At 35.4% G+C, this 72,089-nt stretch overlaps 1 protein-coding gene across 1 annotated transcript; it reads right to left on the bottom strand.

Annotated features, from left to right (window-relative positions):
- Positions 1-17,382: 17,382 nt before the first annotated feature.
- On the bottom strand, positions 17,383-61,003 carry LOC121429530. Its single transcript, XM_041626589.1, has 37 exons — positions 60,988-61,003; positions 60,060-60,407; positions 56,825-57,002; positions 55,086-55,276; positions 53,626-53,973; positions 52,059-52,265; positions 48,444-48,593; positions 47,209-47,553; positions 46,437-46,597; positions 45,366-45,479; positions 43,991-44,135; positions 42,832-43,130; positions 40,972-41,110; positions 39,907-40,094; positions 39,317-39,509; positions 38,495-38,905; positions 37,791-38,003; positions 37,295-37,379; positions 35,717-35,880; positions 33,098-33,136; positions 32,348-32,473; positions 31,983-32,090; positions 30,772-30,888; positions 30,120-30,239; positions 29,413-29,565; positions 28,127-28,243; positions 27,348-27,467; positions 26,935-27,031; positions 25,810-25,932; positions 25,280-25,351; positions 24,317-24,388; positions 23,734-23,805; positions 21,794-21,874; positions 20,343-21,246; positions 19,328-19,466; positions 18,465-18,688; positions 17,383-17,783 (listed from the first exon to the last, which is right to left on the bottom strand). Exons 1-37 carry the CDS (start codon positions 61,001-61,003, stop codon positions 17,628-17,630), a joined length of 6,735 nt encoding a protein of 2,244 aa, XP_041482523.1. The 3' UTR covers positions 17,383-17,627.
- Between the last annotated feature and the right edge of the window lie 11,086 nt (positions 61,004-72,089).

Raw genomic sequence — 72,089 nt, 5'->3', positions numbered from 1 at the left:
CGCGCTCAGCTCAGCTGGCATTAAAATTTTACTACCATTGACATAACACATGTCCCCGGTCTTCGATCTTCGTTTTCCAAACCTGTTGTTGGGTGTCTGGAAAACGAAGACAGAAGACCGGGGATCGCATCCGTCTAGCTAAAATAAACCATTATTATATTCAGATCAAATTCAGGAATATTCTGATATTGGATATGTAGTCAGTTATGATTGGTTGATAAGTTAATGATTAATTGTAAGGATATCGTTATCAGCTAGGGCATAATTAATACATAACAATTATAACGTACAATACACCTCATACTGCGCAATCACGTACAAGCAGTCTCAACTTAACTGCCGTTTGCAACTACCATTGACATTACGCGTGTCCCCGGTCTTCCGTCTTCGTTTTCCAGACCTGTTGTTGGGTGTCTGGAAAACGAAGACAGAAGACCGGGGACCGCATCCGTCTAGCTAAAATAAACCATTATTATATTCAGATCAAATTCAGGAATATTCTGATATTGGATATGTGATCAGTTATGATTGGTTGATAAGTTAATGATTAATATTGTATGGATATCGTGATGTGAATGATAATTGATTGAGCAATATATCGCGCTCAGCTCAGCTGGCATTAAAATTTTACTACCATTGACATTACGCGTGTCCCCGGTCTTCCGTCTTCGTTTTCCAGACCTGTTGTTGGGTGTCTGGAAAACGAAGACAGAAGACCGGGATCGCATCCGTCTAGCTAAAATAAACCATTATTATATTCAGATCAAATTCAGGAATATTCTGATATTGGATATGTGATCAGTTATGATTGGTTGATAAGTTAATGATTAATATTGTATGGATATCGTGATGTGAATGATAATTGATTGAGCAATATATCGCGCTCAGCTCAGCTGGCATTAAAATTTTACTACCATTGACATAACACATGTCCCCGGTCTTCGATCTTCGTTTTCCAGACCTGTTGTTGGGTGTCTGGAAAACGAAGACAGAAGACCGGGGATCGCGTATAATTTTGTCTAGCTAAGATAGGCCTATCATTCAGCACCATTCAAGAATATTTTGATCTTGGATACGTCATCTGCCATGATTGGCTGCAGATAAGTTATGGTTATTTGTGTGAATGGTTCTAGGACAATTACCCCCCGGACAATTACCCCCCGAGGACAATTACCCCCCGGACAATTTAACTACCCCCGGACTACTATCCCGTGGACAATCACCCCCGGACAATTCCCCCCGGACAACTACGCCCGAACAACTACCCTAATGTCCCGGACAATAAGCCCCCGAGGACACTTACCCCCCGGACAATTATCCTCGAGGACAATTACCCACTGGACAATAACCCCCGAGGACAATTATCCCCCGGACAATTTCCCCTGCCTGAGGACAATTACCCCTATAAAATCATCCCTTCTCTCCAGCATCAATGTTAGAAGCGGGACCCTTTTTAAGTTTTGGTCGGAGGCACAGGTTTTTCGAAATATTTTCTACTTTATCTTACCTTGATAATTGTTTCTTTCTGTTTGATATTGCTCTTTTTCCTTTTCTCTCACTTTCTTCTTTTTTCCGTTTTTTTTTCTTTAGCGGCGCCTTCTGCATCATAAAAAATGGGGGGGGGGTCTTGCACCCGAAATCTCCCGTTTGGCTATGCATATATTCATCAGAAAATGTGTAAACTGGCCCTCATACTAAGTTTTCATAGATCAATTGAACACGATTAGTCATAATAATCACAAATGCTGAATATCTCCGATTCCAATTGATCTCATTTTTTGAATATTTATTTCGGGTTCAATTTCAGGAAAGAAATCAGGCAAATAGATAAAACGTAAAAAGACACCTTTATAGGTAAAAATATATTGAAAGTCGATAACGCATCTATCAACACTAACACTGTCAAGTAGGACTTATAATCCTGTTATTTTAAAACAATTCAACTAATAAGAAGCTAAAAATTATGAAACGATTGGTGCACATTCCAGCAAGCTCAAAAACTTTATGCAAAGATAATACAAACAAGAACACCTTGTAATTTTACCATTTAGGCCCTAAATGGTAAAATTACAAGGTGTTTTTTGTGTTTTACTCTTGGGTGAAAGCAACATTAAAGAAGGAAATTAAGTACCAAAATTACTAAATTGTAAACAATTGTAAAGAATATGACATAATCATAAACAGTGTTTTTTCTAAACAAATTCTGAAAATTTTTGGAATCGCATGTATATATTTTAACCTGAAAATTGACTATTCTGGGCAATGTTTGTGAACCTGAACAAGATGCGTAACTATGTAACTAGATAATTACTGCAAGCGCAAAGCGCGAGCAGAAATTGTTATTAACTGTCCTAGCATTATCGAAAAGGGACCTGTTAAGGACTGTTTATAGGTACCCACGAAGACGGTATATATTTCAATAAAGCATTTTTTTAACATTCCGACCTAAAAGAATGGTAATTACTTTTTGTATCAATAAAAGGGATAGGTATGTAACGAAACAATGGATGCGAGCGCGAAGCGCGAGAGGAAAAAAGAAGAGATTTCAGACCTAAAAGCGGGACACTATTCATATTTTGTAAATCATAAATAAGATATAGTTAATTGGCATGATTGGGTATCGTTACTAATGCGATCGTGAAGCGCGAGCAGACAATTTTTGATATTATGATGTGGAACTGGATAATTTAAATAGATTTTAAATAAAGAACATTCAGGCTATCGCGCATGTTTTAGATTTAGACCTAGAATCTGGGCACTCTGAATACATTCTTTAATGGAACATTATGGACAATAGGAACTTGGCAAATCAAACAATGTGACCACGCAGCGTGAGCTTTAAAAAAATGCTGATATGTAGACAATAAAACGGACATTTTACAGAGCACTTAAATTTGTGAATGAAAAAATATTGAAAGCTCGATGTCCGAGCTAATTATGTTTTGTATAATAAATTCAAAACTTGCTCAATATCAGCCTACATGTATTGAGCAAGATATGAATCTCATCGAACAGGCAATCCTGGCGCGAAGCGCAAGCAAAGATTTTTTTATAGTACCATGAAAGATTCTTTTTGGCAAGTCTTCCCTCACATTACTTCATTCACTCGTCTTCCTCCTCTTATTTTCCACTTATCTTTTCTTCTTCTTTTCCTTTTATCTTTTCTTCTTTCTCCCTTTTTTGCTCTGCCAATTTTTTTTCAGGGGGGGCCGATGCACGTGTAAACAGGGTAATTTTCTTCAAAACGCGTACTGACAGACTGAATGTTGATGTCTCGAAATGTACGCGTGGGAACGTCTCGGGTTTAACCGCAAAGTAGTATGCGTGCGACGCACTCGTGTTTCATGTTCGCCGACCGTATGGAAAACATTCTACAAGGGCGCGCTTCCCACCTGTCTTAGGTCCATGACATTGCTTTCTATTACAATTAGGTTTATTTTATACGGAGCTTTTAAAGGGATGGTCCGGGGTGAAAGTATGTATATCTTATTGAATAGAGTATAATTCACTGAGTAAAATACGGAAAATTTCATCAAAATCGGATAACAAAGTTTTTGAATTTTAAAATTTAGCAATATATTGTGAAAACAGTCGTCATGAATATTCATTAGGTTGGCTGATGATGTCACATTTCCACTTGTTCTTTTGTATTTTAGTATGTGAAATTAGGTTTATTCAAATTTTTTCATCCAAGAACTAGAAAAATTGGATTGGCAACTGATTTAGTGCAACAAATATTTATTGCTGCAACTTATTTCATTATAAGGGAGACATATTATTCGCACAAGTATAAAATAATGTGAAAATTATGATTATATTTAATAACATAGGAAAACGGAAAGTGGAGATGTGACAATATCAGCCCACCTAATGAATATTCAAGACGACTGTTTTCACAATATATTGCTAAACTTTAAATTTCAATAACTTAATATTACTTGCTATCCGATTTTGATAAAATTTTCGGCACATTGCTCAGTGAATTCTACTCTATGTATTAAAATATAAATATTTTCAGCCCGGACCATCCCTTTTACATGTTTTAAGTGCCATCAACATGGCGAGAAACTTAATCATGCCATCGACATCCGGGGGGGGGGGGGGGGTGTGTTACACCCACAAATGTAATAATCGCCCACAAATGTAATAACGCCCACAAATGTAATAACACTTTACCCACAAATGTAATAACACTTTACCCACAAATGTAATAATTTTTGATCGCCCACAAATGTAATAACACTTTACCCACAAATGTAATAACGCCCACAAATGTAATAACACTTTACCCACAAGTGTAATAACGCCCACAAATGTAATAACACTTTACCCACAAATGTAATAATGCACTTTACCCACAAATGTGATAATGACTTTACCTACAAATGTAATAAATTTGAAGTGATTTTTTGGCGAATTCGTTCTAAACTAATATCCTATAGTAATGCGTTCATATAGCACAAAAGTTCAAAGTCTTTTTTCCAGACCCGGTTAATGAAATATTACAGTACAAGTCCAAGTCTTTTTCCAGACCCGGTTTTTCAAAATTATAATATACGTCCAAAGTCTTTTTACCGGATCCGGTTGTTTCAAAATTATAATATACGTCCAAAGTCTTTTTTCCAGACCCAGTTAATTCAAAAATTATAATGCAAGTCCAAAGTCTTTTTTTTCAGACCCGGTCGTTTCAAAAGTTATAATATACGTCGGTGAGGGGTAAAGACAACACTCTAAGCCCAAGCATTTCAAGTGGGTTTAATTTTGAAGATTAGTCTCAGCTGTCAATTTTTTTTCAATATTTCTTTATCTTTTAAATAACCGGGTCCAGACGAAAGACTAAGCATAATACTCGTATTATTCCACAAGAATAAGAATATGAGTCTTTTGTTTTTAGGATTGTTTAAATCATTTTTAAATCACTGGGTCTGGAATAAAGACAACGCTCTAAACGTGTGCTTTTCTACATGCATGGTCTTAATTTGGAAGATTGTTGGTTCTTAGATTCGTTGTTTGGGGTTGAGTTTTATTGATTTTTTATTCCTAAAATAACTGTGTCTGGAGGAAAGTCGATCTTCGACAATCGGTCTTCATGTTGTTCCACAGTAATTAGATTATTGGGTATTCGTTTTAGAATATTTGTAAAAACTACTTTATGTTTCAAATAGTAACCAAGTCTGCAGAAAGGATGTCTGCTTTACCCACGCGTTATTACAATGTTTTGTAGGGGTAGTAGTATTATTTAAAAAAAGACATATTTTTACTGGGTGAAAAGGCTTTGGAAATTTGGTCTTAGATTCGAACTTTTTTCAGTTACTTTTTTGTTAAATAGCCGGGTCTGGAGGAAAGAGTACGTTTAAAAACTCGTGTTATTCCAAGAGAATAAGAATATAAGGTCTTATGTTAGAAGATTTTTTTTCGTAACTGTTTAGGTCTGGAATAAAGACAACACTCTAAACCTCTTTCAAAACAGGTTCTTAGGTTGAAGGTTTGTTTGGTCTTAAACTTTGATTTTTTTAATTCTTACTATTAGCGTTTTTTTAAAGAAAAAAATGGTCGGGCTGAAAGATTACGCTATATATCCAGCATTGATAAGATTATGGGGTCTTTATACTGTTTTTAAACTGCTATTCATAATGTTTAAATATCAGGTAACTGGGTCTGGAGAAAAGACTACGCTTGATTCTCAATTTACTCTTAGTGCATATATTCACAATATCCACCGTATAAGTTGAAACAACAACAAAGACATTAATTCCACCAGTTTTAATTAACTGGGTCTGGAGAAAAGACTAAGCTCGATTCCCATTTTTTTCCACAGGAATATCATCATCGTATCTTAGTTTGGACTTATATTATAAATTTTGAAATAACTGGGTCAGGAAAAAGACTGGACTTATTAAAATTCTTGAAACAACCGGGTCTGGAAAAAATACTATGGATTTATATTATAATTTTTTAAACAACCGGGTCTGGAAAAAAGACTTTGGATTTATATTATAATTTTTTAAACAACCGGGTCTGGAAAAAAAGACTTTGGACTTACATAACATTTTTTTTTAAACAACCGGGTCTGGAAAAAAAGACTTTGGACTTTTATTATATTTTTTAAACAACCGGGTCTGGAAAAAAGACTTTGGATCTATATTATAATTTTTGAAACATCTGGGACTAGAAGAAAAACTTTGGACTTGTACTTTGATGTTTTATTAACCCGGTCTGAAAAAAGACTCCACTTTTGTGCTATATGAACGCATTACTATAGGATTTTAGTTTAGAACGGATTGGCCACAAATCCCTTCAAATTTATTACATTTGTGGGTAAAGTCATTATTACATTTGTGGGCGATCAAAAATTATTACATTTGTGGGTAAAGTGTTATTACATTTGTGGGCGTTATTACATTTGTGGGTAAAGTGTTATTACATTTGTGGGCGTTATTACATTTGTGGGCGTTATTACATTTGTGGGTGCAACAGGGTGGCACTAAGTATACAATGCATAGTGTGTATGTGCCGCGGAGGGGACCCCCATTTTTACACTCGAATTTCCGTTCCAAGGCATAGCATTTTCGTCTTATTAAGAAAAAAGATCAAAGAAAGCCGCTCCAAGGCATAGTTTTTTGCCTCGCCCGCGGCACACCCAGTTTTGGTCGAGTGCCCCCCCCCCCCCCCCCGGGGTCCACATAGGCTATAATAATTTTATGACCTTTTATAAGTCGACTTGGCGAGATATCGTATCTAGTCATGGCAACAGTTTTTATAAGTCGACTTGAAGAAAACGAAGTACAATTGCACGAAAACGTGTCCGTATAGCACGCTATAAGTGGTAATTAGCTAGACAAAATCCCCGGTCTTCAGTCTTCGTTTTCCAGACACCCAACAACAGGTCTGGAAAACGAAGACCGAAGACCGGGACGTGCGTTATGTCCCCGGTAGGAAAATTTTAATGCCAGCTGAGCTGAGTGCGATATATTGCTCAATCAATTATTCACATCACGATATCCATAACATTAATCATTAACTTATCAGCCAATTATAACTGATTACATATCCAATATCAGAATTTGATCTGAAAATAATAATGGTTTATTTTAGCTAGACGAATGCGATCCCCGGTCTTCTGTCTTCGTTTTCCAGTCACCCAACAACAGGTTTGGAAAACGAAGACCGTAGACCAGGGACATGCGTAATGTCAATGGTGGTAAAAAAGTTGCAAACGCCAGTTGAGTCTGCTTGTACGTGATTGCGCAGTATGAGGTGTATTGTATGCAAGTTTATGGCAGTTTTGAGAACTGCAATGGCTGAATTCCATGGGTAAAATATGTACATTAATTATAATTGTTATGTATCCTTATTAATTATGTCCTAGCTGATAACGATATTAATAACCATAACTTATCCGCAGCCAATCATAGCAGATGACGTATCCAAGATCAAAATATTCCTGAATTTGATCTGAATATTATAGGCCTATCTTAGCTAGACAAATTAATACGCGATCCCCGGTCTTCTGTCTTCGTTTTCCAGACACCCAACAACAGGTTTGGAAAACGAAGACCGAAGACCGGGGACATGTGTTATGTCAATGGTAGTAAAATTGCAAATGCCAGCTGAGCGCGATATATTGCTCAATCAATTATCATTCACATCACGATATCCATACAATTAATCATTAACTTATCAGCAAATTATAACTGATTACATATCAATATCAGAATATTCCTGAATTTGATCTGAATATAATAATGGTTAATTTTAGCTAGACGGATGCGATCCCCGGTCTTCTGTCTTCGTTTTCCAGACACCCAACAACAGGTCTGGAAAACGAAGACGGAAGACCGGGACACGCGTAATGTCAATGGTAGTTGCAAACGGCAGTTAAGTTGAGACTGCTTGTACGTGATTGCGCAGTATGAGGTGTATTGTACGTTATAATTGTTATGTATTAATTATGCCCTAGCTGATAACAATATCCTTACAATTAATCATTAACTTATCAACCAATCATAACTGACTACATATCCAATATCAGAATATTCCTGAATTTGATCTGAATATAATAATGGTTTATTTTAGCTAGACGGATGCGATCCCCGGTCTTCTGTCTTCGTTTTCCAGACACCCAACAACAGGTTTGGAAAACGAAGACCGAAGACATGTGTTATGTCAATGGTAGTAAAATTGCAAATGCCAGCTGAGCGCGATATATTGCTCAATCAATTATCATTCACATCACGATATCCATACAATTAATCATTAACTTATCAGCAAATTATTAACTGATTACATATCAATATCAGAATATTCCTGAATTTGATCTGAATATAATAATGGTTAATTTTAGCTAGACGGATGCGATCCCCGGTCTTCTGTCTTCGTTTTCCAGACACCCAACAACAGGTCTGGAAAACGAAGATCGAAGACCGGGGACATGTGTTATGTCAATGGTAGTAAAATTTTAATGCCAGCTGAGCTGAGCGCGATATATTGCTCAATCAATTATCATTCACATCACGATATCCATACAATATTAATCATTAACTTATCAACCAATCATAACTGATCACATATCCAATATCAGAATATTCCTGAATTTGATCTGAATATAATAATGGTTTATTTTAGCTAGACGGATGTGATCCCCGGTCTTCTGTCTTCGTTTTCCAGACACCCAACAACAGGTCTGGAAAACGAAGACGGAAGACCGGGGACACGCGTAATGTCAATGGTAGTTGCAAACGGCAGTTAAGTTGAGACTGCTTGTACGTGATTGCGCAGTATGAGGTGTATTGTACGTTATAATTGTTATGTATTAATTATGCCCTAGCTGATAACGATATCCTTACAATTAATCATTAACTTATCAACCAATCATAACTGACTACATATCCAATATCAGAATATTCCTGAATTTGATCTGAATATAATAATGGTTAATTTTAGCTAGACGGATGCGATCCCCGGTCTTCTGTCTTCGTTTTCCAGACACCCAACAACAGGTCTGGAAAACGAAGACGGAAGACCGGGGACACGCGTAATGTCAATGGTAGTTGCAAACGGCAGTTAAAGGAGACACCCGAAGAAACCAAAGTATTTTATAATGCCTTTTTGTGGTCATCATTGTAAAGGGGAAGTATTACTAATCAGATATATAACTTCACTTTTCAAAATAGTCATTAGAGTTTGCAGAAATCAGCTCTCAAAAATGATTTATTTTCATGCCATATTTCTGCCTTCCATCGGTCCTCTTGCGAGCTCCAGCTGAGTGACGTCACACAATGAGCGTGAGCAGCTGAGCTGACAGCAGCCCATTGAAGACGATCTTTCCAATCAGCGTTTTTTGCTCTTAGAAGTTTATTCCTCACAAGATTGGTCTTGTTATATAGATAAAAGTTTGAATTTACTGAACAGTGAAATAAAGTGCACATTTAACGTATTTTGGTAACCGATATTTAGCTTAGAAAAAATGATTTTTTTTTCAACAAAATATAGTTGAATAAACAAAGCATATTTTCACTTAGAAATCACACTTGCGACAAATTGATATTATAATCAATATAAAGCATAGACATTCTTCGTCACGACTGAAAAAAAATTATGAAATTTCATTACGTAACAAAGTCAGGAACCACAAAATAACATGGCAATATCCATCGCGAAATGATTGAAATTGCAGTTGAATTGCCGAAACATGATTAGCCCACAGCGGCGAGCGGACTTTGTTTCATATATCTTAAAAGCACACTATAATGCAGAGAATGGTCTGTGGCCAAACGTATTGGCCATCGTTTTGTCGTGTGCGAGGACCCTGGTTCAAAACTCGGATTTATTTGGTTATTTTTTTTTATTCCTTCTCGTCCCTACCCAACTTTTTTTTCTTGTGAAATCCCATTCAGACCTCTATTTATCAAATCTTATTTAATTGCTGCTTTTGATTTTCAAGTTCTTGATTAGATTCTACTCTTATTTGGGATGGGAGGGGTACAGGATGAGTTAAAAGTCAAGTCCACATCAACTAAAAATTATTTGAATAGAGTAATTTCCCTTGCTGTTTTTACTCAAAACAGTCACAAAACAATGATATGCAAATTAGTGTCGTCACTCACATCACATTCGTTTCTAATTTTTTTGTGGCATTTTGTTTTTTAATTCTTTGCAGATTTGAGTATAGGAATTTCTTCATCCGAACACAATAGGTTACATTTACGGAACTGTAACTCTAAATGTTATTTGGAGGAATTAAAATCCCTCTGAAAATTTTTCAGAAAATAAATAGAAAATTAAATATCAAATCTACATGTCATGTAAATATATCAAACAACAAAATACAAAAGAACTTAGTGCGTGTGACATAACGGTTAGTGTAATTTGCACATCGACAGATGAGCATATCATCGTTTTATAAATTAGGCAAAATTTCTCAATGTTAGAGTAGTAATTATATTAATTTGAATCAAAGTTTTTATGAAATTTCCTGCAATATCTTATTTTTCTTTAAATTCAAATGAATTTTTGATTGTGTGGACTTCTCCTTTACTCTTAATGTAGGGAATGCATAGCAATATTTATCCAGAAACAAAATTGTCTTAAAATATGCAAATCTGTAATTGGGCACATGTTCACTTTTCTTTCATCCAGGCCACTTCCTCACACCCACCAGGCTTACAGTCTTAGAACAAAAAAAAATGATGAACCATCACACAACAGCACACAACATTCAGTGCTTCACAATAAATATTTCACTTCTGTTCATACATGTACATGCAATAAATATTGTGGAAAACAAATAAAAGGCGTACCCATATTCAAATACCGTTTAAAAGGACAAATATATTATACCTTTCGAGAAAAATCAGCACGTTAGATATCTGATAACAAAACACAAATATGGGGCACTGCAAGAAACTTATGTTCCATTGCAAATCAAGCGTAAGTCTTAAATTCAAATTCAAGCGTAATAAGGTCGAGTTGCAATAGCAGTTCAACTACATGTACATGTTTGTCTTTAATCAAAGGACTTACCCTTGATTTGGGACGTGTGATTGATTAGAAAATTTCTTGCAAAATGCCCTAATAACATTAAAATTGTTTTTTTCGTTTTAAGTTGTGTGTTCTTATTTTCGACAAGCTGTATTCCTGTCCAAGTCAATTTTTTTAGTTCTCTCCAAAACTGTGCTCAAAATCGTTTCCAAGATCGATAAAGATAAATTTTCTGTTGCATCATTATCAGTCCAAAACTTGCATCGTAGCTCCTGGAAAGAGTGAATAAAAAAATTGCTATATCCAAATCAGTAAGAGGACATGATGGAATCTCCCAGATTGAAGTAGCGAGCAGAGACCAGAAGTCACCAGAGTCAGCAAGTGTGCAGATCTGTGTGTAGAAGAGAGAAAAAATAAAGAAATCATTTAAATAATCAAATCAAAGTATGAATTTCATTATCTTGATGATTGACGACGTGCGGTGGCATGTAATTCCCGGTCAACAACAAATAATAGTAGGTTTAGACACCTGAAAAATTCCACTCAGAACACTGGTGCTCTACCTCAACGCTCAAGTGATGTTTGTGTAGGCCCCACTCGACTTACCGCTTAGCGGTAGTGAATCACTTGAGGTACGGTACTCTGTGTCATTACAAAGAGTGCATTTATCTTCATTGTTTTATGTTGAAGGCACTACGCATTCATATGTAGAAGCATTCTAATCAGAAAGAAACACCAGACTCTAGTTTTGGCCAGGAATCAGCATGATCAGGGTAACCACTGCTGAAAATTTGTCTTGCTTCATGACATCGGCATTATGGTGATATAATTCTGTGTATCTGGATGTATACGATACAGGGCCCTCCTGAGCATAAACGCATTGGGTACTAGCCTGTGTATAATAAAAACTTAAACATTTGGCCTTATCGTGAAAACATTCGGCCTTATCGTGAAATTTGGTGTTTGTGCGCTCGTTGTGTACAAAGTCAATGGGAGTGGATCACCGCCGTTGACGAAATAAACGGCAGTGAATGGACTGGTGACAAAAACTACGATAATGCCAAACATTCCTCTGAAACAGCATATTTTCAGCCATGGTCCATGCCAGTGCTCCTAAATAATTTAATCGCCTGAGTCCTTTGAAGTCTTTGTGAAGAAAAATCTGCTGGAATTGTGCAAAAACATTATTTCTAAAATAAAGACTTTTTAATTTTAATAGTAGTCATGCCAAAATGCATGATTCTAAAATTATATCAGATCTGTATCTGTCATCTGACCTGAATGCATCGTCAGAACAAGTACAGACTACAGTTTCCAAACATGCTTACCTTGACTTTTGACTGGATCAAACAGCGTAACCTGCATCGGCAGCAAGTGAATGGGACCGTACAGCTTGGAATCAGAGCAACACAACGAAGACTGTCGAGTGGACAAAATCGGTCTTTCCAGTTCATAATTCAATAAAAATGGACAAAGTAACACAGTTCTGGTTCTCTTATAGTCTGAAGATGTCGAAATCGGATATCACAACACATAAAGAAAACGGTAAATTCGAAGAAAAATAGAGACCAGGAAGGTGTATCAGTGTATTATGCACAGAGAGATAGTGTGTAGTCGATCATGTGACGTCATTATTCTCGACTGTTTTCGATCGCGTGAATGTCTGCCTGGGGGCGGCAGGGGGGCTGAGAAGGGTCTCTATTAATTTCATTTCTTGCATTTCCACAACATCTGTAAGACTTTTTAGTGACATATTTGTGTATAAAAAGACAAGACCTTTCCATTCATATATAATTTGTCTATAATCATCACTTTCGTGAATTTTCTTTGTGTGTATCCTTTAAGTTGAGACTGCTACGTGATTGCGCAGTATGAGGTGTATTGTACGTTATAATTGTTATGTATTAATTATGCCCTAGCTGATAACGATATCCTTACAATTAATCATTAACTTATCAACCAATCATAACTGACTACATATCCAATATCAGAATATTCCTGAATTTGATCTGAATATAATAATGGTTTATTTTAGCTAGACGGATGTGATCCCCGGTCTTCTGTCTTCGTTTTCCAGACACCCAACAACAGGTCTGGAAAACGAAGACGGAAGACCGGGGACACGCGTAATGTCAATGGTAGTTGCAAACGGCAGTTAAGTTGAGACTGCTTGTACGTGATTGCGCAGTATGAGGTGTATTGTACGTTATAATTGTTATGTATTAATTATGCCCTAGCTGATAACGATATCCTTACAATTAATCATTAACTTATCAACCAATCATAACTGACTACATATCCAATATCAGAATATTCCTGAATTTGATATGAATATAATAATGGTTTATTTTAGCTAGACGGATGCGATGGCCCCGGTCTTCTGTCTTCGTTTTCCAGACACCCAACAACAGGTCTGGAAAACGAAGATCGAAGACCGGGGACATGCGTTATGTCAATGGTATAAAATTTTAATGCCAGCTGAGCTGAGCGCGATATATTGCTCAATCAATTATCATTCACATTACGATATCCATACAATTAATCATTAACCAATCATAATTCATTACATATCCAATATCAGAATATTCCTGAATTTGATATGAATATAATAATGGTTTATTTTAGCTAGACGGATGCGATGGCCCCGGTCTTCTGTCTTCGTTTTCCAGACACCCAACAACAGGTCTGGAAAACGAAGATCGAAGACCGGGGACATGCGTTATGTCAATGGTATAAAATTTTAATGCCAGCTGAGCTGAGCGCGATATATTGCTCAATCAATTATCATTCACATTACGATATCCATACAATTAATCATTAACCAATCATAATTCATTACATATCCAATATCAGAATATTCCTGAATTTGCATGATCTGAATATAATAATGGTTTATTTTAGCTAGACGGATGCGATGGCCCCGGTCTTCTGTCTTCGTTTTCCAGACACCCAACAACAGGTCTGGAAAACGAAGATCGAAGACCGGGGACATGCGTTATGTCAATGGGAGAACATGTGTAGGGGGCAAGGTCCAAAGTCCATTCTAACCCGCGCACGTGTTTTGTACACACTTTGCACTGCTTTGTACACGCTTCGTGCGTGAACTACAAACGCTTTCACACGAGTGTGATACGTGTCCCCGGTCTTCGGTCTTCGGTCTTCGTTTTCCAGACACCCTGTGACTCGTCGGGGGGGCAGACTGCCCCCCCCCCGTAGGTACGCTAGTGCCTCAGATTGAAACTGTTTCTTTTTGCGAATCTCAAATTAAGTCGAAAGTCGACGTTTCTGACTTTGTTGACTGTATCTAAGGTGGTGCTAATCACCAGAAAATGAACATTTGCAAAAGTTTTTTGAATTCAGCCATCTTTTAGATATTTAGTTGTCAAGTCAGGTGATATAATATTACATTAAGAATAGTTTGTTTCTCTGAGCTCTCTGGACATTGTAGCGATGTTGTCAACATTCAACACTCGGCATGAAGGAGTGCATTTTCTGGTGGGGTTTATGAACTTTTTAGCACACTGGATTAATATCCATCTGACCCATATGGTTCAAGCTCTACTTCGTCTACTTCTTATTTTGCACCCCTTTCAAATAACATTTGATTTATAACAGTTCATATAATCGTCCCTCCTCTCTAAATGCAAAAGAGCTAATCTGGTCCCTAATCACACTCCTCTAAGAGTGAGACGAGGGACTAGTCATTTTGGAGTGGGATTTACATCTTTTGAGAGAGCATTATAGCTCCTCCTGGAGTGAACAGTGTACATCTTTAGACATTTTCACTCCAAAAAGAAGTAAATGCACTCCCAAAATATGTGATTAGGGACCAGATTAGCTCTTTTGCATTTAGAGTGTACAGGGACAAAAACATAGTGTCCTACAGTGTGTGCCACAGTGTGTTCAAAGTGTGGAACACAGTACGAAATCACCTTCACACTGTTGAATTTGAGCATTTTAACAGTGTGAATAACTATTCACATCGTCGTCCATGTGAACACGCTGTTAACATGCAGTCACACTGTCGAGGTCTCCACAGCGTGAAAATATCCGCACACTCTTGAATTTGAGAATTTTAACAGTGTGAATAATATTTTCGCAAAGTCCACTATATGAGCACACTATGATCACATTGTGGTCTTTTCAGTAGAAAATTGTGGTGTAAATATTTGGTTTGTTATATCCTAAATGGAGAAGACAAAATTTAAAGGTAAATGAGTTAAATGGCCATTATTTTGAACAAGTTATTAGTACACGAATTGATTGAAGACGAAATGGGAAAGACCAAATGAGGCGGGGGGGGGGGGGACCAAATATGGGCGTGGGAAGCATGGGTGCTGAAGCACCCAAAAAAAAATTTGGGGTGCTGTGTGAGTTATTCTCGATTGGCGACTGAAAAATGTGTAAAAATTGAAAACTGTAACCAAAATGACCTTCATTTTGGGGGTTGCAAGAAAATTTTTTGTAAATATTTTTTTGAAATTTTACAGGTGAAAGATCAATTTTAACGGTACCAAATCAGATTACACTGTTTCGATTATCAGATTAGCAATCAACAGCAAACTCGCTATTGATTTCGAATAGACTTGCAATAATCGAAAGTTTCTTACAATGCCCCTAAAACAAACAAGCAAACTGAGAGAAACACAAAATAATGAATGCAAAGGTTTTGCTTGCTCATATTTTATTGGTATTTCAAAAAGACAAATTGTACAGTGCAGTAGTGGCTCTAAAGTTTGATAACTTGGCAGTTTCGATTCTCTTACTTAGAGTAGAAACAATTGAAATGAATTCCTTTGTTAAAAATAATTCTGTAATGTTTTTCACAATAATCCTCTCAAAACCTGAGGCGTATTATTGGTGACTTTCTATCCAATCTCAATGTTCCTTCATCGAATGAAGTAAGTCTGTCTTTATTTACAGTCTATGGTATAAAGGCAACAAATCCTGACATTTTAATATCCTATATCTTGATTTTATTCTGTATTCTGTGGTTTGATTCGAAGCGTTCTTTGGCCATTTCAAATGTCATTATTTTTGTTTGCTGAATATTAAAGTTTGGTTTACCAGTAACCCTTTGCCTTAATGAAAAATTGAATTAAATCAAACAAAGATTAATCGATGACCCAACGAATGTACAAGAATCTCAAATATTCATTTACACGATTATAGTAAACTTAGGTTTGTTCAATATTAAGCTTTAGAATCTTTGTGCAAGGTGTAATATATAGGCTATCCTTAATCTAAAGTGATTTTCATTTACATCCCGATGCATATTTACTGTGAAAATAAACCACATCATACTATTTGACTACCATGAATATCTTTTTGAATGTTTTATTTCTACATGTAGTGCGGCAAAAAAAAATACAAAATGAGAAATTTCACAATTGGATCTGTTCACTAAAATGCCAAATTGTTAGCATTACCAATCATTTAACATCTTTTTTTAAATAACTGTTTGCCGCTCTTTCATTTCATAAGGTGTTTTCGCTCACACGATGCATGACGCATTTAAGAACATAGAAAATGTATTGTACAATGCCCTTCATGACAATAAACAACCAAGAAGTCTATGTCGAAAATTGGTGAATCAAAACAGCAGTTTATTCCTTGACTTTGGACTAATGACATATTTGTAATTCTCGTCAGCTACGGAACATATAGGACGAAACTGCTGCCCTGGTTCACCAATTTTCGACTAAGACCTTCCAACTGTTCACTGTAAAACTGTGGTGTTAAAGCTGACACCAGTTGGTGTTAATAGACGACCACACCCCGAGGTGTTAAAATTACACCCTAGAGATTGAACATAACACCAAACAGTGTAAATGTAACAACCAAAGGTGTTATAATAACACCTATAGGTGTAAAACGAACACAACCAATTTAACACCGGTGTAAAATTACTGGTATGGTCCTTTGTGTACTCCGGTTAACACCTCAGTTTTTACTGCGTTCCTTTTGTTTTGGTGGTCATTAAAGATGGGCATTTTGAATATATTCACTGTGTTCTTGGATCCATCCCCTTGCAGTTGCGAAAGCACCTTGATTTACATGGTAAGAGACTGGACTAGCTAACAACGGGGAGCTCTCAAAATACTCATTCAAAACCCATTCTTTTCTTAAGTAAATACTTCTTTTGTTAAATATTCTTTCGGGTTTTTATGAAAAAACCTTGATCATAATAGGTATATGCTTAGTGGATCATACTGATCCATAAACTATCGTTCCAGCATGACCCTTTTCAATTTAATGTTTCAATACACTGTATTAAGGTGAACATGATGCCTTATCGATTCCATAGAAATAGTACAGTGCAAAATAGATGATTAGATTGAAAGAAATAAATCATGCCTTTCTGAATATCTGTTTAAATTTGTTTTTAACACAATGAAATAAATTCGCAGCACATCTAGTTAGAAATGTGTTGTTTCTTATTTTCATTTTTTAATTGATTACATATTCACTTAGTTACAAGTACCTATTTTTCATTTCTACATTCATTGTTTGAGGCAAAGTGAAATACAATCTTACACACATATTACAAAAAAAATTGAATCTTCACCAAGTTGCAGCGACTGAATATAAGAAAGAATCTCTTCAAAAATACCATACTTTTTTAAAATACATAATCGTATTCAATTTCACTTTGGTGTATTTACCCGCGCAATCATATTGAGGACGATGTCGGTATTTTCGTCGTTGCTCAGGTTGGTCACCTGATCATCATCACGTGATTCAAGAAAGGTCAAAGGTGAGTCGAGCACAATGAAGGCGTGTACGATTTTTCCACCACTATCCTGCAGGAAAAAAAACGATTCTTTCAAATATCAAAATCAATTTTATACTTGGTTAACAAGAATGGAATATACATATATACTCTTTTCTTTGTAATATAATACGAGTGAATAACTTTCATTATTACTACTATTATACTTTTTAAGGGTCTTGATACCGGGACCAAGAGGTGAAGCTTTTGTAATTCTGATGTACAAGAAACAAAACAAAACATGGATGTGTTCTGCGGCCTATTTTCAGACATAAACATAAATCAATTACTTGATCTTTATCATTGATTAAAAAGAGGAAAGGGGTGAATAAATCAACCAGGTTTATAAAGATGTATCAATATAAAGATGTAAGCTTGCATAAGTCTGTGCATTTTGTTTCCCGGATTGTGCAGATACTTTTGCACATGATTGGAATTAGCCAAAGACGCATAAAATGCTACTACTATTAATTTATCTTGAAATTACGTATGGGGATTTTCAGTCTTTTCGAATGTTCGAACATCCCCACAGGCCCTATTGATTTGATTTTAAAATGATTAAAACAAAGAGCAATCCGAAAGCTGAATGGAATTTACATTACACAATGAAAACAAAAATGTCTAGTAATCGATTGATAATACTTGACTGTTACATGTACAGATATAAACATTTTGGAAAAAATGAATAAGAAATGATTAAAATATAACTGACTGTTTGGACGGCAATTCGGTTCATGTTGAGTGTGACATCATTCCACAGCCCCGATTCCTTCATTCTTTCCACTGCCTTTGTGACGTCACGTTGAATCACACTGGCTTCTAAGCGTCCTAGAGGGCGTCGATTAAGTTTCATCCATTCCCCAAGCCGTTCTGGTGAAGGGTCGGGCAAGGACGTGAATGCAGATATGATTGAGGTGTCGTCAAAGATACTACCTTCTGTAAAAGTCAGAGCAATGAACCATTGAATATAGTATTTAAGTGTAAAAATCTTTGAGAGCAAATCCTGGATAAGAACTGGCTGGACAGTCGCACCAACAAAACCGAATCCAAACCGACAGATTATACCAATCGAAATAACGTAAACGCTTTTTTGGTCAGTTTTGACTCCAGTTCGTCCATGTGACATACTGTAGCATAAGCTAGGTCGTGACCCGGAAGAATGGTGAGTTTTCGCAATTGCAACGGAGATTGATTCTACAACATACTATATATATTGAAAATGCCTGTCAAAACACAATGAACAGCTGAGAGGTCTTTGTCGAAAACAGGTGACAACCGGGACAGCCCGGATCATTGTAAGTTTCGTCGCTGACGAGAAATTGCAACTTTGTCATTTTATCCAGTGTCACGGACGAAACTGCTGTTTTAATGCACCGATTCTCGACAAAGCCTGCTTTGTCATGAGAGGCTTATTGACAATAGATTCTCTACGTTCCAGAAAGCATCTGCGTCGTGTTGCGAAATCTCCCCAATGGTAAGAAGTGAACTTCTGTAGAGAGAAAGAGAAAAAGGAGAGGCGGGGAGAGAGAGAGAGAAAGAGAAAAAGAAAGAGAGGGGGAGAGAGACCGTACTTACCCATGGTCTTGTCTTCATATTTCATACTTCGACTAGCAGCGGACTTACGTCTTCTTTGGCGTATTGATGCGAGGGTGTAGAGGTATGGATTGAGGGATGAATTGACTGGGAGCACGAACACTGCTGTCCATGCATATACCTGTAAAGTAGATACACCAATCAGTTTTAAAGAGTGTCATATTTAATAACACTTTCGCATGTACTTTAAATATATAGACAAAAGACTGCCATATTGGATAACGCTGGCATTTTTACATCTATCAGTAAAAATACTGTCGTATTGAATATATCTCCCGAATATACCAGAAAAGTATACATACCCAAATCATTTAAAGACTGACATACTTAATAACAATAAAGCATATGCCTGTCAAGTATAGTACACCAATCAGTTAAAAGACTGTCATACTGAGTAACACTCCAGCATACACCCCTTGGCCCGTATTCTGAAGTATAACCGTATAACCTCAGGTTTAAAGTTGTGGTTTAAGTATGGATAGCCAATTGTTACATAAATCACTAACAGTAGATATACCATATTTTAGCTCATTTGGTTCTCACATCATTCATTGTCTAGGAAGTATAAATAGATGATTGTCTTCACCATCGATGAATCAGGAAAGAGCACAGTAAACATAAGAAACATACGACTTAATAAAAAATTGACACTTTTGGCTTCCCATAATTTTAGCAGAGTTAGACCATGGTCTAAGTTAACCCTGACTTCAGAATACGGGCCCTTGTTAATAAAATAATGGTTCTACCTAGTTTTGATGTATTGAAGATAACGTTCATTTTCATCATGTTATGTGTAGTATTGGGTTAGACCCCAATCGTTTCTTCTCTGATCAGGGTCCCGTTTCGTAAATACTTACTATAATAACAAATGCACAATCTCTATAACTAATTTATAATCAGCCAATCAGTTTGAATGATTTCAGTAGCTTTTAACTGCTATTTCAAATTTGTTATGACCAGTTTTGTGAAACAGGGCCCGGATCTACGGTCTACTTACCTGAGCAGAAATGGTCAAAGTTCCAATTGCGGACATTAAGCCCATGATGATGATCGGTAACCAACAGACCAGATCTGTACCAACAACCAGCGCCATCTTAGATGCCAACTTCAGGTTTTCAGCCAATCGCATATCCTCCTTTGATGTGTTCTTCTTCCCGGCTATACGCTGCTTTGACAGCTGGAATGTGCAATAGATGGCTATGTAACTTATGAGAGTTACCAGGAACGCGGCAAAGTTGAGACCGATGAACAAGGAAATGGAGTAATGCCATCCTGCAGGACGATCAACAGTCAACGGCAAAGCCAGACAGACTCCGGATTGACCATAGAACTGACCCTCGACGAACGACGGGATCAGAGTTGGGAGAATACCAAGAAAGGCAGCAGTTACCCAGATAACCAATCCGACCACCCGGGCACCGCGGACTGAAAGGTGGAATTCGGGTTTGAAAGGCAGCACCACGTGAAAACACCTATCCACGCTGATGACCATGATCAGAAACACCGAAGCCTCGCTGGAAACAACGGAAGTGATTCCAGCAAGCTTGCAGAGGACACTACTCTGCCAGTCATCAGCATGGGCAGCATATTCGCCTTGGTAGTAGACATCGGCTGACGCTATGGTGATCATGTAGAGACCCATCCACAAGTCGGAGACGGCTAGGTTTGTGATCAGACTGGACTGAACTGTCGTATATCGCCCCCATCCGGAATTGACCAGTCTGTAGCCGATGACGAGGATGTTGCCAATGAAAGCACTGGTTCCCAGAATCCAGATGAAGATTCGAAGGATGCTGTTGGCCATGAGATCTTCGCAAGATGAAAACTGGTCACGCGGTGCATGGCAGTTGGGGGAGTCCCCTAATCCTGCCAGGCAGCACAGAAGGTATTTGTCAGCATACCTGCGTAAGTTACAAAAATATCAACTTCATCTTTTAACTTCATATGAACAATATTCATCTGTTCTCTGGATTTTTGATTGAAAGTAGAAGGTAAACATGATAAAGGAACACCACAATGCATAAATACAAATTTTAAATAAATAATGCGATAGTATTGACAAAAATTCATTTGCACATCTTAACCCCTCATATTTCTAGTAGCTCAATTTCAGCCACTAAGCATATACTGTCAAAATAATAGTACGTAAACATTGTCTTCCCGACTTTTTCTGCATTAAGCTAGAAAATATTTGGTGTGATCACAAATGAGACTACCAGTAGAACTTTGGATAGAATCTCCATCCAAACTAGGACAGAAAGAACATCTAGCAACAATTTAACTCCAAGTCGCATATTTTTTTCTTAGACTACATAGATCATCTGGGACTACTTGTCGCGAGTTCGACAGTCCCATGTAAATTCTTAATATCACTTTTAATACTGTGTCATATATGCATTCATCGCCATATGATTTCAAACTAATTCATGTTAAAGTGTTTAGACTTACAAAGTCTCAATATTGTGCAAGCCAGAGAACGCACTCAAACTGGCGTCATCTGCTTCAAATATTAATGTGCTTCGAATGTCCCTGAAAAGAAGAAAATACATGGTTATAAGCTAATACAGTCATAAATATTTTATTTTTATTTATAAAGCGCATTTTTGTATGACTTTACAGTTTTCATATATTGCACAGAATTTCATTTTTGTAATGTGCATTCGTCTTTAACGCGTTCGCATATGTTTAAGCGTAGAGAAATTTACTGCTTTGTGGTAATTTACATGTACGCGCATTCCAAAGCTTTCACGCCTTGTCGATTTCTGAACAAGCAATCAAGGTTTTGTTTACAAACTACTGACGAACCAATCATTTTATTACAAGGTGTGGCTTGATCTAGAACTTTAACACTAGAAACATTTTCAGCCTTATGTCTTCCCGTGATCTTGAGGAGTCGACTTCGTGTTCGCACATAGGAGAAAGTCGCCCAACCTCGCGGTTTATTATACTTGAACCACATTCTTTGTATTTACTCGGATTCATTTTTTATATTTGGATTTACACTTTTACGTTCCAAACTTTGGATTTTACGTCTGTGGACTTCCCTGTGGAACACTTTATTTGTTTATTGTATACCAAAGATAATCTTCTTTTTTTTGCGGACGAAACAACGATACGAGTTTTATCTTATTGATGTGATCTGTGCTATAGCTTTGGACTTCACTTTTGCAGTGATAACCGGCAACATCCGCGGTTCAACTAGAGCTCTTGTTGCGATCCATCGCACCCTCACTGAACTCTTCCTTCGCTCGTTTAATAATCTGGTGGACATTTGCTCCAAACTTTCAACGAGCCTTTTATGAATTTTTGAACACAAGTTCTTATTTTGGATCATATCCGGAATTTGTGTTGGTGAGTAGATCTCGAAATATTAATTTCTTATCTTGCAACATACCATCGGTAAATATTGATACCCCGTTTTAGCTCGAGCTACCAGCGCTCAGTGCATTCAAAGATGTAATCCTGTATAAGGAACCCTCTCACTTAAGGTCGGTCGAGTACAACACAGTTTGAATACATTTCTTTTCGAAGGAAAGCACGCGTTATACCTCTAGCAAAGAAGTAGGTTATACTTGTGGCACTTTCCAATATTATTATTTCATAATTTTTATCAGGTTCGTGAATATTCAAATAGGGTATTCTTATTACAAAATCACATAATTTCTCTATACTCCTAAAAATCATGAACATGCCGTTCTTAAATGTGTTATTTGATTCGCAAACTGAAACATAGCTTATTAAACGACTTTCATGCCGATAGAAAAAACGAAAATCAATTATATTTATCTTGAAAGTTAAAGACACACAGTCTCCGAGGGAAGAGAAGGCCTAATAATAATTTTGAAAATTGAGGACATGTACCCGAATTTTCTTTGCAGTTGAAGACATTAGCACTTCACTAACACAAGCAATAAGAAAATTTACTTTACCTAACATTTTTGTACACGAATCATTTTTTCTACATGCAAAAATGAAGAACCAATCAATTTATAGAATAACGTTTTCAAGAAGTCACTTGCTATGATTCCCACGCACACACACATACACAAATTCAAAATCGATACAGTGACACAAACTTCATCTCTTAAATACACTGAAATATCGCGACCACCCACCCCCTCCGCACACACACGCATACAACGCACACACACACCCACATTCTCACTCCCTAACACAAAAACGCAAAAATGGTCAACATTATAATCCAAAGCACATGACCAAGATCCTTTCCTTATAAAGCTTCAAGAACCAGCCTCATGTCTCACCACCATACACACACACACACACACCCTCCCTTACCCTCGCACACATTCTCTCACGTACATTCAAGTAACTATAACAAATTTCAGGCAACCCTTCCTTCTACAATGTCTGATATAAATTCTTACAACTCTAGAAGGCTTGAAAGATTATCAAAGGTTCCCATTTCAATCATCTGCAAAGGGTTGTTAGAGAGATTTCTATAAAAAAAAGAGAGAATGGAGAATTTATTTAAAATTTGTTATTAACAAGAAAATTTGATGTATAATTTTTTTTACAATATTTTATTTAAGGTGTCTATATATGATTTATGGAAACTATTACAGAGCCAACAGTCGTATTCGTTCTTATGAAATGACTACTTGTCTATATGTTAAAGCGCTAACCTTTGGTTTCACCAAAAGAGGAATTACGACCTTTTTGGAAATAAACGTTACATATCAAATTTGCCCGGATAAAGATGGCATATACATGTATTTCCATTACGAAAATCTGTTGCAATGTTTTCCTTGCTGTTTGTGTCATGGGATATCATTATAGATCAGAGTGACATCATTTGAATTTTACGCAGTGTTAAGTATATAGGTGAAAATCTCAAGTTTTTAAATTCGCATGATAAAGTAAAGTTAAATTAAAAAATACAAACACAATCACTAGCATGATTTAGCAGACAATCAAGTATGATTTAGAGTAAGATCGATGGAAACTTACAGAGTAACTAATCGTTGTAACCCTCCAAATACGCCTCGGTGTAACATATGAATGTTATTAAAAGCAAGATCCCTAACAGAAAATAAAAACAGAATCAAAGAAAATGAAAATTAAATGTTTTATTCCGAGGATATCGATGATGAATAATTTTGACTAACATTTGGTGTTGGTATCGTTAAATGAAGTATCATAATTGAAATTTGATTTGGTAACCTCGAAAGCAAATATTATAGAAATTTTACTTGCATTGAATAAAAAAAATCAAATTTTTAATGGGAAATTAATATCAGTAGCTTCGAATAAAATCCATTAAGTTGGAAAGATATTTGGTTTGTTTGATTTCAAACGAAAAAGTTGGTTGTTGTAAGGTTTCTGAGTTGTTGGAATTATTATCAGTTAGTAGCTCGACATCAGGTAGCTTTTAGGTTCCACAATGAACGGCGAATTCGTGAACATAGAAAATGTATTGTCAAATGGCCTACATGACAATGAGCAACCAAGACGATTTTGTCGAAAATTGGTGATACAAAAGAGCAGTTTCATCGTGTAATCTTGATTAACGAAACATTTTTCGTTAGCTTCAAAACTTAGGACAACACTGATGGTCCGATTTACCAATTTTCGACAATGCCCAACAGTTGTTCATTGTCATTTTACGGGGAGTTTCAATTTATTTATTGTGTTCTAAACTTCGTCATGCGTCGTAAAAGAGGGAAGTCCTATTCTGTAATCCCGCAAAAACAAAACAAAAGAGTGAACACTGTGTAGCAAATCTTAATTTTAAAAGTTACTCCTTTACACACTCTGTTGAGAGACCGAATAAGTGAAATAAACTAGATTTTATTTGATTTACAAAATTAATATTCTCAGTCATTCAGATAGTCAGGGGGTTATAAGCACCAGTATCAAGTAGCCAGATCTGAATTGTTACAGGAATGCCCATATAGTAGATGGCATACTTACAGATACAAGACGTTTGAACTGTATGAAAATGATCCTTTTGCAATATCTGAAATTCTTGAATTTTTAAGAGATCTGTAAAAGAACAATAGGAAGGCATATATGAAAAAAATAGATGTTGGAAAACTGCATTGTTATGAATGATTTTTGTTCTTTATATGCACAAATTGACAAAGTAGTTTACCTAATAAGCAAATACACTGGTCGCCTTCTGAATAATTTGACCGATAGATGTATTTTACAAATTAAAGAAAGTAGGAATTCCCTCGGGAAATGTAAACATTTTTGGATGGCGAAGGGAGTGAAATATTTTGGCTTAAACAAAAAACTGATAGAATCTGACATGTTTAGATATTAATTTTATTCATTCCTTCCCCTTTTCCTCGTGTGTTCCTGGTCGTGGAAATTTTGTGGGTCCAGTGCCCTCAGTACCCATTTAAAACGAAAGTATGGTAATAACAATGGTAGTGATATAAAGTAGTAGAATCCCCAGATGCATTCCATATTGATATTAATACTTTTGATATACTTACAGTTCAATAAGGAATGGTAACGAGGATGGTACGATCGTAGTACGTTCATCGGTCTTATTCACTTCCAAGGCAACCCGTGTATCTCGACCTACACATGCGATCTCATTTTCACAACCAAGCGACCTAAATGAGTTCGAAAATTATGTCAATAGAAGAAAGGTGAATCAACAAGAACTTTTGTATTAAGGGTTGCAATATATGTCTAAAATGGCAAGCAAAGCGGAAGAATAATAGTTTTTATAGCTAAAATGACTGTTTATTGATAAAAATATAATTATTTTAATGGTCACATTTTGATTCGTAAGAACCCTTTTCAAAAGATGAAACACAGGAATTTTGTTCGAAAAGTGATATCAAAATTAGCCTAAATATAAAGTAGTTATAAATGTCTTGTTAGTTACTGGTAGTGACTTGCAAGTGCTAATCAACAGATTGTGAATATAACAACATGTGTGTAAACATTTCAAAAGAGAATTTACGGTCATAACTAATGTCGATAGACTATAACATAAAATAAAAGCATTTTTGCCTCTTTTACATGTACAATCAAACCTCTGCAGCCACCTGTCTAGCGTGGAAACAGGTCTTTATTGGCCACCAATTATTACTACCCTCTGTGTAATGAGACCTGTCTGTAAAGTCCCATTATAAAGGGGTTACTTTTTCTTTTATTTTCCTTAACTAGGTGGCCTTAATAGAAAAGTTTTATTGTATCTACATTCTTCGAACAAATCAGTCAAAATGACTAGACCAGTAGTCAGCTGGGTGCAACTGATATGTCTTGTCACATTACTGACATATATTCTAGTCAGAAATAACTGTCTTAGTACTTACAACTAGAAAATAAAAATATGACTAGAATAACACTTGCACCCAGCCGACCCTATTAACTAGTCATTTTTTACTGATTTGTTTTTAGAGTGTACTTTCTATACCCAAGTAAAACAGTCACACACGGCGAGAAAAGCTTTAATGTTATTTTCAATGTTATAACATTAGTCGGTTTGAAGTTGGTTTCGTTGGTATGAATGTAGCATTGTCAAAAATAAGAATAATAGCCAACGAACGTAGAGGGCAGCAACACCGCGTTGACGCCCTCTACGTTCGTTGATAATAGCTCTTTACAGTTTTCGGAGGTTCCTCGGAAGGGATGTAAATTGTAATGTTCCGACGTGACAGGTAAATGAAAGACCGGTACATGAGCATCCTTCGGGGCATCCAGCTATGTGATGTAGAAAAAAGGGTAAAGAATTCTTTGTTCAAAATCAATAACTTAAATACAAGAAATGTGATATGAATATCAATGGTGGACGGATGATAATGATGATAGTAATCACGATTATTACGCCTATTATAGTATATGAAGCGAATTTTAAGCGGGTTATTTTCTTCTGTAGTAGCACTGCAATGATCCCATTTTGTCATTAAGGTAAAACTTAAACCTAAACAGCACATATTCTATAGAAATTTCGGTATGGACTTATGTCAGGTAAATTCATATGTAGGAATGAAAAATGAAATATTTTATCTATACTTACCACAGAATATTTCATCATCATGACCAGGACAGTGTATTACATCATCACAGACATGATCAAGACTGATACATACTGTGCTACCATGGCAACGGTAAGAACCAGGTGGACATTCATATGTACCTAAATGCGAAAAATGACAATATTCATTAAAATTGTAGTTCATGCAGTTCTTAAGAGGAAGGAGCATCGGTGCATCCATGGATGAGGAAAAGAGATAAATTTGTAATTTTCTACCCCCTCCCTTTCGTCAAGATATCGAATGTTTATGCAGTGATTATCTACACCCCCCTCCCTTCAAAAACGACGGGAAAATCACAAATGTGAGAAGGGGTTATTATAGAAAAAAGTTAAATATTTCACTCTTTCGAAGCCCCTGCCCTAATAAATCTTGGTTCGATGAGTAATAACCCAATTGAAGGTTATGGTAGGCTTAACCAGAAGAAGGTGATGAAACTATATTGTTCTTTCCTCCCTTGGCGATCTGGATGGCAGTTGCTACATCGCCGAAAAAAAATCTTAGATGACGTGAATAGTAATGATAATTATAAAGATGATGGCGAATAATAATGACAATAGTAGTAATAGTAATAGCAATAATGATAATGATGATATTTATAGTGATAATAACAAAATAAATCTTATGAAATCAAGCATAATGATAATAATTATTATTATAACAAAATATATTTCATGAAATCAAGCATAATTATAATAATGATAAAAAAAATTATGATAATAATAGAAATTTACAACGGCAACAATAATTCAGAAGGTCATACCACAGTCTTGTTCATCAGACCCTGTTGGGCAATCCAGCTTCCCATCACAACGGGATCTTAGAGGAATACAATAAGAGTCTGGACACTTCATTGTCCAAGATGGACAAGTGTGATTCTCTAGGATATAAAAAACATACATAAACAAACATTTCTTTCCCTACGATCATGACGATAGGACTGAATACACTAATATATTTACCCGTTACGACCTTTTGTTTGGACGAAATGATTATTTGCTTAGGTGAATTCGAACAATTGGCTGAGATGTTAGAAAACATTCTCCCTTACGTTTAACGTTAGGGTGAATGCTTTCTTGCATTATCTTTAAAGGTGAAGTCTACCTCAGAAAAATGTTGATTTGAATCAACAGAGAAAAATCAGACGAGCATTATGCTGAAAATTTTATCAAAATTGGATGTAAAATAAGAAAGTTATGACATTTCAAAGTTTCGCTTATTTTTAACAAAATAGTTATATGAACGAGCCAGTTACATCCAAATGAGAGAGTCGATGATGTCACTCACTCACTATTTCTTTTGTTTTTTATTGTTTGAATTATAAAATATTTCAATTTTTACGAATTTGATGATCAGGACCTCCTTGATTGAAGCACAAAATGTTAAAATAATGGAATTCCACGTGTTCGGGGAGGAATGAAACTTCATTTCACATGACAATGACGAGAAAATCAAAATATTTCATATTTCATATAATAAAATACAAAAGAAATAGTGAGTGAGTGATGTCATCAGTCTCCTCATTTGCATACCGACGAGATGTGCATATAACTGTTTTGTGAAATGAAGCGAAACTTTAAAATGTCATAACTTTCTTATTTTACATCCAATTTTGATGAAATTTTCAGTGTTATGCTAAATGAATTTTTCCCTTTTTATCAAGTTTTTGTTGGGGTGGACTTGTCCTTTAATGGAACAAATTCGCGTGCTCTCAAACACATGTTGCCTTATTTAGTTATTTATTACTTTGAAGTTACAGATTCGCAGCTTTGTTTTATTGCTAGAGTAGCGATAAAACGAGAATAGAAAAGGAGTGAAAATAAATGATAATTGAGACAATCTTATAATTAAAGAATAGACGAAAAGGTGATGAACATGTATGTATTCATCATTCATTCATTATCAAACCAATGTTAACACTAAGTTAGATACGGAAAACGGAGAGTTTCCGGAAAAGCTGCAAGAAATTCACAAAATACGGACTAGATAATCTCCAATTTCGCATTTAGGCTCTACCCGCCACCCCCTAAACAAAATCAAATTTCTTACCACATTCTTTCAAATTTGTGACGTCACGGCAGCTATTGAGGAAACCAACTTCATCGAGTTCATACATACAGATGGAGGCCAGTGGTGCGCATGCGCCATTATCACAAGTAAGTTCAGTCTCAGAGTCACAAGAAAAATCATTATTGAGGTAAGCTGAATAAAAGAATAAAGGGAAAATATACAAAATATTCATTGACAGAATTCACCTAAAATGCGTACCAAAGCGTCGAAAACCTGTTTATGAATATATAGAGAAGTGGATCACACATTGTCATGATCTCCTTTACATTATCATAGAGTATATACTTTTGAAAAGGCGTATTAAGTATCATTCCTAGCATTTGATAATTGTCACTATTGCTGATTGGTCAAAAATCTCTATCTCTCTCTCTTCCTGTGACTCGGTTAATGTAATCCTAGAGATTAAAAAAAAAAATCTGCGGCTTATAATACTTATGGAATATTACTATCATCACGATAAAAATACAAGTTTCTTAAAACAATTTGCTCATTGAACACATTGGACAAGAACACAATACAAAACTAAATATTTAAAAATCCTAACTCACCTTTCAGAAAGATAGAATGTACAAGTTTGTTTTATTTCGGGAAATCTGTTGGAAAGTAATTTTGCAGGAAATTTATTCAAGGTCGCCTTCATATACAAATTCTGATTATCATGCAAAATCCGTTTTGCCCCATCTTACCGCATCGATCTTCATCCTCTATTGTTTTTCCGATGCAATCGACCATTCCATCACATCTAACTTTGCTTGGAAACAAAGACCCATCAAAACATTGGAACGCTGATGATGAAAGCTCCAGAACTATGGCAAAAAGTAATGATAATCACAAATTGGTCAGGTTTTCTTAAAGGAACAATGAACAAAATTGTTTAAAAAACGACAAGAAAAAAATGACTTATAAGTTAGCTATTTGGTAAGTACAAGGAAATACAAATAGCTACGAAGATCATTAAAATACACAGAAACAGCGACAACACACGCACACACATAGAGAAAGAAAATGAGATCTCCCTGTTTTTAAACATTGTGGGGGACAGGCGAGATAAAGATTTTAAAAGTGGTAGGCCTATTGTATACAAGACTGGAAATGAGTAGTACAATTATTTGGGTTTTTTCCAGTTTTTAGAAGAAAATCCATGGAATAAACATAAAATACTGTTTTTCGATCGCCTTAGATGCTCAATTTTGTTTGAAAAACACAAGTATTCCCCGTCTTAATAACAGATAATGGCGTTCCTTGATTTTCATAGTTAAAGTCAAGTTTACTTTCTGGATAGGACAAGGAAATCGAACCTGTCAGGCTACTTAATAAAAGTTTTTCAAAGTTACTTACCACAGTCAACCTCGTCAGAAGAGTCGTAGCAATGAGGAACAAAATCACATCTCCGGAGAGAGTCTATGCATTGACCACTGTCACATTTAAACTCCGACTCCGAACACCTCGGATACACTGGATAAGGTACAAATCAACATTTACCTATCGCATTTGCAATGAAAGAATACTTTTTATCTATATTTATTCAGCTTTTATTTCAGGAACCCGTGACATAAAAATTGACAGTGTACAATCTTAGAAAAAATGTGAATTTGAACGTTTTTGTTGCGTATTTGGAACCCTCGAGCAAACGAGTTGCCGAAAAGGTTCTTAACGTGGTCAAGAAACTCAAAACGTTTAAAGAACATGAAAACGTTCAAAAGATGGCTGTTTAAAGTAATTGAGGTCCTCCTAGGGCAACCAGCGCTTCTCAACATGCATGATTCCTGATCGTTTAATATTGTTGGACCCACGTAGACTGATCGGACATAACATGTTCGGACAGTTCTGTGAAATATAATATAGTTCTTCCCATTATTTTTTCTCCTTCTGGAGCTTTTTGTGGCCCACCTGATAGAGCTTCGCGGCCCATCGGTTGAGATGCGCTGTTTCAGGGATCATTTGAAGCTTTCCAATACTGGACAAGTATAGAACCCTCTAAGAACCCTCTTTAATAAGATTGGACGGTAAAGTTACCATCTACAACGGGGACGGATTAAAGAACACATTGATGACGTCCGTCAAATGACAAAGACTGATGGGAGGCCTTCATCGAACCGGCACAGCAGTTTTGTCCGAAGTTTCGTTGCTGACGAAAAATTGCAGTTATTATCATTAGCGCAGAGTCTAGGACGAAACTGCTGTATTGATTTACCAATTTTCGAAAAAGACTTCTTGGTTGTGCTTTGTCATGAAGGCAATTTGACAATACATTTTCTATGTTCTTGAATCTGTCGTTCGTCAAGGAAGCAAAAGTTCCCTTGCAACGTCTACACAACTGTGATATATGATTAAACATAAATCAAATAATATGTACATCCGTGAAAAGTACAGTTTGCTATCACTTTAACAAACAGAAAGAAGTAACTTAAACAAAGAGAAGTGAAAAGTTTTTCAATGTCTTTACGTTAATGGTAGAATGGTTAATGGTACCCCAAAATGTTCACAATCATTTCGAACAACAATTATGATGACAATATGAGTGACGATTCTAAATTTCATCTCCTTACCGCAATCAATTTCATCCGAATTATCCTCACAATCAGAAATGGTGTCACAGACAAACGAAATCGATACACATGAGTCATCGTTGCATTCATATTGGTTCTCATCGCAACCTGGTTAAAGACGAATAGAAAATGTTATGCGAAATAAAGAAAACATCAATATTCTATGTCTTTTTTGCTCGCTTGCAAATTTCATACCTCTATCTTCGCTACTTTGTTTGAGCGGCATCAGCAAATACATCGGACCACGTAAAATTTCAAACTATTAGAGGTTTTATTGTCCATCATTTTACCTGCAACCGTTTATAAGATCTTGATAGTTTAATCTAATTTAATGAAATAATCTAAATGACCAAGGCCACCCATACCTGAAAAGCAGTCATTTTCGTCGCTGAAGTCTTTGCAATCTTTGGCACCATCACATACAAAGACGTCACGTATGCACTCCCCTGAGCTACAATGGAATAGTCCGGGATCGCATTGTCCAATAGAATCTGAGTATCAGAAAGATGTAAAGAACATTTTAAACATTTCTTGAGTATTTTAGATACTAGGATGGTAGAAAAATGTAGATATTTGGATCTAGAAAAGTACCATGTAACAACTTCTGAAAATGAATAATGAGTATTACAAGGCAGGGAAAACAGACAAATAAACAGAAACCTCAAGAAGACAATCAACAGAGAAGTAATAGAAGATGTATGTCACAAAGGATATCACATACTCAAGAAAATAAGGGACTTCCCTTTTTCGTTCATGGATGAATTAAAGGGTTGATCTGGTGTCCCATAAAAAAGTGAAATTGAAATTTACACAACTTTATTATATCAACGAGAATAATGGCCGAAAAGTCATTGAATGTGGTGCTTTTATTAAAAAAATACATATCTTGTTGTTTACAAAATGTGCTACTTTTTACGATGAATTCTGTCCAAATGGTGTTTCATATCTTTATCCGAAAGATGATGTAACCAATAATGCAAAAATTAAAAATTTCTAGTAACATTTCATACAACCCCACAATTCTTTTTCCGATATGATTATGTACTAAACTCATGTCAATATACACGATAATACAACGTAATTTAGATATTATCGTGCTCGAAACATCGGTTTACCTGGTTTGTAGATATGAGCTGTTGAATTCCACTGCGAACCTTTAGAAATGAATACAAACAGAAAACGATGGATTGAATTGAGAAGCAAGTGTTGAGTATTAAATTTTAAGTGGCTAATTAATCTCAGGGTTGGCGGATTTAAATCACGTTGATTTAAATCGTGATTTAAATCGCGATTTAAATCACCATGATTTTTTTTTAAAAAATCATTGATTTAAATCACTTCCATTGAAAAATGTACAAATCATGGACAAAGTATTTGTTCAATGCAGTTTTAATTCTTCAAGTCAACTGAAAAACTTTGAATTAACTTTATATCAATAAAAGATCAACAAAGTCTTCATATCTACTTAAAACAAATTAAAATCAAATTAATAAAATCAGGTAATTCCTTAAAAACTACAGATTTATGTTGTCAATAGGTACTCATTTTTTGTAAATTATGTCGAGTTTTTCTTCTGAAATTTTACATTCTTTGTCAGTTATTATTAGTCAATTTCTTTCTTAAAGGTATTGTTTAACTTTGTGAGCAGCCGATTTAAAAAATTCTCAAACCAAGATGAAACATGTGTACAAGTGCATGTATTAGAACTAATAAACCCTGAAAACAACCATTATTGAGAATGAAAAGCTAAAACTACAAGGCAAACCCCGATTATGTAAATAGGCGGCTTATAGACACCTAAATAGTACACATAACTGTATGGGATGAAATTAAGATGGTGTTTCTGGTCACTTTATATTTCAATTTTTGAAGCACTAAATAATTATTTTCGAACGCAATTTTTTCTGGGCTTCATTTTTGTAACATATCGCAGACACAGATGACAAGTGTGACCTTCTAGCTCAGATTTTTTAAAAGTCAAACCAATGTTAACCAATCACTTTAACATAAAGTTTTTACATAATCCAAAGACTTTTCAGAGAGCAGTTTGTAAAAAAAAATATATATAATATATAAAAGTCAATGAGAAAAGGTTTGTTGGCAGTTTTCCAGTTTTGATCCTTCGCCTACACATAACTACTTCTGTCATGTAAAATAAAAAAAAATATACCTGCATGTAATCAACATATTTAACATGCCTCTTATTTCGTATTGTTACATTTATCATACATTTGATGTTTTAAATAACATAATTATAAAAATCACATTAACATAATGTAGTACAGTCATAATTTGACTGTTGAGAAAAGCTTTCTCTTATAAACCGTTTAAGTCACTGCAGCCCATTCTATGTTCAGTGCTACAAATAATGGAAGTTTTGTATCTGCATGTAATAATGGAAAGAGCTCTATAACAACAATTTGCAAAACTCAGAATAAACATTTAACACTGCATTTTAATGTTAAGATGCAGGTACTTCTGTTACAATCATTGGCAGTTGTAAGCTGTGTCTCATTTAAAATAAAATACTTCTTTTTGTAATACATACATGTATGTTGTAATTTAAGCAGTTTTGCAGTTTCTATCCTTTAGTTAAGTTAAAAGTAAGTAGATTTTTTTTTCATACTTCATGGATCAAACAGATTTTTTTGTAGAGAATATGGGAATAAAAATTGTAGATTAATGTAAAAAAAATCACAGTAACAGAATGTAGTATAGTCACCCTTTGACTAAGCTATCTCCTATATTGTTCTCCAAAACTGAGAGTTTTGCATCTATATCTGTAGCAAGAGAAGAGCTTTTTATCAAACTAAAAAGATCCTAAACATATACAGTTGTAGTCTCTCTTTGACTATTGTAAAGCTGTGACTAATTGAAAAAAAATCATTGATTTGAATTATTTCTCTTACAATATACATGAATACTAGTAATTGGCAAAGGGTTTGTTGGCAGTTTTGATAAGGGATTTTTTAAATATTTGAATGAAAAATCCCAGAGGGGAATTTTCTCTACTCACTGGGAATTCCCTATGGAATATTCCTTCATAGGCCTATGTATGATAGAATTAAGTTCAGATACACATGTACATGATTCCTCAAATTTATTTTTAATTGTCCATTTTTACTGGATTTTAATTACAAAATATGTGGTTAAGAACAATATTAGGGGTGAAATGTATAACATCAATATTGATGTCATTGTAAGAGTAAGGGGGGATAATTACCCTTTTTCGAAGGAACTTTTAAAAAATCAAAAAAATCAAAAAAATCTGATTTAAATAAAAAAAATCTGATTTAAATCAAATAAATCCGATTTTTTTTTTTTTTAAATAAAAAAAAATCGCTAACCCTGATTAATCTTAGTTTTTCCTTTTCAATGAGAAAATCATATCGGAGCGATCATCCCTACCCCCCATGCAGCGCCTCATGCGTTTTATGCATTCAATCTTTTATTTCAATGACTAAGTTTCTCAAGAAAAAATCTGATTGTCAATAGTTATAAACGTACATGGAAATTCCATAAAACAAATAGAAATATGCCTACATTTCCGAAACAGTTACGTTGGATCGTCCTGAAAAAATGACTGTTTTTCTAATTCATATGACAAGTATTATTATGGTAAGAAATCATTATGTCTTGAGCAATACTTGAATTAGTAAAAACTGAAAAGAATAATCAATATGGCGACATGGAATTTTATGGTATTGCTTAACTAACAAAAAAGCAAAACTTACCAGTAGCTTGGGTTTTGCAAACAAACTGCCTCGTTTCAGGAGAAGCGCAGGCAACATCATGCCAAAGATCTGTCGAAAGATCCGTCGATGTGGCTGGATCAAAGACTAGCATTGTGCATGCTTCTAACATTCCACCGTCAGGTTGTTTTTCTCCTTCTTCATTGCTTTTGAAAGTAAAAAGATAATAGATTGGGCAATTTAGACTTGTCTAGAAAGTATGTATTTTTTCTTGTCCCCTCAATTCACAGACAGGTGACGAAACCTTTGTCTTGACTGATTACTATAGAGCAAACTGTGTCTAACCACGTGATTAACTTTTGGATCGCATGATCAGTTAAAGTTCAGTTCAATTCAATTTGTTTCAATCATGAAATAGAAATGTAGATAAATATAAATTAACAAGAAACAAAATGAGATCTGATGATGAAATTGAAGACTAAAATGGAAGTTGCTAAACAGCCCTAAAATATGAAGAACATGACAAAGATGACGTGGTAGAACATGTTACATTACGATAGACCAGTTCGTAGTTACTTAAGGAACACTTGGTCAAATGACCTTTCATTTCTTTCATTATGATAGGCAGATTTCAAAGCAAGATATTACGTAAGCTTGCCTTACATAGCAGGATGAAGAAATTGAATAGACCAGGTGACTAGAATAGCACACCAATGAACACTTGATGAAGGTATTTGTTGCATTCCTACTTTGAATGCATATCATAACACGTCGCACAATGTACTTGGCAAACTGTAAAATACCAGTCGTTCGTGGACGCATTGTTGTTTTTTGTGGATGTAAATGAAAACCACAATTCTAAAGAATATATGAATAATCAAGACATCAAAGTTGGTGCTTATCTTATTAGATTTTAAACCACCATGTCACTTTAGTACAAATGACCTTCCACTGATCATGCGTAGAATCTTTTGATCATGCACAGAAAGGAACTACGAACTGGCTTATACAAATATGCTCACAACCACATCCACACCCTCGGACATGATACATAAGTAGTTAAGTCTCATTAAATCTGTCTTCACTTATCAGAGGCATATCAAACGTATTTCCCATGGTGTTTTGAGCACATTGATATGCTGTATTTTATGTATGTGTGTGTGTGTGTGTGTATTGCGTGGGAGGCAATGTGTGTGTGCATGGATACATGTATATATTTGCGTTTAATGAAGTATTATTCATAAAAGGTATAAATATGTTTCATTGTTTTTATATATTATCGTGTATCTTTTGTTTTAAGGACTTGCTGAAAAACAGCCTTGTCGGCTGATAGCAAGTTCTTTTAACCGTATTGAAACAGAATGTCAGCATTATTACTATGTGAAATTAAAACAAAAGGACATTTAATGCCGAATAAAAAAATCAATTTCTTTGGTATAATATATATTTATCCACGGGTTTAATTCATTTATTGCGTGTATGTATAGGTGTGTGGGTGTGTTTGCACTATACAGAGTAGGTGCGTGTGTGTGTGTAATACAGGCCCAAATAATGAAATGTAAGTGCTTATATCTGGTAACTATTTTCCTTATGAGATTTTAATTTACGACAAGAACTTACTTTTGGGGAATATACCAATCAGTATAAGACATGGGTGTTCCATCAGTCCATTTGAATACCCCTCTTTGGTCCCTATATCCGAGGCCTTTAGTCAAAGATTAATAATGAAGAAAAATGTGATTATAAGTAAGATTGTAGGGCAAAATGTGTGTTTATGATAAGTCTATCGTATGGCACAATATAACACTTTTCGTACAAATTCGAACCAGTAAGATATACAATATAATACCCACTTGGAGGGCTATTGTTTAGTAAAAGAAGAAATGGTTTAGAGAACTGAAAATAACTGGCGAAATCCCTAGGTATTGTAAGAGAAAAGTGAGACATGGAAACCTTATTCTTGAATTTACTACTGGCACAAGTTACTGTAATGGTAAATTTTTTACGAAACAGAAAACTTAATATAATTCAAGGTCACAAAAAATGACTCACATGTTCTGTAGAAACATTGACTGCTTGCCCAGATTTGTATTTTTCAGATAATACTCAAACTTGCCTATGTATGTCTTTCTACCAGCCGTCTGCCACTGAGTTGAGATCATATAATGTAGCATCGTCATTTCATCCTTATCGTGAATACTGATCAAGTGTGCGCCCTCTACGGTTTCACATTCTGCCTCTGCCTCGTTCCATGTTATGACGTCAGAGCTGACAAAGAGCTTATAGCAGGATCGCCGGAAGTAGTCCCAACCCGCGTGACAAGTCTCATCTGAGATTATAATCGTAACAATGAGAACTGAATATCAACCACGTCATGTTAACATTACCCTTTTATATCACTGGTCCCTACGATGTTACGCCGAAATGTAGGCTAGTCTTAATCAAGCATGCTCCAATATGGCTGGGATATAATTGGAACGTTTGGTTGAAATGTTTTCTGAAGTCCTTACAACATGCACAATGTTGTCAGCCATAAATAAACATACACCTGTAACTTTTATTGGACTCTCTCGTTTTTGTACGAACACTATTTGATGTTTTATGGATACACAACTTTTCTTACCACAGAAAGATTGAAGAACTTGTTAGGCTCAGCTTCAAGAAAGACTTCTGCTGAAAACACATTTATTTTCCTTTTAGGATGACACATCTATTCATAAAGTCTGTAAAGCTAAATATGTGGTTACATTTTTTACATCAAGACACATTAACACATAACATATACTTATATTTCATACCATGAATGCATTGGGTACTTACTGGTAAAATCAGATGCCGAGAACACATCAGGTATCAGATGCCCTGTATCATATTCTGCCAAGAATCCCGCGCCACCTTCAATCCCATCAGATTGGAAAGAAAGACGCATCCTGTTTAAAGAAGACATGTAGTCGCCCGATGGTGGTGCCTGACTGCAGAAGCGCCCGATGATTGCCGAATTCGATGCGTCAGTGACAACCACAAAGTCCTCTTGGCACCGCTCATCGAGGGAAGCGACGTCGAATTCGATGAAACGGAGGATGATTTGAGACCAAGGCCGAGTACTGATCTCCCAGGAACGGTCGAGGTTCGGAGGGTACAGGTCGAAGTAGTTTGGTGAGAAGAAAAGACCAGTGCTCTCTGTGCATGAGTGGACAGTGTCGGCTTCTTTTCCCTTGCAGCCTGGTTTATCTGCAAGATAAAGAGCATAGTAGCAAGAGAGTGAGTTCTGACGACCCCGATCGTCTAAAAATGAGACCAAACCTTTCATTGATTTCCATATTCAAATTGTTGTATGACATCATTATTATGTCCAAATCATTTTGCCCCAAAAGTAATCATGAAATGGTCAAATGGTTTCTGCTTATAACTATATTTCAAGGGGTATACTGCATCTCGTCTAGACCATTGAACAATCGCCCATGATCTCTTCGCAAAACCTTAACTACCTGGGGCACTTCCGAACGTCACGACTCTCAATTTGACAGTTTCACCCAGACATCATTTGCTTCGATGATTCCGCGCCCTTTGGAATATTCTTTAACATATATATGACACCAATGGCTTACAGTGAAAGAAATATCGTTATCATTACAAACTTACCCACATATCCAAAAGAAGCAATGACATCTGATGTAGCGGTCAAGAGACCTGATAGAATCTTCAGGTTGAGATGAGACGAGGTGGAAATGTCAACTGGAGGAACCTGGGCGAGGTCAAAGTTTGTCGTTGATTGTGTTTCCGGGTCATGTAATATCAGAACCCCGTCTGAGATATTCTTGATATCCTTTACGTCCTATAGATATCATAAAAAAATCACAATTAACTGTTATTTAAAAGAATGAATGCAATGCAAATTCATTTGGTTTGTTGATATACTGTCCATAAATAAATTACAGATTTTCTATACTTTTCAGCAGTGGCGCACCTAGAAAATCTCGTCTGACAACTATAACAAGGTTAGTGATCAAAGCCATCATCAACGTTTCAAAAACCAACAGTCCGAACATTCTTGATAGGCTGGGGGGAGATCGTCAAACTCTGTTAGGAAGCAGGAGGCACTCTACACGTGTCCCAGTGGAGTAAACTATCACTTTCATTTGCATCCTTAACAGCGCAACAAGTCCATGATGTGAACTTGTGAATTTTCCCGCCTTCTACCAAATGCATTAATTTATTCGGTTGGTACTTACACCAAAGCCATCAAAGATGAAAGAAACATAAGCATCCTCTGGTGCAGTGATATTTGCCAGGCACTGTGCGCGGGGAGGAAGTGATATGGAGAGATTTCGAGTGAATTCCTGAGCACTCTTCGAGAGGGAACTCGACGAACAGCTCCCTTTGCCATGATTACCAAGATTACAATACGAAGTGGAACAGTCTGTGAATATGAATCAATTGATACATGTTGTTTCGTGTCCGATTGAAATACGAAAATCAGAATAAGAATAAAACTACGTTAGTGAATACACTCTCCTCGTAAAAAAAAGGTGCGAATTGGAACAGTTTTGTCCTGTATTTTGAAATCTCGAGAAAAGGGGCTCACAAAAAGGCTCTTTACGTGCTCAAGAACAGTACTGTCAAAAACCTTAATGGTTTAATGAAGAACCTAAAAAATAAACTTCAAAATGGCTATTCAAGGTAATTTAGAAACTTTTAGAAGTTTAAAGGTTCCGAATATGAGACAAGCATAGAACCCTCTAAGAACCATCAATTAAGAAGAAAATTTGCAAAGATTGAGTGAAAATGGTTGAAATATCACGGTGAAACAGGAAACTTCTGGGGTCGGTAGCACAAAGCTTAGCAATCAACGATTGATTGCATTGCCTGCTGTATACAATCAATCGTGAAAGTCAAGAGTACGATTGATCGCCAACCTTTGTGTTACGGGACCTATGATGGTTTTATTGCCAAGAATGTATTGATGATAACCAGGATAATTATGTAAATATTAAAGATGATAAAATTGATAAAACACCCGATAAAGAGCCGATGTCAACCTAAATCTTTCATTCATGTAATCTCCTGAAAAAGAAAAAAAAACATCCTTCTGACTTTATGATGAAAAGATCACTTCCTCCAGGGGACCGTTTCATAAAGAGTCAAAACTATTGTCACTTTGCGATCATGGTTTCTACTGTAGAAACATTGTTTTTTTTAATAGCTGCTGGGCTCTTTTTCGTGGTAGTTTCGCCAACCTTAAAACAGTAACCATAATTACAGCTCTTTATGAAACAGGCACCAGGTGGAAAGCTTACCTATGCTGGTACATCCGAGAAATTCGAATCGAAAGCATAAATCTCCTTCCCATTTCGTTGGAATGATCTTGTATTTTTTAGCACTTTCAGTCCATCTTGTCGAGACTTTACAGGCTGAAGAAAAACAGTCCGAAATATCCTATAGTAACCGAAAATAGTGAGATATTGAAAGGACGTTTTGTTTCAAATGTTCAAAAGTCAAATAAATTGGGAGAAAAAGGACATTTCATTTTCTTTCAGGCTTAAGGAACATTCGGGTTTACAAAGTACAAATTGTGAATGACGTTATTTGAATGTTCGGGGTTTAAATAATTATGGTGGTATTCTGCTGGTATATGTTTCTTCTGGTTTTGTTTGTTTTATTTTTATTTTGCTTTTTTGTTTTTTGCTTTTGAATGTTCAATTGACAAAGCGTTCGTTTAAAACGGGAAATAGCAAAAGATCAGAAGGGAGATTACGATTACGCAATCTTTTTTTTCGATTCTTTCCTTTTGAACAACAGGGGAGCGTTTCCATGAAAGGACTTGTTGGACGTTTTATCCGACAAGTCCTGTTTTATCCGACAGTTACTACAGTAACAGTGCGTCTCAACCAATCAGAATCCAGGAGAGTTGTCAGATCTGACAACTTGTCGGACGAAAATATTGATGAAACGCCCCCCAGGTCTTCACTACTACTGCATTCTTCATGTTTAAAGCTTATTTCACGTATACAGAACGCTATAGATGTCCAAGCTAGATGGTGTCACTTCACTAATTAGATTCGACCAATCTTACACTTTTAAGAGAAATCATTGTAAGAATGAATAGACCTGAAAGTCGTCTGCCTGCTGTATTGTATCATATACCTCTTTCCCACTGTCGTGCGATCCGTTACGAGTGCCACGATTCGCCTTCCATAACTGATTCTATGAATACACTATATTGTTTTCTTTGTTCGCGTGTCTGTATGTGTGTGTGTCTTTGATAATACATGTCCCATATTTTTGTCACCTTATTTCCATTTTTTGCTATCATTTCCTTTCTTACTCTAAAATAGTTTTTCCTATTATATTTATCACATTTTACTTTCCCATTTTTAAGATATTGTATATTCGTTCAGCCGAATGAATTTCCATATTTACTTAATTTGTATTGCTTTGTCTTGTCTTAAATGCTTTATATAAATTATTTATTCAACTAGCTATAGGGGATCCACGCTCTACAAGCAATGCTTTTTTAGTGGATCCCCTCATTTCCATATACGCTTTTTTATACAAGCGTTTGTTATATAATTATGCTAAGTTAAAAATTATTCTGTATTCGTACTTTGATTTGTATTTGCATTCGATTTATATTTGTTTTGGAAATGAAATAAACTTCTTGAATCTTGAAATCTTGAATTTTTGAACCATTCAATTTCTTTTTCTGCGATCAGTGCGATTGCCACGACGGATCTGATACGATCACGACGAATATTACACGATTAAGATCCCCGTTGCAATCGTGGGGGGAATCGTGAAAGTGAGACGAGGTATGACAATAAAACTGATTTGAATGAACCACCAAGATCATTGCAAAGCAGATTTTTGGCGACACAATAATAATAATAGGCATCTGTATATAGCCATCTATCTAGGAACAATTTATTCCTAGGCACATTGTTTTTATTATTACCCCGGCTTTAGCTCGAGCTGTCTTTCAGCGCTCGTGCATTTAAGGAATTAATCCTGTCGGGTATCCATTCACCTCACCTGGGTTGAGTGCAGCACAGTGTGGATTGCTGAAGGGAAGCATAGCTAGGATTTGAAAGCTGTTTGAAAGCGAGAGTCAGAATCACCAGACCACGACGCGCCCACAAATAATATAATCTTAAACTTACAAAATCTGCCAAAATTGTGATATCGCCTTGGAAAGCCTCAACACTGAATGATATGATTCTAGATCCATTGCACTGTTGGATGATAGCATTACGGACCAAAACTTCTTCTTGGAAAATCACTACGATAAAGTTCTCATCGTCCTCGGATAATTGGCCTAGCCATTCATTTGGCGGGTAGTGATTTGATGGTTTCATTCTGACGTCGTCGCTCTGAACTCCTGATTGGTTGAAATGGTATGGGACCCAGATGTTGGAGGATGGTAGATGTCCAGATGACACGCCCAAATCAAAATGGCAGTCTGTAAAGATTTCACAATATTGTTCGCAATTCGATTGTCAATAATAGTATATGTCAAATTGCATTTTATCATTCATGTATGTTAAATGGAATCCCATATTTAAAAACATAAATATCGCTATGAGTGTTGAGAGATATATTAGAAATGGTTTGATTTGTTTGGCCATTTTTCACTTTAAAACATATATTTGAAATTCAAACATGCTTTGTTGAAATACTTCAATATTTAGCGATTTTTTTTCTTTGATGAACGTAATTAAAGAAATGAGTGAAATATGATAGTCAGAATTACAGCGAAATGATTACGTAATTGACTTATATATAGCACCCTGTAGTTTCTTTACTTGAATCATTGGAATTTTGAAAATAATTATTTTGCCCCAAATATTTATTTTAGAAAAATAAAGCAATGTCAGAAATTTTTCGTTTCTTTATCAGTCTCTTTTTTTTTGTTATTTGAATTCCGAAGTATTGTTTAGATCAGATGCTGTATAATTTGTTTTAAAAAGAATAACGGTGACTCTACTCACTATATAAAGGTTTTAAAGTCTATTAGATTTTATTAGTTCGGACATTACTCTTCTGCATTAAGTAGATTTTCTTTTTAGTGTCAGAGTTCATTTCTAATTCACACCAAAGTTCTCCCTTCATGATGGCATATTTAACTAATTTTAAGAACTTATGATGAAATGCGTTTGAACTATACAATCTAATAAATTGCTTGATGACTCAGTAAAACGTCGTATGTCCTTCATAAATATTTGGTTTCTAAACAGATATACAAAAAATCAGAACACATTAATAAATTGAAGTCATTGTAAAGAAACTGGGTTGTTGTCGTTAATCGCAACCATCATTTACCATTCTTGCAACCAAGTACTTCCAAGCGAAGGGAGATCAGTTCTGCGCTCTTTGAGGCAGGTTGAATTCTCAAGTATTCACTTAGACGAGGGCGATTAAATAGAACCATTGAAATGTCTCTCGGATTCCACTCCTTTTGACGTCTCTGAGGGTAAATTCAAGATTTTATCATTAATGTGCCATTAAACTATTATTAAGCATAATTGGCCGACACAATGGTTATTAGAAGAATAGGTCTATAAATGGAGGGGATATTGCACGCACTTTTGCACAATCATTAAAGCCGAAGAATCGTAGTGAAAATTCGAGGACAAATCTGACAGTAAGATCATGGAAGATTTCACGGAAAAGACAGGGATGATCATATCTCTTTTGAAATATCAAGTAGGGCAGCGTTTTACTCCCACTAAGAATACAAAAACAGTTTGACTCTTTATAATTTCCAATAATCAATACCTTACGAAATATTTGTCGGTGTTTTCCCTTACGACATCATTATTGCAAAAGATGAGAGAGAGGTAAGTAAAATATTGAAAAAGAGAAGTTCTTTATAATTTCCAATACTCCATACTTTTACAAATATTTGTCGGTGTTTTCCCATAAATCATTATGATTGCAACTGATGAGAGAGAGGTAACTAAAATATTGAAAAGGAGAAGCTTGCCACCCCCCCCTCCCCGCGTGAATTTCTTCCTTATTCTCACCAGCAAACGCACAACGTGAAATCGAGTGCATAGTCATAGAAAATTATGGAATAAAAAGATTAATAACATTAAATAACCATTGCACATCATTTTAAACAGTCAAATATAGAAATGAACAATAATCATGATAAAATCTGTATCGGAAACATTGTTAGCTTTTCTGACATGGATCGAAGAGAACTCCGTTTTAGCGAAGGGCTGAATGTATAAATAAAAATCCTAGAGAATATTGACGTACGTGGGACGCGTACATTCCATAATCATATTAACTGACAACGAAGGTCGTATGTAGTTAGCATGAACGCCACATAATGTGTATGATCATTGAAAAGAGATGTGTACCCATAACCACTGTAGGATTTTAATCAATCAACTCATTTGTTTCTATTTATCAAATTAGCAACTGAATATAGGACAAAGTTATCAATTCGTTTCGGTTGCATCGTTTCCTGAGTTTCAACAAACTTTTGTTCTTTGAGATATCGAAATGTTTGTACTGTTGATTTACGGTGGCTGAATATTTCTTTTTCACTTCCTTCAAATCCATCCCCACTCTCTCACAGAGAGCATACCAGGCAGCTCGCGAAGCGCAATTACAAAAAAGATAACCAATATGTATGCATTACGCAGAAAGGAAAATTGATTGAAAAGATTTATTTTTATTTTTTTACGATTTCGGTTAGGTCATCGAATCCGACAATGAGAGATGAGATCCACGTTCCCTGGCTTTCCGGCCCTCCCTGGATAAGAAGCCCAGTGACATAGGATGCTTGGTCAAATGTTACCTATAAGTACGAAACGCAAAAGATAAACGATATAATAATACACCTATGTTTTTAAAATGATGGTGGATTTTAAAGATGAAGAATACAGATATCGATTCAATGGAAATATTAGCCTTATCTTTGTCTTGATTATGTATTTTAAAATTTGCTTGTTATGCTTTGGCATCTCTCTCTCCCTCTTACTATGTTTAGTATCAAAATATAAATTAATGTACGTCTACTTAAAAGAAGATATTACCGCTTGTGTACAGTGTATTTTCATTACAATTATCTATTTCAAAAAAGAAATTTCAGAAAATTGTTTACACCCATGCATCCCCACCCCCCCCCCCCCCCCAAAAAAAAGGACGTAAGAGTGTGTACCTTCATGTAATACGAAATAATGATCATTTCCCTGAATTACGATTTCTATTGATAATGAAAGTATTTTGACGAATCGATGTTATGGTTTAAATCAAATGATTTTTGGAAATTTAGTTTCGTCTTTCCTGGGGATAGCTATTGATACAGGGAGAATTATTTTTGCAGAATTACAGTGCATACTATTATGATAACCCCGATTTACTCTGACCTCTTTATCCTGTGAGAACTATACAAGCGATGATTAGAAACGAACTCTTAAACCTCGAAATATAGAGTAATATACAATCTCATCTACTTGTTTAATCTTCATTCTTAACTTAAATGTTTCATGAATCATTTACACTGCAAAAGCTCTGGTGTTGATTTAACACCAGCCCGGAATCTATATATGTCCACACCAGAGAAGTGTTAAACAACACCAGTTTCGTTTTGGTCTAACACCAGATAGGTGTTTGTACAACACCAATTAGTATTAAAACAGTATCGGTTTGATTCCAAACTGGTGTTGCTTTAATACTTCTCAGGCGTGGAAATATATAGATTCCGGGCTGGTGTTAAATCAACACCAGAGTAGGTTTTAGAGAAAGGTGATACCTGGAGGATCGAATCGCTTTTATCAGGGTCAGGTATCCAAGATGAGAGTCCAAGTAACCTAGCTTGGCTAGGACCATGTTGGTTGTCTTTCTGAGATGACGCAGTGAGACTAGAATCATCAATCCAACCACCTTCAAGACCCATGGGTATCAGACAATGTCCTGTTTAACATCATGATGATGAAGGCAAATTTATATATGTTTACGAGATTTGGTTACATCAAAGTGATTTTCAAAAGAAATAAGATTTTAAGAACCGATAAAGGCGTGCCATAATGTACAGTATGTACGAGGACCAGACGGTGAAACACCCCTTAGTCTGCCCCCTCCCCCAGAGCCATGCACTGCCAAAGATTTGGAATCCTTCAACCCCAAAGCTAGATCTTGTACCCTCCACTGCATGGGAAGGGCATGTGTAGTGACCCGGAAGAAGATGATGATGATGACGATGATGATGATGATGATGAAGAAGAAGAAGAAGAAAAATGTGAAAAAGAATTAGAAGAAAAAATGTAAGTTTTCCATAACACAAGAAACATACTCGGGCTCAAGCAGGACAACAAAGTGGAAAACACTTTCAACTCTTAACTTCATCGAATGCCCTACTAAAACTTGATTTGCGTATTCTGAATTTTTATGTTCTTTTGCGTTTGATTCCGCCACATCTCATGCAACAGGCGCCTGACAGAAAATATGAAGCGTCTTTACGGTATATTAAAAATGGATTTTTTTAAAAAAATTCTTCATTGTTTTGCTGATGACTCCGTACTCACCATCTCCAAGAGCGGTTCGCAGTTCAAGCTTAAATCCATATGCGATTCCATTCCCATCAGTGGTAAACCGAATCCATGCTCTCTCCGACCAGACCGTGAAATCGGACGGTACGGCACGACCGTTGATCGCCTGAACGACACTGTCTGTGTCGTTGGGAAATGCCCCATTACCTACGACGAGGAGGTCGCCCTCGTCGACGAGGTCGAACTCGATGAAATGGAGAAGAACGCCAAAACCCGAAGGAACCGTTATATGCCAGAGGATGAAGGCGTTGTTCTCATACGGCATGGGGTAGTTTGGCGAGGTCAATGTGTAGACGTCGGGCTCTTCCAAGATAATTGGTCCTTGATTTTTGTTTAAAGAAAAAGGGGATAAGAGAAAAGTGCATATTCTAATATTAATGACAATTTTTTCACAGTTGAATTGAAAATAGTTCAAATTAACCAGTCTTTGTTTTCGGAAGTTTTCGGAAGTCAATTAAGTTCAGGTGTGTTTATACTGATTTGTATATTTTGTTTATGGTTATACTGCCATTTCTATGCGTTGTGCTTATGCTTTAAGTTTTTATTAATGCTTATAGGATTATCTCTAAAAGTTGCATGATGGAACATATAATGTAGAAGAGGCTTGCATTAAGAATATTGGGAACAACGTGGTGAACCGTGAGCCTCATATTTGTTAATAATATACTTACGCTCAAATACTTTAATTTGTGCCTACGCCAACGCTGTAAAAATTATTGGGTAAAATGCTCCGTGAGGGTAATTATGTGTTCCACCCAATTGGGGCAGTATTTAACCCAATGCAAGAAGCATATTGTCTAGTAAGGTTAAAGAAATAAGCAGTAATTACATAAGAATGGGCAAAATTTTCATTACAATAGATAAATAGAATGCCTAAAAGAAATGCCCAATATTGGCTGGACACATAATTACCTTCATGGAGCATTTTACCCAATGTTTTTAGAGTGTTTTTATCAATAAACTCTAGTTATGTTTTTTTCTTATTCTTATACGTGTTCATACATGTGTTTTAATTTTTATCTATACATGTACTTCTTCTAAAACGCATTATGCTTAATATTCTATAGCTGAAATCATACTTGTACATATACTTACATATATGTATATTCGTATTTATACTTATACTTACTTTTACAGGTCATCATAACCTTATACTTGTACCGTGACTGAGACTTGAACTCAAACTTTGGGTTCAGGTCAATAGCACTTACTTGTTATAGCTGTCAGTTCCATCTTAAACCCTCGTCCCGAATCACTTGGATCGGTTCCGAAGAACACATACATGGCATTGGTGATACTCGTAAAGACTGGAAGAGTATCTGATGAAATTCGACCACTCCATCCTCCTAAAACGGTACCACCTTCAAAAAAAAACAAAGAGGTATCTTACATCTGGCGAGACAAGTATTTTCTTAACGTGAATGAAAACGTGACCTTGAAAAGAGGGGATACTATTACTTTTGCTTATTATTAGTTAGCACCAACGAGCACAAGTACCCCACGTACATACACACACACAAACACTAATTGCATATAGCAGGGATCTATGGTAAATGTATTGAAGGTTGTATAATATATGCATGTTTACGTGTGTGCATTTGAATGAGTTGAAATTGGAAATGTATATGTACTAAGGAATGTATAAATACCCTATAACACAGCAGCACACACACATACCCATCCCACAATTACTGACACAAATACTTTTTTGAAAATGAGAGGATTTGTGTTAAGGCGACCGCACAATTTACGATTGGTCTGCGACTCAATTTTGGAATAAAACGTAGAATTTGATGCTAATATTGAGACTTGCAATATCTTACTGTGTAATGTTCGAAATCATCGTACGAATACTTACTTTCAAATCTGTGTCTATGCTATCATCCTTCTTAGAATAAAAGCAAATTTAATATCTAGTCGTAATGATGTCATAGCAGTCGTACGACTCGCTATGATTTGAAACTAATTTGGCCTTTACTCCAAAATGAAGGCTTGCAATCTTTCAAAATGGGTATATTAGTATTATTTGAGTTAATTTCAACCTCAAATGAAATGATAATGTTCCGTTCACATTTTCAGAAAATGAGCAAAATGCAATTTGTTCCAAAATTGGATCACGAACAGTCGTAAGGTGTGCGGTGGCCTTTAGATGTAGAAGTAGTATGGTGTACAAGGGCTCACATGATAATAGGTACCAGGGGATTTATGAATGCTTAGTTATTAACATCAAAGATATTGAAGGTACAATACACACACATCCCACCCGCACTCACAAACGTTATTATAAAGTTACATGGATCTTTAATAGAAGAAGTATGGTATATAAATACACGTTTTCAATTTGTGCGAGATATGTGGGTTGAGAATAGATGTGCACTAATAGATGTATAAAAACATATACATTGAAATCAAAAGGTTTTATTGCACATACACAAACATCCTCTATCATTCTCTTTCACACACATACACACACACCCACTCACACAAGCATCCCATCCACACACATGAAAAGTTTCTTAAAACACATGCACACTCCAAATCTTTACACGCACACACACACATCCGCACACACCCTCCATGATAAATTGGTATGGATCTTCAGTAGATGTAGAAGTATTATGGTATACAAAGGAGTGCATATACAATCATGTAGCAAAGGATATAATATACATCCCATATATTTCACTAGCATCCGCTCGCAGACACGCACAACCTATGAATACAACCCTATGTACACCCAACGCACACACACACACACACACACACACACCCTTCCATGCAAGTGCCATCGGACATAGCGTTAACTATATAGGGTGCCAGACCACTCCTTGCTAACTAATGCGAGCATTCGAAATTTGGCGGGAAAGGGAGAAAAGTCAAAGTAACTTAACGTGATTGACCTGACATAGGGTTTGTACGTCAATTCTTTTCAATTAGATCTACAGTATCTCAGATCTATTCTTTAAAGCTATGTTAAACATGCGATCAATTACGATAAATCTATTCATTTATCAATCTTTTTTTATCCCTAATAAATAAAAAGGGTGAAACGCTCCGCGCTCCCCAATCAATATATTAGGTTATAATCTGTTAATTTTTTTATATATATTCTTTTTTTGTTGTGGGTGATAAATGAAAAAATAATGCTATCATATCAATATGACCTTGCACTTTGGTATGTCAGTAATGAATTGATTCTGTACCAATGTTCAAAATAAGCTAATTACGCTCCCAGGCAACGTGTTATCAATTAGTGATTAAAAACAAATTTTGCTAATAAATTTGATTACATCCATGTATGATCAAGTCAAAGCATTTTAGATTATTGGTATCAGATTCGGTATCAAAGGGCATCTCCATCCCGCGGCGCCTAGATAATTAGGCTTTCTCTGATGGTTTCATACCTTTCAAAAGCATTATAATGTGGAGTAGTAAAGTGAATGTTTATTACAAAATGATGGTAGTATATCTAATTTAAAAAAGACACAAGATATGTCATGTTTTAAAGTATTATATGAAAAGGAAGGTGACATATCAAATGAAATGAAAACACACTTAAATTTCTCCTCAACAATGATCTTCATTTTTTTAATGGAACATATTATAATATGAAAAAAGATAATTATAAGTAGATACCTTCGTTAAAGTAATATCAATCTGCCATACCACACACTCTCATGTATCACTGAAGACTTTTAAATCGGTATTTCTATTTGAATTTAACGTTCATTATTTAGTGGTTTTTTGTATTATATATCACAAGAGACCCCTTCCGCCATACAAACATCAATGGATTAATTTGGGTGGTTGTTTATTGATTTCATTCTCCGGGTATGACAGGACAAGGAATAATGTAAGATAAAAAAGTTATTATTATTATCATTATCATCATCATCATCAACAACATCATTGCTATTGCTATTATTACTATTATTATTATTACTTTCATTATTTTCATTAATATTAGTAGTAGTAGTAGTAGTAGTAGAAGCAGTAGTAGTAGCATGTTTACTTTGCTCTTTCCTCGTGCATTACTGGAGAAGAAACTACATATCATTTCAGTTAATATTCCCTACAGGCCTGACATGTATTAGATATCAAAATATCTGATGAGCTAACAATTCAACATGTATACTGCTGTATAGAAATTTATGTCACAGTTGTGTTATGGGATGATAAGACATAAATATCTCACATACCCAATAATATATCAATGCATAATCAATACTTAATCAATACTTCTACAGGAAGTATACCATCTCCAACTTTCATTAGAAAGTATTACTCATTCTTCCAGCTAAACTTCTGACGCACACACATTTTATGGGTTTCTTATTCGATACATTTCATGTTCTCCCTAAAAGGTCAACTCCCCCAATTCAGAGTAAAGTTATGACGTACAGATTGTTTGGTCAAACGTCCAAGGTTGACCAACACAAGTTTGATTGTAAAGAGTCTAGACCAGACAAATAATGGGTTCACTTCTGAACCAAAATCAGATTACTTTACAGATTGTTCCAGCATACAGATAGATTACAGATTGGAGTTTAGAGATTATAGTCACCATCAGACTTACTCATGTTCCTGTCCCGTTCCTGTATTATTCGTTATCATCATCATCATCATCATCATCATCATCAAATAATCATCTTTAATTAATAAATGTATATATGAACTGCACATCTTGCATTGATTCGTCTCATTATAAGTCTGGTTGAAAATAAAAGAGCATTAGATCCAACCCCAACACAACAATTGGTTATATCTGTAGTTAAAGCATAGAATACACCCGGGTTCAGAATACGGGCCTATGTTGTTATCATTACCTTGATAGTAAAAGAGACCATTTCCCACTGACAGGCCATCGTTGTCATAAGGCATATCGAAATCCAGAAAGCGGTTGCGGATGACGTAGCCCTTTGGAGCTGCAACGTGCCAGACTTGTTGATAGTTGTTAGGGTAGGAATGGGGGTAATGCGAGGAGGTGAGGATCACTGATTCTTCGGCCGGTACGAAGACAGGGGCAATGTTCTCTGAAATAGCAGTAATACGAATCCTGCATTAGTATTTACGTTTAAACAACATTTTTATCAAACATACACTTTCAATAAAACCTGATTTTACAGAAAAAACAAGATTTTGCAGAAAGAAATAACAGAATCAATCTGTAGATTCATAACAACAGGAATTTTTCTACAGTTTAACAGAACAGGTCTGTTTAAAAGGGGGAAATGGTGTTTTATTCAAGGAAATTTGTAAGGTTCCATAAACCAAATACAAATTTCCTGTAATTTTACATAATATAGTGTAAGATTACACAATCTGGTAAGATTACAGGTGTTGTCGAGACTCTGCTGCAGGAACTTCTTTTATTTTAAGGATAAATTTTCTAACAGTGTACGAGAATAGAAACAATTGCGATATATTAATAACCATACACTCTTCAAAACCCACTTAAGGCAAAGGTTTTTAACCAAGATTTTAATTTTTTGTAAATTGGTCATCCATAATTAATGAATGTTGTTGACTTTTAAGGGAAGAATTAACCTTTTTCCACAGTTTCATATTTATGATGTATGATTTCATTTCTGTTAATTCATTACTAATACTACTACCACTACTAGTAGTAGTAGTAGTAGTATATTCATGGTTTATTTATTTCAGTAACAACAATACACATGCGGCAGCCAACGGCTGAAAAACAAGTGTTTACAAAGTTTCATATAATTACAATGGGGAACCTTGATTTAAGCTACGCCTACCATTGTTCTTCATCCATTTCTTTACAATATATATATATATATATATATATATATATATATATATATATATATATATATATATATATATATATATATATATATATGAATCGGTCAATCGGATCTGGCTCGCCCTAACCATTAACCCGTCTCTGTGGTCTAGTGGTTAAGGCACCGGCGTTCAAAGCTGGGGGCCCGGGTTCGATTCCCGGCAGAGACATTTTTTCGGCATCACCAGTTTTTCCAAAGGGTAGATAGCTCTGGGGAACCTTGATTTAAGCTACGCCTACCATTGTTCTCTTCATCCATTTCTTTACAATATTTAAATAAAAAAGAGTTGCCAAAAGCTGTTGTACATGTAAAGCTTTACACACACACACATATATATATATATAATGATATTATATTATAATAGTTCACAAAAATACATGTCTTTAGAGCTGGTAAGATTTCAGAAAAATCGTTGAGTCATAATCTGAAACTGAATAATGGAAGGTAATTAAAGTAATTAACTTTTCATTCAAATATTTTTTTCTAAACATAACCTAGTAGTATAGTATAGAAGTAGTAGTAGTAGTGGGTTAGGGTTAGTAGTTTGTCCATTTCTATTTGAATTGAAAAATATATATATTACCAGGTTTAGGAATAGCCGTGACCTCAGCCAAAATACTACCGTTCACCGCATCGGTATAACTAGCGACTAACATAGTCATTCGGTGGGAATCTGATATCATGTCCAGGGGCTCTTCGTGGCCGCTTATTCCGAACCTCCAGGCCTCCAGATCGAAGAAATCCAGGCCGATTCCGACCACGAGGTACTGCAGCCCCACGTGGAGGTTCATGTCTATGAATCGAATTCTGAAGACGGAGTCCTTTGGTCCCTCGAAGGTCCAGTTGGCTGATAAGAAAAATCTCCAGGTGGATGTGTAAACGATGGGAGGATGAAAGAGCATCGGTTCGTCCAGTGATAATCGATAATTAGCTATTCAAAGAAAACACAGTTTGTCATGATTGGAAAATATCAAAGTGCTATCATGTTACCGTCTGACTAGACAGAAAGTCCGTGAGCAAGGCATTTAAAGGGGTGGTCCAGGCTTAAAGTATTTACAGCTTACTAAATAGAATAGAATTTACTGAGCAAAATGCCGAAAATTTCGTCAAAATCGGACGACAAATAGCAAAGTTATTGAATTTTAAAGTTTAGTAATATTTTGTTAAAAACAGTCGTCATGAATATTCATTAGGTGGGCTGATGATGTCACATCTCCACTTGTTCTTTTGTATTCTATTATATGAAATTAGGTTTATTCAATTTTTTTCCTCCAAGAACTAGAAAAATTGGATTTAGTGCATTAGATATCAATTGATGCAACTTATTTCATTATAAGGGAGACATATTATTCACACAAGTATGAAATAATGAAAAAAAATATGATTTTATGTAATAACATAAGAAAACGGAAAGTGGAGATGTGACATCACCAGCTCGCCTAATGAATATTCATGACGACTGTTTTCACAAAATATTGCTAAACTTTAAACTTCAATAACTTTATCATTTGTTATCCGATTTTGATGAAATTTTCAGCGTTTTGCTCAGTGAATTCTACTCTGTGTATTAAAATATAAATATTTTCAGCCCGGACCACCCCTTTAATCGACGGTGCTCTTATATCCTGCGTCAAAATAAATGTAAATGCTGTATGCATTCTTGGTGACACTTGTTTTCTATGTATGCACTTGTTTTCTTATTCCATCGCACTTTGCGATTTTGAATAAGGACGCACAATTACTAAAATGAAAAAAAAATTGATACATGTAACAGGCATTTAAAGCATGTGTGCGCACAGCGTTCACACATGGTATATGCACATATATTTGCGTGCTGTTGAACGGGTGATAATTTCACCATTACCGTGTTTACACTTATTAGGCTTTTGCATCGGCTGGCGGTTCTGAACCAAAAGCCGATAAAGTGTAAACACGGTACTTATCACCCAGCATTCATGCGCACGCCTGCGTTTCATCCATAGGCCTAGAACATCAACATATCATTATACATAGGGAATTTAATTAGCAGAGAAAACTAATTACGTGTGACGAATGATATCTGCATGGTGTATCCCGACAGAACATTGGTGTAGTCACTGACAAACAATATCCACAGCCACCTTGTTTCGGACTCATGGTAAGCTGTTATGTGTCGTTTATCTCCGGTCAACGTCTCCCGGATCGTATCCCGTCGACCTACCTCTTTCCCCTCGCCGATGTATAGGATGTCAAACCTTTGTATGATTCAATCGAAAAGCAATATTATTACAGAATGCTGAATAGATATTGTAACTCAAAGACGTTTGTGGCATTAACTGATGATGATACCATTACTAAGAATCAGAATTACAAAAAGAATTTATACGAGGCGAAATGAGATTATGAATTAATAGTATAATACATAAATAGACGCATGTCGTATTCATTTACATCAATTAAAATGAATATCACCTCAAGTTATTGATGTGTGGTGATTTGAGGTCATGTTTCAGGTGTGTACCATTACTGCATATATTAACATCCCGAAGTCACCAAATAACACCTAACAGTACATTAAAATCAAATATTGTGTATATCAAATTGTAGTTAGAAGGTCAAATAGGCCTGTCATTGACTATCATATTAAAATATAGGCATACGCTAACTATGAACCCAATAGATAAACGGTATGGTTTAGACACAACTAAAGAAATCAGATACAAGTATCACATAAGAGCTTTGATATATAAAAAATCAAGTAGCGATTGAATTTCGGAGTTGTATTAAATTGCAACTCTTTCGTCAACTCGTCACGATTAGTTCTTTAAGATCAATGTACACTCTCTCCCATTTGTGACTCCGTAATTTTGAGTATTTTAAGAATCACAACTCTCTGTAAGAAGGGAAAAGAGAAATATAAGAAATCAACTTTGAATTGGTTGATATTTGTGTACGATGTAGGTTTCGACACAATCGCTGATTTCAGCAATGCCGAAATAAAATTTAAAGAACACCACATTATGTCCAGTAACATGTTGGGACGTCGTGGTCTAGTGGTTACGACTCTTGTCTTTCAATCTGAAGGACGTGGGTTCGATTCCCAGCCATGGTGTGATTTCCTCCAGCAAGACATTTACCCACATTATGCTGCTCTTAGCCTAGATGATGTGAATGAGCGCATACATTCGTAATTCCGAAGCTTCGTTATTCCGGTTCGGATATTCCGAAGGTTCGTTATTCCGAAGGTTCGTATTCCCGAAGGTTCGTAATTCCGAAGGTTCGTAAGTCCGAAAACGAAATGAGGTTCGTGATTCCGATGGTTCGTTAGTCCAAAAACAAAGTGAGGTTCGTAATTCCGAAAACGGAATAAGGTTCGTTGTTCCGAAGGTTCGTTAGTCCGAAAACGAAATAAGGTTCGTTAATCATTATTTCGTTTTCGGACTAACGAACCTTCGGAACAACGAACCTTATTTCGTTTTCGGATTATGGAACCTTCGGAATAACGAGCCTTGGAAATAACGCCACAACTGTTCGGATTAACGAACCCTTTTACGTTTTCGGATTAACGAACATCGAGGTATAGGCAATTTACGTGTTTCGGAATTACGAACCTTCGGAATAAAGAACCTTCGGAATTATAAAGTGTAACCGTGAATGAGTACCCTCGCAGCTAAAGCCCGAGTATTAATAGCAGGGCTTTGTCTCATCTGACAAAAGCGCTTTAAGATTACGGCTTTTATTATTATGATCAAATAGATTTTATCTCTTGTATTCCTATCCCTATGATATAAAAAAATACTTACCCCCTTTGAGTATCAAGTGTCAACACACGGACGAGAATGTAATAATCTTCTGGTGCTTCGATGACATAGGAAATAAGAGTATTGGGTAAATAATTGTCTGGGTAGTTGGGTGATTGTAAAAACAACCGTCCATCTGTTTGATTCCGTACGTCTTCAGGATGAAAATCTACCATCTCCACTAGAAGAGATGAAATTGGGAAAAAAAAGTCAAGTTTTAGTTCCAATTGGTGAACACCTTGTAGAGTGAAGGAAAGGACAAAGTCCTTGCATGGGAAATTGATAAAAGGCCAGGTTTATCCCAACAACGAGTTAAGTTGAATAAAGTATGGAAACAGAAAGCAACCAAACAAGCAAGCAAGCTATTACTCAAGCATTTTTTTTTGCTTATATAGTTTGCCACTGCATTTGTTTTTTCATTACTTTGTCTTATCCTTAAATTGTTTTCATGTCTAAATTTTGTTATGACACTACTATAAATTTGTCACATTACAATGTACTTTCATGTCATACTACGATTATGTTTTATGTATTGTGAATTTATTTTGACTCTACAATAAATGCAGAAACTCCTGCAAAAAAAAACAGTTTTGATCATCAAATCGGATCCAAATTACAAAAGGTAAGACATTTCTAACTTTAACGTATTTTAAACAAATGACGTAACGCATCAAGGGCAGTATGGAATTGACGGAACGCAAAGTGGCAAAATACACCCTATATATTATCCCCCTGCATTTTTGAAATAAATATCAAATATTTCATTTTCCTCGATAATGTAAAAATTGGTTCCATTTCTTATGGAAGAAATAAAGTCATCACTAACTCTAGTTAAATACCATGAAATTAATAATTAGTGAATCCGTTATATCATTGCCTCTTTCATTTGATAAAGCTCAAGGATGTGCATGCTACTATTTTATAAAAATAAACAAAACTTAACGATGCCATGTAGCTGTCATTATTTTCAGCCGATTTTGATTAAATTTTCAAGGTTATACTTCGTCAATATTCTTCCATTTATTAAAGTGAACTTATTGTTGAGATGGACTATAAAAGCAAAATATTACTTTCGAACCAGGTGATACATATCATTTTCATGTTATTCCTGAACATTAATGTTACTCTTTGGAAAGATAGTGTGCATAAACTTCATTATCGAAGTGAATGGGGTAAGAAATTGATCATAATTACTGTGACTAATTTTCATATCGTCTGGATGTGAGTTACTAGATTAATGTTACGCATCAGAAACTTTAATTTCCAAGGCAAAAGGGTAACATTTCTCTTTCTAGATTAAAAGAAAATAAGGTATACATAAAAAAAAATGAATCGTGGACGTGTGAGTATAAATGCACATTAAATCAACATATACGATGGTGAACTGGCGGATCCAAGGGGGATGTGCCCCCCCCCCCCTCCTTGAGAGGCATAATCACAATTTGTAATGTAAAAAATACAAGTGTGCGCCCCCTCCCCTTAAAGGGGAAGATCTTTTCTTTTTTTATTTGCTTATCAATTTTTTTCGCGGACGAAATGTCTTTAATTTTTTATTGAAAACCTTTTATTTTGGGTTGTTTTTGTTGTCAAATTTTTCTTCAGGAAAACGTGCCCCCATCCTGGATCCGCCCCTACGATGGTGACATGGTCACAATTGTTGGTGCATGGTTCAACGCACTTTTTTTGTCCTTCGAGATTGTACAAAGAGACCCAGAGTACTTCTCAGATTGATGGGTGACACTATGTTCCATCACGTGATTTACCTACTCTTCACCAATCAAAGGAAGATTCCTAATAATATGCGGAATCAATTCTAAATGATAGGTTCTAGCTATGTAACCTGTTCCTTACAGCTCATAACCGTTGATTTAATCTTCCCAACTTCCGTGCCATCCTACCCACCACATATTCCTATCAATAAAAATCTTTGTTAGGATTCATAAAGGTGATAGTATTCAAACAAATTATGAAAAGCTACGAATCAAAGTGGAATGCGATATTCACCAAACGCAGTTGCTCGGGACGGCAAACAAAATAGGATATTCATTCGAGTAAAGTGTAACTTAATACCACGGTCACATTTGTTCCACGGCGGCCTTACAGCGAGTCGAAAACAGCCATTTATTTTTTGTTGTACCAGCTACATATAAGTGGTTTGAATAAAATGAATAAAACGACTGTTTTCGACTCGCCGTACGGCCGCCGTAGAGCAAATGCGACCAAGGTATAAGAATTGTCAGAGCATGCTGAGTGAAAACATAAAATGAAGACTGGGTCGGTTAGAAAGCCCCCACACATTATCCAAATGAAAATAAAAAGAGTCAGTGTGTTTAATGAAATCTCGGAAGCCATTGAAAACTTTAAAGAATGGTATCCAAAAAATAATATTGAATGTGTACTTTCTAGCCGATTCGCAATCGCAGGCATAAGCGTAATGAATTTCTATGGTAACGTAATAAAAAAATTCGGACAGGTTGGAATGACATCTCCTTGACGTACTGCCCGCTGACCAAACAACCGTTGTATCTCTGTCATCGTACATACTTTTCATGATCATTCTGCTTGGAAGTGAAAGTCAATCGAAAAACCCAATAATTTCACACGATTTTGAAGGTTATTCAGCCGATCCAGGTTTGTAAACCCTAATTATAATTTCTTAGTTGTTTCAGTCATAATTTACCGGAACATGCATATCGCGAGTGCTTAAACAGCAAATTATAATTTTATATAGCAATTTTTTATGGTTGAATGTTAAATCAACATTTGAAAGGTTGGAGGAGATGACAACCTTTTCCAAATGTTACATCCAACCTTGTATAAAGCTGAATCCAACATTTAGCGTTATGTAGAATAATAATAATAATAGGCATTTATATAGCGCCATCTATCTAGAAATATTCTATTCCGAGGCGCATTGTTATTATTATTATTACCCCGGCTTTAGCTCGAGCTGCCTCTCAGCGCTCATGCATTCAAGGAATTATTCCTACCATTTAAAGTGGTAAATGGAACATTTAGAAAATGTCACTCCTCCAACCTTTCAAATGTTAAGTTAACATTTCTTGTTTTTAGAGTGAAGGTTAATATTTAGACTAAAAGCTTCAGTCTATAAAACTGTTAGTTCCGCTGAACTAAAATGGTAAGGGCCTACACTGGGGAAGTAAGAAATTGTTAGATAAATTTGCAAAAAAGACGGTTATTCCTGTTTATTTATTGTTATATTTTTATTTAAAAATACCTTTGCCAGCGACTTCAATTGAGAATCCGGAAAAACCGAAAGCGGAATCGGATACGAATTCCATCCATGCTGTCCGATGCCGGGTATTGATATCCGACGGAAGTGAATCCCCCGAGACCGTGATCAACCGAGTCTCTTCGAGTCCCGAAACATTTCCGAAACCGATCTTGATGTAGTCGTAGGCTGGTTCCAGGTCAAAATGGCTGAAAAACAAGACTACACTTTGGCTCTCTGCAACGCTGATCAGCCACGTTTGACGGATGTTTGTGGTATAGTTGTCTGGGTAGTCTGGGGATGTGATGTTCACAGACCCGTTGACTGGTACATCGATGTCTATGATTCTTTTACCTGAGACAAACGTAACGAAATTAAAATGGCATGAGATGTGCATTATTTGCTTTATCTGCAATGAAATATGTAAGTAACAGATTTTCCCGTTGCAGCAGTCATAGCCAAGTAAAGGAAATAAAGAAATTTACAAAATAATGCGTGTCCTGGTTTGTAATATAAGTACACGTACGTACTTCAGCCAATGGCCCCTATTCAGAACTCCCGTGCATACATAGAAATCAATTACCATGTACATACGATTTCAGGATCTCAAAATAAAACAAATCAATGTACAAGTAAAACAAACACAAAAAGGGGAAATCATTATACATTTATAGCTTTATTAAATTTTCCCCCAAGAACAACAATTCTAGAAAGGAACATATCGGTATTAAATCTGTCCAATCGCATATCGTAAAGACGATTTAAATACTTATACTGTCATGACTGTCATGACTGTCATGACTGTTAAGTTCAGTGATATGATTTTTTAAGTTCATGTTTTCTGACATTTATTAGATGAGATTCCTAATAGTTTCGGCTTTCAACCAATAATTGGCTAGGGAATACACTGATTGAAATGTGTCTATTTACTGACCTTTCCTATCATGCATTTCGCAGAACTTTGAAAATATTATGAAATTGATCGTTGAAAGACGAAATATGAAATTGAATCTCATTCATTTTATTCCTAAGGTACTTTTTTTGTATGAACTACGCCCAGAAATCAATATCAAACGAATTCGGCTAGGGTTCAAGGCGGCGCCATTACTGAAATTTCCCTCCTATCTGTAATAAGATTTGTCGTATATCAACCTTTACAGCAGTTCACGCTTTCCTTTTGGTTAAGTAACCCATTGATTGCTCCCATTGTTGCCAGATAGACAACTGTTTTCTTTCAAAAAATTATTCCCGGAGATGAAAAAAAAAATACCGGCATTGAGTTTTAAGTCTCGATGTCTGCAAAAATGATGACCCGATTCAATTAAGTATTATTGTATACTATACAACCCTTGGCGTCTTTTAAATCTATAAGAAATACGACGTTTTTGAACCAGTTTTAAAATGCAGAATAAAGGTTGAGTAAGGAATTTTGTATGTGTTTCTTATTTTTTCTTTCAGGCAAAATACGCTGGATGGTTGTATTACAATATCGATTCGGGCTGATGCATAAGGATGTGAAATCTAACCAATTGAAGGTTTGAATATGCATACTGAATTCTTGAATGGAATTGAGGGTTTCATTATCATTTCATCGCAGCCAGTGGATGAATTGCGAAAGATTTGCAGAGTAAAAACACAATATATAAACATAAATATTGAAATATATAATGAAAACATAAGTCTAAATCAATAATGTAAGTATACAGATATTTTAGATAGAAACGTCCAATAACAAAATAATATTCTGTATGTTAAAATATGAAATCATAAAATAATTGATTAAACCAGAAAAATGATAGAACATAAAAAAATGTTTATTATTGCTTCTTCTTTCCTGGCAGGCATGAAAAAAAGAGTTTGCAAGAATAGGATTTTCTACGATTGACTCACGTATTGACTTGACATAAGAGATATTTTGATTTTGATTTTTTTTTTGCCTTACAACACCATCCTCATTAGGCGTTCGTCTGTGAGAAAAAAATGATGGCTGTCATTAAGAGTCACTTTTGGTAACTAGCTTTTTGGATCACGTCAGGATAATAATGGCTGCAGAAATATCATTATTTGTGTTCCCAAGAATTTACATTTACGCGAGATTTCTTTTTCAAAATAAAAAGTCATTTATCTGAATAAGAAAAAAAAAGAGATGAAAGCGTCCATTTTCATCTTTCCTTGTAACATTTTGTGCGTCATTCCTTTCATTTCTTGGGCATCAGTTCTTTTTCAAACAGTTTCATAATGTCATTGTTAAAGTTTCCTTGAAGAATTTTTCGCAATATTTGATGACAGGATATAACAAGACGGGGAATCGCCGACGAAAATTAAATGAATTTAATGGATTTGCCATTTCACAAAATCATTAACCTATTTTTCATAACCATTGTTTTATGACTATATTTATAATATTATTTCAAGATGTATTGTATGCCTCACGTATTTACTTTCTTCAAGTTCCTTTGTGAAGCATTGGTTAATGGAGAAGAAGCGCTATAGTACTTTACATTTTTTTATCAAACAATATTCTAAAGGCAACAAGAAATATTTATAGACATCAATCAGTATTCATTTTTTTTCCATTGAAACTATATTGCTTTAGACATTTCACATCAAGTTATTTTCTTCATTTTATCTTCTACCTTGACCTGAACAGGTTGGAGAAGCTACCGACATATTTTAGTCGTTTCTTTCTCCCGAAGTAAATTGCTTTTGTGGACCAGAAACAGACCGGGGAATTTCGCCAATTTTACCTGTTTACTACACTGTTAGAAAATGTTTCAAAAACACCTGTAATCTTACCAGATTGCGTAATCTTATAGGAAATTGGTATTTGGTGTATGGAACCTTACAAATTTTCTTTAAGAAAACACCCTTTTCCTCTTTTTAAACAGACCTGTTCTGTTCAATTGCAGAAAAAATTCCTGTTTTATGAATTTCCAGAATGATTCTGTTATCGCTTTCTGCAAACTCTTCTTTTTCTGTAAAATCAGGGGTTTTTTAACAGTGTAGTTCTTCATTTTTAATGAATATTTGATAAGTTTTCAAATTCTTACTCAGGAGGCTTGTTTTCTCTAGAGCAAAGAGTGGAAAGGCCCGAACCAAAACAATGACTCGATCATCCCGTACTGGTCTTCAGTTGCCAGCGGGACGTGTTCACCGATTTCTTCGCAGTAGAAATTGTGTTTGTCCTCCGCCCTACTTCTACAGAAAAAACAGATTTTCTTTTCGTCGATTTTCTACCACATATCAGCAAACTGAATTAATCTGTAGACCTAGTTTCTCCGCATCACTGCTATTTGCCTTTCATTGATTTAAACATTCTAATTTCATTCTTACGCTTTATATAACCATTTCCCTGACTTTTAAGTTTGCTTGAAAAAAAAGCTGGATTGGAAACGAAAGGGCAAAATGTTTAAAAAGCAAATAGAATGCGCAACCTTCTAAAGTGATCTGTGTGTTTGTCCGAAACAATACCCAGGATTTCAGATTTCTAAAGAATGCTGTTACAAGAGAAGAGAAGCAGGAAGTTGACCGTTCGCTTTACATTTCTATATCTTAAAAACACATATCAAAACAAACTTTTTCAGAGTAATTTATTTCTAACTCGACACGACATTGTTTAGGAGCAATTGGTCCAGTAGAAATATAGTTCTATTGTCATATTACCAGAGTGAAATTTGCAACTAAGCTCGAATAGTCGCTCTGTTTTTTTCTGCAAAGTTGTACCTTTCTTTCACCCCTATTTCTTAGTTAAAGGCTATGCTAGATACAAGATAATTAACTTTTTTTCTGCAACAAAAAGGGAACCTCAAATCATCTAAGTTTTCTGAAACTTTTACTATAAGTGCAGTGGCGTACCATGGGTCACGGTATTTGGGGCACCAGCAAAAAATTCGAGTCACTTATATGGGGAGCGCGTGAAGCGCGCTCAGTTATCAGGTATACTGACCTAATAGAAATATTCAAAGGAAATTGCAGTGCCAATAAACGGATATGTATCTCACTTATTAAATAATGCGAGCGCGAAGCGCGAGCTGAAATTTTTTATATTCAGAGCTAAAAAGGGACATTATAAGGAAATTTTGAAAATCATGATACGTAACTCTCTCGCTAAGCAAACATTGTGACCGCGAAGCGCAAGCTAAAATTTTTGTATATATTGACCAGGGAAATTTAAGGACTACATTTTAGAATCCATTAAGAGTATAAAGATATCATCATAGTCATCTAATGCTAGTGCCATCCTTTGCTGATTTTGTTAAAATTACACAGTCTAAATACAGTCACAGTCTAAACACAGTCATGAAGCACCTTTTGAAGTCATTGTAATCATGACTAAAATACGCATCTTACTAATCAAATGCCGCAAAAGCGAGCTGAAAATTTAGAAAATTCAGATCTAAAGAGGGGTATTGTAAGGCTTGTTTGTAAGAATTCCCTAAGACCGTACGTATTTCACTAATCAAATGATGCGAGCGCGAAACGCGAGCTGAAATTTTTGTACATATTGACCCCAAACAAGGATATTTTAAGGACTATGTTTTTTAGGAATCCATTAAGAGTGTACATATCTCACCGTAGTCATCTAATTCGAGTGCCAAGCCTTGCTGATTTGTTGGAATTACATCTTAATACATGAAGCACTTTTTGAAGTCATTGTAATCATGATTATCATACGCATCTCACTAATCAACTACTGCAAGCGCGAGCTGAAAATTTAGGAAATTCAGACCTGAAGAGGGGCATTCTAGGACTTGTTTGTGGGAATTCACTAAGACCCTATGTATTTCACTAACCAAATGATGCGAGCGCGAAGCGCGAGCTGAAAATTTTAGATATTCAGATCAGAAAAATTGACATTGTAAGGACTGATTTTAGGAGTTCATGAAGAGCAGAAATCTCACCAATCCACTAATGCTAACATTAGCACGGATAGGAAATATTTATATTAAGACCTTTAAATAGGGCAATCACTTTAAGTCATGAAAAAGAAGAATATGTCACTACATAAAAACAATAATAACTCGAATTGCGAGGAAATATATTTGTTGTTTATTGATTTGAAAACGGGGTGTTTTAGTACAACAGGCTTATATATCTTGTTAAACAGTCTATGCCCGAGTCTATGCGAGAACCAGGAAAAATGAAGACACAATGAAGCAAATAATGTTTCGAAAAGTTATTAAAAAATGTTTCGTATGAAATATAACATAAGATAACATTATTATGAGCAATAATTTCTTCTTTCCCCATTACGTTTCTCTTCCTTTTCCCTTCTTTTTCTCCTTTTCCCCGTTATTTTTTGCCAGCCGATTGGGGGGAGCACGTGCCCCCCATGCCCCCCCCCCCCGTAGTTACGCCACTGTTGACATACTTGCATAGCCGATGAACTCTGTGGTTAGTATTTTTGTCATCATGACCACCATAAATTTTTTATAGAAAAAAATCATTGGCTTGTTAGAATCGGCTTCAAGATAACAGATATCGCCGCTGTTTTATTTCTCATTGTCATCCTCTTCCATATCTAAAACAGGATCTAAAATCAATTTGTTTTCGTCTAATGTTCGATGACAACTGAACTGCGCACAATTTCTGATGAAAAATAAGGACCCAGATTCTATTCTGCTGTACATGCAGCGTCCTAAATCCATTGCTCCAAGTGGATATTGTCATACCGATTTACTATATCAACGTTGTTTTATGTATACCACTGACAATATGTGTATCACCATGTTACAGATTTTAGATGATTTAGGCATATGTTGACAATTTTTATTTTTTTTACTTATGAATATGAATCTGCCAAGTTAGAATAATGCGCATTCACTCGATCAATTTTTTTCCGATATGAGCGTGAATATTTCAACTTATACAATATATAATTAGACATTGTAAAAATGTTTGGGTGTACATTTGTTTTATTACCTTTTAGCTGATATTGGTATGGATATAATGTTTCTCCTTAGGTGAGCAATGATAGACGTAATGTATACACAAGGTTTGACACGTGTCATGAACATGACAACGCTTCTCGATAATTGACACCCCTTTGACATTGAGTGCAGAACAGGTTTGTGTATTTTCCTGAATTGAGAAGAAATTGCTCCAGATCTTTAACTTTTCATTTGCTTCAAAATATTTTCTCATTTCACTAAAAAATGAATAGATAACTGTCTTTGATAACATATTTTTAGATAATCATGATAATATAAGTAAATATGTATGTAATCATGGGCTTATTTTCAGATGACCAATAATGCTCGTGCTTCATGTAGGTTTACTACGATCTCCGTTGAGTATATTATATCCTCTAATCCGATGCCTTTAAAGGAGTATTGCTGATCACCCTGGGATGTCCCAACTTCATTTCATCGATCTACGTTTACATTATAATTTATTAATTCGCAATGTTTCGTTATATGTCTGATATTGTACCAAATGCTCCACAATAATGCCTTGTATTCATAATTTTGGAAAGAGGAGTTCTTCCTTTTTCATGTATATTTTCAAATTTCGATCTCTCTTTTTTTACATACACCTTCAGACCTTTTTTTAGAACTCTGTTCCGCATTCATCTCATGGTTGTGTTTGATGGTTGTTGCTAGGTCGGGTGCCACTTTGCAAATTTGCATAAACTTGAATCCATTGCAAGGGTGGTCCATTTCATCCAGGCCTATATAGTCAAACTTGTCGAAGTTATTTAAATCAGTTGAAGTCACAGACAGTTCAACATAATCATGGAGGCTTTTGTTTTGTCTGTGTGATTTTTTTTAATTAAATCCCCAGTCGACATGTATTCTTAGCAAATGCAAATTCGATTTTCTATTATTATTTTTTGTGTGTGCATAAAGATGCTTTGCTGTCGTTGTACATGCTTGCTTTTGGAAGAGTCTGGAATTTTACTCGGCAATTTACCATTCGATCGTAGTACTCGCATATGCTAATACATTCGTTATAACCTTGACTCTGAATTCGATTTCTTCATGAATGTTGACCGAATTTCCCTCAATACCCATGTTATTCTCGCATACATTCGTAATTCCGAAGGTTCGGATGTTCCGAAGGTTTATTATTCCGAAGGTTCGTAACTTTTCCGAAGGTTCGTAATTCCAAAGGTTTTAATAGTCCGGAAACGAAATGAGGTTTGTAATTCCGAAGGTTTTCGGATTAACGGACATCGAGGTATAGGCAATTTACGTGTTTCGGAATTACGAACCTTCGGAATTACGAAGTGTAACCGTTATTCTTAGCCCAAGTGCTGATTTACGCTCAATAACATACCTGCATCTATTGCTTTAAGTTATTAACGCCAAGAGAGATGCTCTGTTCTCATCCTTTTTCTTTCATCATGTGTCAGTTTTCTCCATGTTTTTTTTTATTCTCAGTTATTTTCATTCTTGTTTGGTTTCCATAAATTGATCTTCTCTCTCTCTCTCTGAATACTACATGTAGATACCATATCTTCCTTTTTCTATCTTCTTGGTCGCCCAAGTTCTACCCCTTTTCGGTGTTTCTCTTCATCGCCAAATTTCAACGATGAGAAAAATGGTTTTCTTTAACTCATGCACTAGGCAGTCATTGCCATTCCAAGGGCTTGGTGACGACAACGTTTTTTTTTTAAATATTTTTTTACTTACATGTTCACCTATTCGTAGTGATCATGCACCTCATACCTCTGCAAATTATGATAATCTACTGATCACGAATACCGATAAAATTTCATCCCCAAGTTTGGAACTTGATTTTGATTATGATGACCCTGGCCTGCCCAACGTAGCATTACCAACTATACACACTTACTAAAGATTTTCAAAACAATACAGTTTCCATTCTTAATTTGAATATCAGAAATTTAATTGGACATTTTGACGACTTTCTTTCACTTATAGATACCCTCATATCTAACCCTTCTCTTTGATCGGTCTCACGGAAACTTGGTTTAATTATTATGATTCTAACCGACCGTTCCATACATGTATTAATGTATTAATGATTATGAGTTCATCAACAAATACAGGCTAGATAGATTGGGTGGTGGTAGTGGAGTGGCTTTCTATATCATCAAATATTTAAACTATTATATTATCATTATAATGATTATAGCATAGTTTTAATTGTTTACACATATCTCTCAATTCTTTAAACTTTGACATTTTAGACGAAATTTACTTTGTAATAATGTTGTCGAATACCTCTCTATTGCTTGTTGGTAATGAGAATATCGTTGGTATTGTTTACAGACCTTCCAGCACAAACGTGCAAGAATCCTTACAGTATTTGTCAAATCCATTACGAGATGTCAAGTTTGACAATAAGTTTTCTTTTTCTGATGGGAGACTTTGATATAGACTTCCTGAGTTTTTCTCATAATTTCTTTGAATCAATTTTATCTGCCTCTTGTTTGCCACTTGTTTCTAAACCAACGCGTGTTACTAATCAATCTGCTTTATACCTTAATTGACAATATTTTTGTAGATGTTATTCCACATCCTGATTATATCACACTTTCTGACATTACTGAGCATAATCCTATTGCAATTAATTACCCGCTTGCGCTGGGTCAATCTACATACTGATAACAAAGTTTCTTCCTTAGATTATAAACAGAAGGTCAATGCTGAGAGTTTGGCACGAATTGGAATTAACATTGAGAATACTGATTGGTCATCAAGATAATAATGAATACGCCGATAGCGCATTATGACACCTTTTTAAACATTTTAAACAATAAGTTTAACATGAATACCAAGTAATACCTCGGTCACATTCGCTCTACGGCGGTCGTACGGTGAGTCGAGAACAGTCGTTTTAACATTTTTTTGGTACCAGTTACATATAGGTGGTTTGAATACAAATGAATAAAATTACTGTTTTCGATTCGCCGTGCTGCCGCTGTAGAGGAACTGTGACTGAGTTACAAGAGGTACTGAAGATTAAATATACATCTTGTATAAATTCGTTGACTAGAATTATTCGCTTAGAAAAAGAAAAACATTTTGTTAACCGTTTTAGAGTGCATGCAAAATACTTGGAAAGTATTAAATCAAACACGCGATGAATATGAGTAGTAAAATATCTGAGGTACAGAAAGTTAGATTTAATAATTAAATTGTCAAAGACTCCAACGATATAGCAAACATTTTCTATAATTATTTTTGCTCGATTGGCGAAAATCTTGCTCAAAATACCCCTTCATCTACGAAAAGCTATACCGATTTTTTTCAGGCTCTTTCAATCCTAACTCCATCTCTCTCCTTCCTACGAACAAGCAAGAGGTCACTGATTTTGTAACTGATTTAGAAAACAAAAAAAGTTTTGGCTATGATGGAATTAATAATGTTATAGCGAAATCTATCATTCCATTTATTACAGAGCCACTGGTCCACATATTTAATATGTCATTGACGCATGGTATATTTCCCAACACCATGAAATCAGCACAATTTTACCTTTAATACAAAGAGGTGATAAACTCGAACTTGGTAATCATCGGCCGATATCCTCTTTATCAAAATTTTCTAAAATGCTGGAGAAATTCATTTTTACCAGAATGATTTCTTTCCTGAAAAATACGATATCGTTTTTAACTTCCAGTTTGGTTTTAGAGATAAGCATTGTACTGTTCAAGTTTAAATGTCTTTTATTGAGATAGTTGCCAATTTCATTGAATCGTCCTCCCACACCCTAGGCATATTCCTAGAGTTCTGCAAGGCCTTTGACACGATTAATCACAACATTTTACTTAATAAGCTCTCCCATATTGGCGTTCGTGGAAAGACTTTGGAGTGGTTCAGGAGTTATTTTTCAAACAGAATACAATACGTACTTGTATAAGTAAATGAACAAGCATCTGATTTTAAAGATATATCACGTGGTATCCCAGAAGGAAGCCTGTTAGGTCCATTATTGTTCAATCCTTATGTAAACGATTTTCATAGGTCTGCTAAATCTCTGTCATTTGTTGCATTTGCAGATGATGCTATAATTTATTACTTTTTCACACAATAATCCCGATGTTCTTGTTTATTTTATTAATGCAGAGTTACTGAACATACAGTGGATATGGGTTAATGAATTATCACTGAATCTTCTGAAGACGAATTATATATTGCTTAGTAACTCCCTCGTCTCATTACCCAGTAATATTTTCTTTGACAACACCCCTTTAAAACAAGTCTCTCCTATTAATTTCTCGGTGTTAAATTTTCCTGGAAATTACACATTGAAATTTGAAAATAATCTCTCGCAATATCGGTATAATCAACAATCTTAAATCACATCTACCACAATCTTCTTTCTTTATGCTTTATTCATCCCTTATTTTACAATTTGAACTACGGCCTTCTTGGGCAGCTCACATCAAACATTCATAGAAATAGAGTTATTCGTATCCTTTGCAACGCACGTATACGTGCCCATGCTGGGCCCCTATTCTTTGGAACACAACATCTTAAAAATTAAAGATCTATTTTTAGTTCAACTGGGTGAATTCATTATTAGATATAATTCTGGTATTTTATCTTCCGTGTTTCACGATACAAAAATGAAACGTACAGTTCATAAATATCTAACCAGACAATCAGATGAACTTCATCTACCTCTTTTGAGAATATTTCCCGCACAAAACACTTTCATATTTGAAGGCCCTAAATTATGGAATACTTTGCCCAATCATTAAAAAAAAACCTTCACTATGAACTTTTAAAAGAAATTTCAAAAAATAGTCATTTTGCTTCCGTACAAGACTTAACTCCTTTTGCTTGTTTGTGTAAACACTGCATTTCATTTTATTCTAATCTGTAGCGCATTATTAAATCGTCACCGATTCTCAGCTACAATTGTTCTATTATTTTGTAATCAAAGTGCTTTGCGCTACCTTTATTCTTTCTGTGTAGACTACAAAAAATCATTTCCTCCACATGCAGACCATCCCTATCTTTCTCTTACTTACTTACCCTTTCCTGCTCATTTTATTTGTAAATTGTGCTGTCCCTGTCCTAAATAATTAAAACAACGCCGATTTCTATGTTAAACGCTCAGTAGTTGTTTAAACATTTTAAACAAGTGTTTGAAATCTTAATCACCGTTAATTAAATTATTGATAATTGAATATTTGAATTTAAACGTTGTTTCAGATTTCAAACAATTGTTTAAAATGTTTAATCAACTACTGTGCGATTCACATAGCAAACAGCGTTGTTTATACTATTTTTAACAGTCTATGATGTGGTTGTTTTCTCTCTGTTGGCCATTTTTTTTTTTTTGAAAAAGGTTTAATGAAGTGATATTTGTGTCTCCTCTTTACCCTATACCATTCTAAAGCACCGGTACTGGTTTTGACTCCGGTGCGATTTTCAAAAAAAATCATTTGCTATAATTATTCTATTCTCAAAATGGAGAAGAAGAAAAAGGGGGAGGTGTATTTATGTCCAATGGAAATTCTGTTAAATATAGATAACAAGGATGAAGTGGTTAAAAAAATCATATAATAATCATGATAAATACACATTATGCGCGGCAACACCGAGCGCTATCCCACCAGAACTATAGTTATAGTTTTGCTGCCCAAGTTTGGCAAAAGGAAGCAAGTGACACATCAGTCAATTGACATATCAGTCAAATTAGAGTTATTGTTGTTTCTGAAACACCCTTTGTATGTTGCATTTAGGCAAAGTTTGGGGAAGAAATGATCTTTCAATTGAGAGATATTGAAAAAAAATATGCAGTTGCATTAACGCCTTTGACAATCATACATTTACAACAAATGATACTTTTGTTAATTGCTCCCTTCATCTGCCAAAGAACGGTAGTATAATTTGATAATGTAGCCCCATTCTTTATACAAAGGAGCCGCCTTGAAAATAATCATGTTCCTCTTCTGTTAGATATGTGTGCTTTATTATTGTCCATCACAAAGGCACTGGAACATAATTTATTGACCTTTTCGATAACTGGTATTTAATTTCATTGGTGCAAATCGCATCTCACGGGCAATGTAATTTGTTCAAATCATTTCGATTCCTTGATGTATTGAAAACC

The sequence above is a fragment of the Lytechinus variegatus genome, chromosome 16 (assembly GCF_018143015.1).
Source record: "Lytechinus variegatus isolate NC3 chromosome 16, Lvar_3.0, whole genome shotgun sequence".
Classification (NCBI taxonomy): Eukaryota; Metazoa; Echinodermata; class Echinoidea; order Temnopleuroida; family Toxopneustidae; genus Lytechinus; species Lytechinus variegatus.
This window is presented reverse-complemented; position numbering and strand designations above follow the sequence as displayed.

What these genes read in the sequence shown, in the direction of transcription:
- LOC121429530 (XM_041626589.1), bottom strand. An exon ending in GTCTGATGAACAAGACTGTG is followed by an intron (nt 27,468 to 28,126) that starts GTATGACCTTCT and finishes TTTCGCATTTAG; the next exon opens with GTACATATGAATGTCCACCT. An exon ending in CTTTCAAGCCTTCTAGAGTT is followed by an intron (nt 21,875 to 23,733) that starts GTAAGAATTTAT and finishes TCTTCTTTTCAG; the next exon opens with GGACATTCGAAGCACATTAA.